This window comes from Scaptodrosophila lebanonensis, unplaced genomic scaffold (genome assembly GCF_003285725.1).
Source record: "Scaptodrosophila lebanonensis strain 11010-0011.00,11010-0021.00 unplaced genomic scaffold, SlebRS2 tig00000001-arrow-pilon, whole genome shotgun sequence".
NCBI lineage: Eukaryota > Metazoa > Arthropoda > Insecta > Diptera > Drosophilidae > Scaptodrosophila > Scaptodrosophila lebanonensis.
Genome location: NW_022060529.1, coordinates 20,721,580 through 20,782,527, shown reverse-complemented (window position 1 = coordinate 20,782,527; position 60,948 = coordinate 20,721,580). Strand labels below are relative to the sequence as shown.

Sequence of the window (60,948 nt, the reverse complement as noted above, 5' to 3'; positions counted from 1 at the left end):
AGTGTAAAACCGTGCGGCTGGAGACGATTTGAAGACCCCCCCAATCTTTATGGCATTTTCCGCCTGTGGGCAACTGCCTATTAAGGGCGCTGCCAAGTAATCGGTGCGCATCCGTCACGAGATTTGCGACTAACCCCTTGTCGCTGCTGTATTGGGTGCAGCCGAATCAAATAACTTCGACATAAGGGTTATTTCCCGGTGGAATTCAAACCGCAGTCGTTGTTTACACTTGGACGAAACATTTGGTTCCAACCGGCAAAGTGAATTGCCGTATGCTACCAGTCCGTCTTCCAAAAAGGAGCTTGCGAACATGCGGGATATATCTTTTTGCTCTGGGTGTCGAAACGTCATTAGCCCAACCTGACCACCGCCGACTTCCCTCTGCCGTAGAAACCATTGCCGCCACCACCACCTCAGCGTTAACTACATAAAATGTGTTACTGCTCACAAAAAGAGCCTATATAGTGTCTAAGTTTGAAAATCACAGTTTCACAATTGAAGAGAGTGTGTGTACAGTGCCTCGAAAGGGAAATGCCTTAAAACCCAATATAGTGCATATACTTATATGTACCAATAGGTACAGTTTTTTTAGCAGACATGTGCATTTAATTTTTTTTGCTATTGTTTTTTTTCGTGCCCAAGATCAGTGCATACAAGCTTAAACCGAAATAAATTCTCGAAAAGGCATGTGTACAAATATATATCATAATAGCAAACGAAAATGAACCCGAAAAAAATATGCCTCGAGATAAATAAGACCAATTTAAATAAGCCCAAAATTAACCCATCCATATAATAACACACCATATAAATATGCATTTGCATATAAATGTATGTGCATTGAATGAATCTGTACATAAAACAACGACTACACCTCGCTGGAGGGCCCTTCATCGCTGGAGTCTGTACGTAAGTCTGTATTTATCATTGCTATTGCTTTTGTCTCTTATCTCGTTTGTAAGCCGAAGTTAAATTGATATAATGTGATACATGCATACATATCAATTTTAGTACAGAGCTTTTGCTCGACAGTTATCGCATGTCAATTTACTTTCGTCTTATACTAACTTTTTCTCTTATACTAATATGCCTTTGAGAGAACATATGACAATAACTTAAAATGCGGAGGTCAATGAACCCGCAAAGAATGCGCTGATCTGCAGCACTGACCTACCTCACTATCACTCATGTGAGCTTTTAGTTTAGTTTTGTTTTTTTTCATTTAATTGCCTTTAAATAAACTGCTGCTGATTCGGGTAGCTAAATTTTGAATCGACGTTACTTTAACACATAAAGAATAACATGAGAATAAATAACATTAAGCGTATATGCACACACACTTTCTGATTTCACAATAAATTTTTCCAATTTTTTTAGACTATAAAATATTCAGCCTATGTTCTTTGAATTATATATATAAATAACTACTTGGCTTAAATTTGTATTTTTTTTTTTACTCATACTAAATAAGTTTCTTCAATGAATTATACCTATTATGTTTGCATTGTCATAAGAATTTATCCTGCTAATAGATTTATAATTTGTTTGCTCGACAATGTATATCTTTATAATTAATCATGCGTATTATTAAATTTTGTTTAAAATGAATTAGTAAAGTTTTATTTTCTGGTGACATGGTGACGTAAAACTAGCTAGAACATTTACTTTAGGGGAACTCCATAAACAATACTCGCATTGGAGCTCCATGGTTGGGTGGGTATAGAACGCGAGCATCGACTTCCATCTCAAGATCTCGCAAAATAGCTAGACATATTTTCTGATGCAAGAAGCTATCACTTGTACCGTCAGTTTCCCTCTCCCATTTAATTGGCCTTTGATTTGTTTTAGTTGTTTTGTTGGAAGTAGGCCTTCCAAAATTTAGTTTCAGCAGGGACTCTATAATAATTTAATTTATGTACTTAGAGTCTTCAGGACACAGCAAACCCACCCCACCCCGAAAGAGCTAGGGTATCAAAGGGTCCCGACCTCCGCTGTGACACCGTCGGCTCACGCTATCTGGTTTTTGTTGTTTTTACATCTAGCCAGGATACTTCAATGAGTAGTTTATTACATAAATTTTTGGCGCCCAACGTGGGGCAAAACTAGATAGCGTTTTACAGCAATGATTAGTTTATTACACTTCTCCGCTTCCTGTGAATATTTGCGTGTTGTTGTAGAAAGCTACGTAAACAATATAAGGCTCGTTCAAAAAAAAAAAAGAAGCAAAACAACACCAAAATAATTGGTTGCCAAGCACTGTTGTATACCCCGTAGAGTGTTCATCATTTCCCTTTGTTCTCACCTAGAATTATGCAACTATATTTTTAAGCAGCCGGATATATTGTGCTTTTTAAGATATTTTCCTACTTGTACATTAATTTTTAATTTCCAGTAATAAGTAGCATCTGTAGAACATTTTTGGACATATTTTGAGAATATTTACCAATGGAAATATGCAATTTGAAATAAATAAACCTTGCTTAGGGGTTAGGGAAAGTTTGGTTATTTTATTTCTTATAATTCCTTTCGTTCATACAGACAGACGGACAAGGCTATATAGACTCGTCTTATCATACCATTACTTCCATTCAAATTGGCCTATCCTGATAAAAACGGTCTTCTAATCACTAACTGAAATGCCAAATTTTATAGAAAAATTTCAGGAATTACGAAAGTTGTGGAAAATCATTAATTTTGGGGTAGAAGGTAAATTCTTATAGAGCATCTTGGACTCAAATTTGGTGTCTCTACTTTTTATAGACTCTGAGTTATATAAACGGCGTTATGTAAAATAGCCTACATAGCATGGGGGAGGACATACGAAGGCACCGGCGTACAAAATTTGGTGCTTCTATCTCTTATAGTCTCCGAGATGCGATGTTCATACGGAGGGATAGACGGACAGACAACTTTGTGGAGTCCGCCCTGCCTCTGCGTGTTAAATTTTTCACTTCTCGCAAACCTAAAATAGTATTGTACCTTTTAGATACAGAGTGTAAAAATTAAATAAACTACATATCAAGTTTGGTCTACGGACAGACGGATATCGGACATTGCTACATACATTGCACAAACCTAGTTTACCCTTTTTACCCTTCAAGTTCAGGGTATAAAAAACCAAATACCTAAACCATTTATAGGAGTTATCCAATTTGGAATGAATTGCTTTAAAATCTATACATAGTTACATTCGTTGGCAGGCATGTGTATGTGTGGGTGTGTGGGTGTGTGTGTGCGCTCTTATATACAAGTATGTGTGTTTTTAAAAGCTTCAACTTTCTACAGTTGCACACACAATTTGCCTGAATTTCATGCTAAAAGCGCGTCGTCTGCGTTTTGACCATTAGTGTCACGTAGCTGTCCCTGTCGCCTCTGCCAAGGAGCATCTAAATTTTTTCCTGGCGCTTATCACTTCCCTGCTCAATTTTCTCCATCAATACATTCAACGCCACGGATCCATTAATTTGCACGACTCTCCTCGCCACTTGGCCTTTAGTTCGCTTTCAGATACGAGCACTGCTGGGTAACTGATGGAGTGACTAGTTCTTCTCTTCATCCATGCCTGACGGTCTGACTGTCTCACCGTCTGACTGTCTGATTGGAGTCTGCATTGCATTGCACTTTAGTGCAATTGGTTGCACTTTAGTTGTGCTAAGTGAATGCGCATCCCCCATCTTTCTTATCGTTCATTTAAAGGCAGCATATTCTTCTGCATGGGTGGGTGGTTTAGGTAGATTTTAATATTTAAGATGAACCCTCTGGCATTTTATTCAAACTTACTGTGCACAAAATACTTGTAGTATATTTCATTTCTTCAAAGGAAATTTAATTGTTATAGGCAGTCCTTGATATTAAGTGGTATTTAGTATCGTTTCAATATTCGAGACGCGTTTCCGTCTCTCACAATCCCCAACTGCTATTCAATTAATATATAAGGTCGTTAGCTTCAGTTGCGTCCAGCACGACTTCCTAACTGCTCTTATTAAATCGGGTATTAGTAAAAGCCAATTTCGGCACACGTACTGATTAGAATTGATATCAACTTGAATAGTTTGACAACTGGCGTTCGTAATGAGTCGGACATTGAGACGGGTGGATGGGCAGGCAGAGGTCAGAGACAACTTCGGGCTTTTGGCCAACATGTGGCAAACTTACATAATAATCTGCGTGCCGAGCAAGCTGCCAGCAATGAGAAAACGCATCACGTTCAGTGAGCGGACATGCATAAGAAGGACAGGGAACAGTTTGGATGAGGACACAGAGACAGACACAGACACAGACACAGCCTTCCATAAACAGTAAACGACGACTAAATAACTGGTGAGGGCTAGTGGTATGGGCTTAGCGGGGGCTTGTGGGGACGGTGACAGTTCGTTGACACTAAATGGCACTTTTGGCGCACAACTGGGCAGGGTCGAGGCAGGTGCACGGGGCGGACAGCTGGACGGACTGATGCCACAGTAAACAGCGGCGTATGCCGTTCGGTTTATTAAAAGGACTCAGGTGAATGGCATGGCGCCATTTTGAGCATAAGGCGCGGCACGACGTCAACCATGTTGTATCAACTGTTTACTTAAGTGGGCGTACTCACACATTCACAATATACACCTTTGTGTCTGTGACTGTGTCTGTGTCTGTGTGCGTGGAGGTGTGCACTTCTGCTTGGATGCGTCGTCAGTGAGATGGCACCTGTTAGTAGACAACACTGTGCTGGTATGTGTCGTGTGTGGGTGTGGGTGTGGGTGTAGTTGTAGGTGTGTGGGTGTAGCTGAGTGTGAGTTGCCTTCATTAAATCTCTGTCTTGTTTGGTCAAAGGCCATTTGCATTTTGCACTCGTCAGCTTCCTTTGACACCGTGCGGAAGGGGCACTGGGAAGGTCAAAAGATTATGCGCCCATCAGCAAGTTATTAGTTACAAGTGTGTGACAATTAACTGCACAGACGAAGTGGGGTATAAGCCTTAAAAGCGAGTGCTTAGCTAACGAATGACAGCTTAGAAGTGTGACACCACTGTAGTGCTGTGCCACCACTGGAGTGATTGCGAGTGATGAGGCACTGTGGAAACGGGATGTGTGGACCTCACAGCGCTTTGAGCAGCTTTTATCATATGTAGATACAAGTAATTTGAGCAATTCCGAAAAGGAGTCTATCAACAATGATAAATCTCATCCATTTCAGAATTTGCAGACAGTCTTTTCTTCGGTTTGTTAATGATTTGGATTTACAAAGTAACTTTGGTCTGCGGATTGAGCCATTTAATTTATTAAGAAGTCAGAAGGCGCACCCAGCTCAATTAGTCAAAAATGTTGGTTGTGGGACAATCTGCGTCTTGTTTTTGTCGATAAGGTCTAGAACAACGAGTGCAGTGGTGCAGTGTTTTTGGAACCAAACTACATAGATTTGACTTTTTCGATGCACGAAAGTGCTTTTAAATTGGTGTTGACTGATACATTCTGTAGAAATAGCTAGCCTCAGCACCAGATAATCGAGGCGCCTCTCTGACTACTCAAACAACCGGACCACAATCTACTTGACAATAATACCTCCAACATAAAATTAAAGAGACTCCACCCATTAGAACTGCCCTTCTAAACAGTCAAATAGTCATCAACCCTTCATATAGTCCACTATTAACCCATCATTACAAAAATTCACTATTACACAAAATTTTCCAAATCAGAAGCACTTAATTGCATTTCAGAAACAAAATATTGAAACTTTCAAGCCGTACCTAAAAAAATGTTGGGTTTTGAGGAGTTTGGTGGAGAGTTTAAGTCGGAAGGGATTACAAGTAGTATGTAGTTAGTTTTTAATGTTGACATTTTATAATATCAGAAGCAAGAACACTGTGTCATGCTATAAATCTGGAGACCGTAGAAGCTCAAATCAACTGCTATGCTAGGGCGGTAGAACGACCAGTTGATGAACCACCGCAACAGGCTGGCCTGGCCCCTACCTCATGAACACCCAATATCACGGCTCGAACGAAGACAGCCAGCTGACTTATTAGGATTAGATTGGCAATTGTTCGCATTAAGTTTTTGTAAACTTTCTTAGTTGCATGTCGATTCACCAAGGGGTGAATAGGTAAAGCGTTCTTTTCGTTCTGATTTTATTGGATATAATGCAGAGTTTACATTCCCATACAAGTTTCTTAGATTATTTGATGAGATCTAGGTTTTAAAATGATTGTCAGTAGTATGATGATAAAAAAAATTGATTACTTTTCCAACGCAAATGTTCCTTATGTGTTGTACTCGTATGTGTATAGTATGTGTATAGTATTTGTAATAATAGTGAATGGGTTGGTAGATAGTGTGCTGAAATGCTTACCTATTTAAAATATTGTTTAGGTATTTGCAGATTCTCAGCGATTTTGCATATCTTTATAAGCGAAGCGTACGATTTGCAAATCGCGGAAACAATTCGACGCACCGTTTGGAAGCTAACGTGTATACGAATACAAACATAACTACATACATTCTTTTGAATACGTTTGCTGAAAAGAATAGAAAAACCCTAATGAAATCACTTTAAGACATGCCAATGTATCGGTGTAGGATTGCTGAAAATTCAGCATAGCACTCCAAATTTTGGGTGTGCCTTTGGGCCGCACGCTTCCTGTCGACATGGCTCGTGTATCTTGTAATTATACAAATTTGAAAATAAGCTTAATTAGCACGCACGACTCTTACAGTTAGTAAACAAATTTCAGGCAGAAAATAATTGTTACTCAGCACCACGTGGCATGAGAAATATGGTACTTGTGCCTCCAGCAATATGCGAGTACACGCACACAAACAAAACTCACAGACACATCCACTCGCATATAGTACTTACAAGCAAGCACTTATTGCGCTGTTGTTGTTGCTGTTGTTGTTGTTTCCGCTGTTGCCGTACTTTCACTTTTCGTTATTGATCATTAATTTCCACGGGACAGAATAGCAGAAGCGACAGAGGCAGCAGCATATACTAGTAAGAGTCTGAGTCAGCTTGTGGACGTTCAAAAATTTCTCAAAGTCGCAATTTGTTGTTGTTGTTGTTGTTGGTGGTGTTGTCTGACAACACTTGAAACTGCACTTGGAACGGTGTTTATCCGCAGCCGCCCCCTCCCTTATTTTTTTATTGGCCCTTAGCCGCGTCGCTAACGCTGGAGCTGGCGAAGAAAAACAACAATCAACACCATTTGCCGTTACAAATTAAGCTTGGAGCAAACAAATCGTGGAAAGTTCCCAAGTCTTTCGTTTTCACTTCTCTGCGTCAAGTGTGCAAGCCCACGGTAGTGTAGATGTGTCGGTGTGTGTGTGGGTGTGTGTGCGTGTGTGGATGTGCATGTGTCTGTGCCTGGTTGTGGCCTTGTTCTGTTCATTTTACGAGTAGTTGGCTGCCGGCTGCAGGCAATAACGTTCGTACTCTCGATGTTTAGACGCATAACAAATATTTTGGCAGTGTTCGATGCGCACTATTTACAGGGAAAAGTGCTTAATCAAGAGGCGGCCAAAAAACACACACATACACACACACACACACACACACAAATGCATACGCACTTCGCACCAGTGCGTATACTTAATTTTGTTATTTGCTTTAGCCTTTGGCTGAGTCAAGTGTGCAAACGTCTGCATGAGAAGGTACATACAAGTATGTATGTTTGTATGTACAAGTATGTCTGTCTTTAGGTTCTGTCTATATGCTTGTCTACCCATCTGTAGGCGTTAGTTCGCTAATGAACCTTCATATTGCTCGCGGCAGGTTCGCACGAGCTGTTTATTCTTATTTAAGTTGTTTGCATTTAATTTCAAAATTTAAAGTTAATTGAGCGCTGCTAAGAACTAATGTGTAATTATAAACAAAATGTCATTCAGTTATTAAATGAGAGTTATAAATACTATATAATATTATACTGAGCTAGACGAAGAGAATGCTTGCAAAACTATTCACCTTTTAAAGTCATTTCGATATCTCGTTGTATCATTTTGAAAAAGAGGTGTGAACTATCATACATTTGAGGCGAGACATTTTAGATACATACATCGAAATTTATTTCGCGTGCAATATGCATAAAAAAAGAAGAGGAAAAAAGTTTTCGCAATAAATCAATTCATTCTTAATCATTTTATTGTCACTTTTCAAATATGTTTACAGCAATTCATTTAACGCTCTCCCCACAGGCGTCGTTTAATATATATTGTATACTCGTATATAGCCGTATATAAACAATCCTTTTCATGAAATGTCCGTAAAATGTTTTAATATTTTGTCTGTTGGCATTTAAGTGCATTTAAGAGGCGCGCTCAGTTAGTATCAGTCAGATTATCAATATTAATTCAATATATGTGATTGGCTTAGGTTTTTTATTATAAACCATAATCTGACAGTAGTCAAGAAAACCTATTTCTATTGAATAAGTGTTGGCTCTGCTCCCATTGATTTAATAGATATTACATAATTCACAGTTTATATCCCTACTAGATACTTATTGAACGGCCCTCGTTTGTACACGTATTTAAACATGCACCCATACATTTATTTCACTGTTAATTTCCAAATTAGAATTTCGGGTTGCTGAGCCAAAAACATAGGTGGATACTTATATGAATTTTATGCAACAGCCCACAATGAAAATATCGTTTATATTATTTCATTTGTGTAATTCTATTTATTGTTCATTTTGTTTACAGTCGTGCTGCACTGTGCTGTGTGGTTTCGGGCCCGAGAACGGCACGTGTTTAATCCTCCTAAGTATGCTGCCGAATTGTGTTGCAAAAATCAGAAAAGGACAGCTCGGTACCAGAAAATAGGGTATGACAGGCAGACCCGAATTTGAAAGCAGGCCTTGGCGCACTGTTGTCATAAAATGTTAAATATAAATTTATGGCTTATAGCGCATTTGTGGCATACTAAGCAACGCATCCCGGTGCCGGCATTTACTATGGCTCCTCAGCAAGGAGGCGTACAAAACGCACACAAGCGGGTTGCTAACACATTAGCAAAATTAAGATACCTATTTTTAGATGAAATAGCAATAGATTAACTCATTTGTTATATTTTGAAATTTAACAATCGCCTGCACCTTTTTAGAAATGTATAAATTCTTTAAACATGTTCTTGCAATGCAATATTTATAACAAATGAATGTATTTAGTCGTTCAATATATTTACGTGACAAACGAGCTCGTAAGTTTTATATTATTTAATTATTTATTAAAACATAACAGTGTAAGAAATCGTAGTTTATAAATATTTATTTTAAATAATCAGCCAAGAGGTCGTTGAAGGGTTTGCTTGGCCGCTGTTTGTACTTAAGTTTAAACCCAAAGATATAAAAAGCTGATGGACGAACTTTGCTTTAGACATTTCGGAATTACTTTAAATAGGTCCTTTGAAAGCTTTATGGTCTTCGCACCGAAAATTCGGTCCTAATCAAGTTGATGAAATTTTTAGCGATATTCAGCGGAAACTTTTTGCAACACACACACACACACACACACATTCGCAAGTATTGGGCCAAAGTAAGAAAAGTAATCAGTTCAAAAAGAGGGGAAAAAATATGAGTATAAAGTGAGCAAATCACTTAATTTGTCTCAAGGGCATGTTTATGTGCCGAAGCACGAGAACGCATCGCCATCACCAATGGCCACCCAAAACACCGATGATGCCCGGCTGTCTGGCTAACTGTGCTTTTTGCTGCTCCTGGCTGTACTTGTATAAACTTTGATGACCCCCACCTGCCAGACGGACAACGGAAGGTGTCAGGTTTGTTTGCGCCCGATGCTCCAAACGCAGCGCACACACAAAAGCGAGTTAAAAACTTTTAAGTGAAAATGGGAATTGAATTTACGGCAGAATTGCATGAACACACGCCCTCGCACACGCACACAGACACATACATACATATGTGTCTGCCCAGAAACATACATAGTACATGTATATATAGTATGTCTTTACATATTCGTACTCAATCGGCAGCAAGTCCCGCACAGGTTGGTAAACTGGTTGAGGGCTTTGCTTTCTTTTTATCGTGACTCCGTCTTGTTTGCGCTGCGAACTTTTCATGTTGGCCTATTTGTTGTGGTTGCCTCAATCAAATGTGTGCCCTGGGATGTGGCTATACAGGTACATACCATATGCATGTGTGTGCTTGTGAGGCAAGAAACTATAGGCTTTACACGAACTTCAATTGGCAGAAGCTGGAAGTACATGTAGCCAAGTTAACTGACTTAACTTGCCCCAAAGCCTCTTGCAGACAAGGAAATAATTTCGTAATTGCATTGAAATGCTTGAATAGGAGAAATAGTATTGATCTGTCTATATTATCTGTATAAGTTCAAAAATTATAATTATAGACATATTCTTAATAGTGATGAAATTAATTTCAAAAAAGAACAAATCAATATAAAAAGATAATTTGAAATAGTAACACCCAAAAATAATTTAAACTTATACAATTAATTTAGTACAATTTAAAATAGATTTAAATACTCGTATCTTCCTATTATATATGTATCTTCTTTATCTTCATTATAAACTAAGTACATACATGGAGTGGAAGCCCCCGCTTTTAATTCCGCTATGGAATCGTTTCCAGGCGAATTCATTATGATGACATGAGTTTAAATGTTAATTCTTATAATCATCCAGTGAAAGTTTAGCTTTTATTCAAAGGCACAGGAAGAACATAGCTTGCAGATAATGTTTTACCGTTTACGTTCAACAAACTACTTGTAGATTCAATTCCATCTCTAATCGACCAATTATTTCTTAAAGTTCGTTAGGCCCGCGCGTATTATCTCATCGGTGAGCAGCAAATTGCACGCAATAATGGAACTGGAGCTAATAATTTGTTTTTTCACGCAATAATTGTCGAATATGTTGCAGTCAGCCGGGATAATGGGTTTCCCAGACACAATATCTAGACCTATTAACTGCTCTTGCTCGCTATTGTATGCTTGATCCGTTATCCGGACAATAGTGTCCTGTACATCGAATCCGCTATTGGTGGTCAGTGCCTTTGGAATGACGAGCAGCGAATCGGCAAACACTTGCACGCCCAACCGGGCCTTGCCCTTGACTAAGTGCTTAAATCGACAGAGTTCGTTGTAAGCTCGCACTTCTATTGCACCTGATCCGGGCACCACGCACTCGTCCTTTATGGAGTTGTGAATGGCATGCAGACCATCGCGAATGGCATCCTTTATGGCGGCGGTCTGGTGTCCACTTTGTCCACGGATGAGTATGGTAACCGATGCGGGATTGCGGCATTTCTCGATAAACGTGTACTTCGTCTCACCCAGCTGTTGTTCGTGAACGAGGCCGGCATATCCTAAATGCTCTGGCTTTAACTCGTCGAGTGAGTTCATGGCTTCGCCACCACAGGCCCGTACCAGCCGCTCCATATTGCGGCGTTTGGCGCGACGCAGTGCCAGGATTCCCTCAGCGGCTAACGACTCAAGCGAGGAAACATCGATGCCTTTCTGGTTTATCACCACGAACCCCATTTCGGTGCCGGCACACAGTCGTCGCTTCAGCTCGATAATTTTCTGCACACGTTGATCTATAAAATCATGCTCGACACTGGCGCAGGCCTCACGCTCCTCCGCCGTCTTGTAGCAGAAGACGGAATCTACGGATGGCTTTTCCAGTTCCAGGGAAACATTGCAGGTTAGGATGTAGGCGTCCTCCAAGCAGGTTGGCATATTAACATGTCGTCCACCGTGGTCCAACACCAGACCATTCACCAGCTGGCTATCCATGTGGGTGTGCTCCTGCATTTCCATCAGCTCGATCATGTTCAGATCGAAGAACTTTTCACCATCGCGACGTATGGCTAGCACTGCATCAACACAGATATCTGTCAGCAAATCGGCGAGCTTGCTGCTCAGTTTAGTTCGCAGACTGGTTTGTGCCACCGCCAGCAACAAACTCCTTTCGACTTGAATGGGAATTTTCATATCGTCCAGCAATGCCAGGGTCTTATCACGTGCTTGCATTATTCCCTCAGTAAGCAGACGTGGATGCAGACCCTCAGCTATGACCAATTCCGCTTGTCTGAGCAGCTCGCCAATCAGCAGCACCGTCGAGGTGGTGCCATCCCCTGTGGAGCCGTCCTGTGCGACACTGGCGCGGGCAATCATTCCCGCTGTCGGATGCTTTATGTACATTTCCTGCAGCAGGACATTGCCGTCTTTCGTGATTTTAATGTCTCCGGCGCTGGAGACAAGCATTTTGGTGGTGCCCTTGGGGCCGAAGTTAGAGCTCAGAAGTTGCTGCAAACCAGTGGCGGCAGTCAAATTTATGGCTAATGCTTGTGCGGCGCGTGCTATTTCAGCTTTTGGATTTATAAGACTAATACTCGCCATGTCTAAGACACTTCAGGAAATTTTAGTTTTTGTTTTACAAAATAGTTTTAAAATTATGGAAGACTACATTCCTAGACAGCAAAGCTAGCTGATTGGTGCGGTTCAAAAACTATTGACAAGGGTTTTGAAGTCATGGTCATAAACTAGATCATTATTTAAATTGAAACAACGTTAGAAGTGCTGAAATTAGAAGATGTCATATACAAATACATACGTAACGTTGTACTTGTACTACTTAAGAGCGAAAAACTAAGAAGCCGGACTCAGTGGCCATTTAAAAAATAACCATGTTGGCTGAGATGGCTGACATAATAAATGTACATACGAGTATATCGAAAGCACAACAAAGCTAATATTATGGTATTTCTGGGCATTTGGAGTGGGCAATGACTAAATGAATAAGGCGGCCTACATGAATATTTTGAAAGAATATTTAGTTCATGGTTCTGAGAAATTGGAATTAAAGGGTCGGAAATGGGTGCTCAACAAGGCTATGGCTCTATACACTCCTCATTACTTATTTATCGCTATAAATAGCTCACAGTCACCAAATCTGAATTCCATTGAGCAAATAAAAAGCCATTATGGGCACTGAGAAAGCCTAATAAAGCTTCAATACTGTCAAGGCCAAGAGAGGGAGCCAACTATAAGGGGGCTTCAATTAGGAAATACAAGGTGTGTTCCAAAGCAAACAGGACTTTTAAAAAAGAAACAGAACAAATGGTTTTTTCGGCAAAGTCAATTTATTTTATTCAAAATAGTCTCCTTCTGCTTCAATACTTTTGGCTTTTTGCACGATCCAAAAGCATGTCGAACGAGTGTTTTAGCTCGTTGGCCGGCATGGCCGCCAGTATGCCGGTGCAAAGCCTTTTGAATGGCCTCTACGTCTGCATAACGCTTTCCTTTCATGGGCAAATGCATTTTTCCGAAAAGGTAGAAGTCGCACGGTGCCATATCAGGTGAATACGGCGAGTGGTTAATGGTTAAAATGTGATTTTTGGTCAAATAATCGGTCCCAAGCGTCGATCGTCTGAGCTATTTTTGGTCGTCAGTCAATTTGTGCGGCACAAACCGTGCACACACCTTTCGTAAGCCCAAATGTTCGGTCAAAATGCGATAAGTCGATGTTTCGGAGATGTTCAATTCCATTTCCATCAATTTCAATGATGATTTCGGCTGATTTTTGATGAATTCACGCACAGTTTCGATGGAATTTTCGGTGATCACGAATTTTGTTGATCGTCATTTATGTCCTCACGACCAGTTTGGAAACGTTGAAACCACTCGTGCACTCTGCTACGGGATAGGCAATCATCGCCATAAACTTGTTCCATCAATTGAAACGTTTCGGTAAAAGTTTTACCAATTTTGAAACATTTTCGCACCGATAACACAAACATGCTGACACTTAAAACGCAATAACTTCACTTCCAATCGATGAAATCGATCAGCATAGCAGATTCTAACGTACCAGTCGACATATAGATAGCGCCACCAGGGGGCGATAGATTCAAAAAGTCCTGTTTACTGTGGAATTGACAAAATTCCATAATCGATTAAAAAATTACATTTTTTTTTTTGCTGTAATATTAAGTAAAATGGTCCATAAACAAAATTCAACAATTTGTTTCTCGATTATTTAATTTGATGAAAAGTTATGCTCAAGTAAATTTTAAAAATAGAGATGTGTCAATATTTGTTTGCCTAAATGTGGTTTGATCTAATTTTTGAAAAGTTGTCCATAAGGAATGTGATAAGTAATAATAAAAATATAGTTTTATCTAGGGATAGGTGCGTAAAATTAATAAAATTACAAATGAAATAGATTTACATTTCATTACAAAAATATAAAAACATTTCAAATAAGTATAAACAAAACAAAAGAACTACAGCCCACAACTAAAATAACGTCACTGTTGGTACAAAAATTACGTCAGTTGGATGACCATAAGCTGAAGATTAAATTTGTTCCTGCTAAAGAAATAGTAAGTAGGCAGAGATCCTGTAATGTTCAATGCTCAACCAATGGTGTAGCAGTTATGCACATTTTGCAATAATCCACTTATTTTTGTTAAGCTCAATTAGAAACGAGAAAGCAAGACGTCTAGGTGGGCCTTGTGTCAAATCAGTTTCATTCCTTCTACAGACTTGTTGCTTCCTTGTAGAAATGTAGACGCAAATGCTTATGTAACGGCAGCTGGGTACACGGTCCGCAATCAAAATCCACTTGCTTAGCGCACAACCGGCTAAGCCGATAATGGGAATTACGTTCATTAATGCCAGCAACCAATAAGTCATGCCTTTATTATTTACTCTTGCGTGTCTGCTTTCCTCGGTTCGCGCCACTTACTCACATTGTGGCCAAACATTCTGTCGTTGGGGGGGAGGGGAAGGCGCAGGAATTGCGCAATTTACTTGCGCCTTGGCACTTGCCGGCAAGTGAGAACTCTAGAGCCTCTGCGAATGGCGATGCCATTGCCATGCGGCTCCGCAGTGCTGCCGACTTTTCACACCTAATTTCATTAAGTAATATTTCATATTGCAACTTTTATTGAGTTTTGAGCGTGCACGAGTATTTGTGAGGAGGAGCGCAAGACACAGGCAGGAAAAATTAACTCAAAGTGCGGAGGAAGCCAGAGAGAAGAGCGTACCGTTAAACAATATGCCCCAGCCTTTTATGAAGGTTTAAGTCTCAAGTATCTGGCAAGTGCTGCACTGTCGGATATATTAAGTATACGCAATGTGTTTCCGTGAAATTTGCCATTGTATGTCGCTGAGTTCTTCGGCCCCTTTTGTTCCACTGCAATTCTGTTATACATTCGCCCATTTTGTGCTTTTGTTTGGCCCCACTTGTTGCGTCGACTTTATCCTTCGTTTTGTCTGGTATTGTGCGCTTTTGCCGTTCGTCTTTATTATTACCGTTCAGGCGGTCTGTCTTTTGTTTGACTTGCTTTATTTATTTTGTATGGCATTCAAAAAGTAAAACAATTTGTGTTTTTCAATTTGTACTGCACTTTGTTTTGTACGTATACGTGCATTTGTGCTAGCTTTTCTTATACTATAATTGTTGACGAAAGCCATAAAATAAATTAAAAACTCTATTCTTTGGTTAGCCACATTTAATGTCATTGTTGTTATGATGTGCATTCATTCCTATTGCCCTGGTCCCAAACAACGCGGGTAATGTGGCTTAACGGCAATGTTAAAAACTATTCATTTAAAAAAGGTCGCAGCCAATAAAATCGCGGTCAAATGTCGAGCATTAATTGTTTGGCTTTCCAGTTTGCACAATTTAATTTTAAACCACTCTGGGGCTCAAATGACGCGTGGCCTGCTCAATTCAGTTTCTGCCGACTGCAAATGAATTACTAAAAAATAATTTACAAAAATTCAAGTTCTACCTGCCGTAAATTCTACTGCACAAAAATAACACAAAATAACAAAAAACGGCTTAACCCATTGTAGATCTAACTGAAAAAACATCAACAAAACGTAATAAAGCTCATGCACAGGAATTGGATTGTCCAGTGATGTCCATTTTGTTTACTCTCTCTCCACAATGTGTATTTTCAAGCAACGGCATATAAAATCCTTGTCCTGTTGGGACTGTTACGTCATTGTTTTGAAGGGCAAATGGAGTGCAATGAAATATTCTGATATTTACCAAAAATTCCGTGCTGAATGACACTTCAGTGCGGCTGCAATGCAAAAAATATTAGCAGCTAACACACACACACACACAGGTTTTGTGTGCACTCCGTAATGGAATAATACGTAGAAATACGATTTCGTTTTGTGATTGACAAGGTTTTTATTATTTAAAGAGAAACCATTTTAAAATTTGGAAATATTTTAGTACAATTTACAATTTTTCAGTTCCGCAAATAATTTGTCTTGCTTTGAGTCGAGGCTTTAAATGATGATTTTTTAACTTTTTAAAGCTTCGTCTACGGTATTGACGAAATTGCAAAGAGTAAAAAGGGGAGTAACAGTTGCAAAAAATTAAATAAATATTATTCCGAAGTTTCACTCTTCAATATCTTGGTGGCTATTAAAAACAATGATTATAATCTAATTGTTGACCATTAGTCTGAATAAATGAACAAATTATAAACAATGACAGATTTATAGAATGGCTGGCAGCTTATAGAAGCTCGTTTGATTTAAGTGCTCTACTCTACATTTAATGTCGTGGATCTATGTATGTATGTATGTATGTGCTACATTTCTATACTCAATTTGTTAACTTTTGCAAATTAAAACTTTTGATAACTCGAGAAAAGTAAGTTGCTGCCGTTAATTGAAGCTGTGCGCTTGACTAAGTATATAATAAGAGCATCAAGGTCTAACGGCGGCTGATTAACCCGTCGGGAGCCGCAAGTAGAGCGGCTTAGCGGGCCCACCGCATCGTAATTATCTTGATGAGGTCCACCGCGACAGGCCATTCGGCCCAGTGGACAAGCAGCTAAGCAGAATCTCGATGGCGCCGTCTGTTTGGAGGGTTAATGGGTTGTTGGCCGGTTCGGTTTTTGGCGTGGTGGCTTTTGTGGCCGGCCTGCTTCGGGGTCGGTGGGTGCGTGGGTTGGTCCATTGGGCTCATCAGCCCGAAGAGCAGAAATTAAGTTATGGACGGCGGTGCAGAATGCTTGACATGTCCTAAACTAAATGAAAACAAAAATGAACGCGCGTCAGTCGCAAATTGATGAAGGAGTAACATAATAACTTTGTCAACGCACAAATTGGAATTTATGGGCTCTTTGCTCTTTGTGCTCGCCCACGTCCACTTCAGGCGTAAGGATGCCACTTGGTGTCGCCATTGCCAGCGCTGATGCCGAGCGGGGCCAATGGCCGTGGTGGTCTAGACTTGTGCTAAACAAAGCGCATAATACGTGCCAAGTGCCAGTTCAAGGGTTATGGAACACGCCCACCTCTCAGGCGGTCCAACGGTCGAAGGACGAAAAGGAAGTGGAAAAAACTTTGCGGTCAGTTTAAGTGCTTTTAAAAGACCATTAACGTCATTTCCCGCAACTGTCAGCCTGCATGCCGACGCTAGCCGTCATTCTGCCTTTAAAAACGCACTCGGTATGGAGTAGATGCATCATGGTACATACAAGTATTTATATAATAAGCGTATTTAACAAAAATTTGATCAGAACAGCGAGTATAGGTGAATGGTAGTTGGTTGTCCGTTCAATCTTGGGACTACTTCGTTTTCATTTCTGAACAAGGGCCCATAGGCGGCTCATTCTCCACGCAAACATATTTGGAGCACTCGAAGGAGTCGGTGCTCTCGATAACGGGCATGCCGGTCTGCCGCATGCACGCGATTGGGATCTCCACTTTGCATACACCGGGCTTGACGCGTTCCTCTGCCGCCATTTTGGTGATCCTCATGCAGTTGCGTAAGATATCGTTGCGGTCGGCCTCCTGCTCCTTTCGACACTTGTCGCGACGCTCGTACTCCTTCCACTTGCGCTCTGCCTGGGCATAGTAGCCGGGCCAGCAGAAATCACGCAGCTGGCTGCGCTGAATACGAGTACGTGGCGGCTCCAGGGAGATGTTATTATCGCGCTTGTACTTCTCAACAGCCCTGGCTATGGGATGCAGCGGTCGACCCACCTCTTTCGATTGCTTCATCATATCTGCCGCCTGTTGGAAGAAATATTTGTCGTTGGCCAGATGTGGGTCCACTTCGCAGGAACTGATGCGCATTAATTCATCTCGTTTGCGCTCTAAGAACTCTGCACGTTGTCCGTAGAGTACTTTCCTCAGGTCAGCCATCTCTTTATTTCGCTTGCGCCGCGTCGATGCCTCAAACAGTTTGTTCGCCTCAGCGTTCTTCAGACGCTGCGCCATCTCGAAACGTCGCAACTCCATCTCGCGCTCGCGTTTCTTCTCGGCCCGCTCCTGCTCCTCCTTCTGGTAAGCCCTGCGCTGCTTGGCCAGCTCCTCCAGCTGGCACTGACGTCGCTCATCGTCAATGTGCACCTCTGCCTCGTGACGTTCCAGTAACTGTGCCTCCAGCTCCTCAGCCTTCCGCTTACCCTCTTGTTGCATCTCATGAACTCGCATGGCACGTGCCTCCCGCTCATTGAAATTAGTATATCGTATATGGCGGACATGCTTGTTATACCGGGAATCGAGATTACGATGCGCCACTTGGACGACACAGTTCCGGCGATCGTCGATGGCGTCGCACACACGGTCACCTGTGGCAGATAAATAATGTCTGTAATTAGCGTATTTTACAAATATGCTATATTATCATAAGAATCGAAAAAACATGGATAAAAAGCTGAAGCGGAAGCTGAACAGCTGCGAAATTTAGGAATATGCTAATGCTTAACTCGGACAGATAGGCATATACAAATATTCTGATCGTATTATATAGTACATCCGATTACATTAAATGAATATTAAATAAATCAAATATTAAATAAAAAATTCTTTAAAAATGTCGCTAATCCTAAAATGGGAATGGGCCCCAAAGTTAAACGAGATTTGTTTCTAACTCTAGATTTTCCAATGTCTGTAAAACTACTTAAGGGCTTTTCAGATTTAGTCCACCCAAGCAGCATCTTTATCTACACAACAATTTGGTAGTATTGCGAATACTTACGTTCGGCTAGTGCGGCCTTCTCCTTGAGCGAATCGTGGTAGGCACGACGGCACTGCTCCCGCTTGCGTTCCTTAAGCTTTCGTGCGGCGAGTTCCTCTTCTTCGAGGCGGCACTTGCACTGCTCCCGCTCCACGATGCCCTCAAAGAGTTCCTTATCCTTCTGCTCGAGCAGAAGCTGTCGCTTTGTCTCAACATCCTGCAGTATGGCGTCGCGCAGGGCCAGGGCCTTTTCTTTCTCTTTGGCCTTCAGCTCCTCTTCGGTCATACTCGTGAATGGTATGAGCGTCTCTGGACACTGTTCCATCTCCAGGCGCTGCTGGCGATCGGCTGCCTGAGCAAACTCCCGATTGAGCTGTTCGTTATATTTGCGTTGATGCAACATCTCGCTCTCAAGCAGGGCCCGATGGAGGGCAAGCGGTCCCTGCTTCATATTTTCAAGAATTTCAGTGGCGCGCTTGATACGCTCCTTGCGCATTCGATCATTAATGCGCCTGGTCTCTAGATCTACTTCTATTTCCTTCAATTCATCGTTCTCCTTCTTATGAAGCAGCTCCTTTTCGTCTTGCTTGGCATTGAGAACGCCAGTGAAGAGCTTCACCAGCGCTGCATTTCCATCCTTGAGGTACTGCTGGTATCTTTTCTCCTCTTCCGCAGCCTCCTGCATGGCCAGCTTTTCAGACTGATTGGCACGCGATAGCATGCCATCGTAGCGCTGGGCAGAAACTATAACAGGATATTGTGATTTGCTTTTTTTGTGAATTTGAAAGGACGTGAGTACAGGCTTTGCCTTGCAACTCAGCATTTTTATTGCAAAATATGATTTGTGATTTTAACAAATGGAGTTTAACTTATGTGCGTATTTTGGTGTGTAACTATTCGATTGATGAAATGACGACGCTGCCTACTGAGCTCCAAAAGACTTACATAAGTCAAAACGAATTGTCTTTTTGAAAGAAAAATCTGTATTGCGAATTACTTGTATAATAAGTAGTAAGGCCACTTAATAAAATCCTCAAGCTAAAGTGAAGACAGCTATGGGAATGACAAGGAAACAGCTCTACTCGAAGTGCATCTTCTCTCTCTCAAACCACAATTGGTGGTCAACTAGGCTAGCTTAAACTTTTCCATTTAATAAAAGTTGAGCACAAATATCAGAGCACTTACATGAATTAAGCTTCCATAAGCCTTTACCAAAAACACATTGACATGCATGCACAATAATAAATAAATGATATCTGTAACATTAGCTTTCATCTGCGCATATTTATGAATGTTTCTGGATGTCCTTTGTGGTTAGCTTGGTCTGTATTTAAACAAAACCCAAGCCATTACGCCGAGTGAATAAATTTAAACGCCAGCTGACCCATGTCCTACCCAATTAGGTGATTATCCAAAAGAGAAAAAAAAAGGAGAACGAGGAAGAAGTATGGCTGCTCCAAAGGCACAAAGGTCAAATTCATGAGAGTTTGAAACTTTTTTATGTTTGGATTTCGTTGACTTTTTCCACTTGAACGTGATGCTCTGCTCACTGCCCGCAATTAGATAAACTTCAATTAGTGTTCTTTGGTTCTGGGCTACTTAATCAAATTAGAGAAAACACAGGGGCTCCGATAAGGCCAAACGCTGCCACGCCACACGCAATTCTCGGCAAGCGTCAAATTGAACAAAAAGTCAAATGGCACACGAATGTGAATCCGAAATGGGCGAAGACGAAGGAAACGCGTCACGCAGTGGAGTTGATTTTCATTGGAAATTGCTGGGCGTGAATTTGCTCGCGTAAAATATGACTCTGGTCATGTCGTTTGGGCGTTTGGGCGTTTAGGCGTTTAGGCGCCCAGGCGTTTGGGAGCGAGGTTTGGTCGGCTGCGAGGGGCAAAACACCGGCGATTATTGTAACAAAATGCAGCAGGGCATGTAATTTCGCTTGGAATACGCAGCGGGATTCTCGAATGGAAATTCAAACTTGAATCCCAAATTCAGATTGAGATTCAAATTGCCCAAAGAAGCTGCCAACACGGCGCATGCAAAAACTTTTCCTCCTCCCCCTCTGGTTCGCATGCTCTGATTTCTGTGGGGTCTGTGGCATCATTGTCTGTTGGCTGCTGAAAATTGTTTTGTGAAAATTAGTTTTTAAACTTTTCGCTCTTCTTTTTTCTGTATTTTTTTTTTTTTTTTTTTTTTTGTCTGTATGCGAAGTAAAAGCTAAACGCAGTATGCGAAATTAATTTGCATTTTTGGCCGGTTCGCATTGTTAGAGTGTTCCTTTTTTGGGCTAATAAAAATCAAATTTGAAAAATTTTTAATTTATTTAGGTTTTCCTTTCCTTCTTCTTCTTTTTGCTGTTGATATTTCGATTACAAGTTTTTGTATGCATGTATAGATCGTTCGTGTTTTCGGTGTAATTGAGATTTTTTGGGTCAGCATTTTGTAACTTTTTAAATTATTTTGATGTAATTGCTTTTGAATTGCCGCCTTAACAGTGACAGAGAAAAGTTCATCTGTGAACGATGCTTTTGGGCATTTCGTGATTGACTTTAAATTATGAATAAAGGAAAGACTTCAGTTGCTCATTATTTCAAAATATGTATTTAAAATGAAAGTCTCATTGGATAGTTGGGTTGTTGTTTTCAAATGTGTTTATTTGATTTTATTTCATATGTCATATTAGTAGACTATGTATATCTGATATATTTGTAATATTGCGTTATATACATATCAATATTTTATATTCTACGCTAAATTATAGTTATATTCAATTCTTTTTCTTTAGCTACCGTCATTTATCTACAAATTAAAAGTCCTTTAATATACTCGTATGTTTTAGGTATGAATAGTCAGCTCGATTTTTATATCTACGCTATGAACTGTTCATTGAATTATATAATTAAGTTAGGTTTTGGAAACTAGAAACAAATTATGTAATTTTTATTATCTAAATTGAGCAATAGAATCCTCTCATGGAATTTGGTATCTTTATGAGCCGGACTGACATCTGATAACAAATCCTTGAAATAACTTAGATTTAAATGTTTGCCACATTTAATGCTTGGACAGTTTTACGCAGCTCAGCTAACTAAATTGTAAAAATATGTCAAAGTCTCAGCATATTATTTCACAATTACAATTTTACAGATATACAATATATATGTATGTAAGTTGCTTGGATATTTATATAGTAAGTATATACAGACACAAACACTTCACAAACACACAACATTCAGTAGCTTATTTATTTTTGCTGTTCGCTTTTCAAAAAAGAGTATCACAAACATACAGAACACTTATGAAGGGTAACATTTATGGCTTATGTAAATATTAATGATTCATTCCTAGTGTCCCTTGTGGGATCAGAAATGTTTGCTACCTATACTAGAAACCAAAAAAGAAATCACCTTTTAATATCTTCCAGAAGTGATAAATTATTAAGCTGTTAAGATTTGCAACATGTTGTTAACCTCTGAAAGAAATTGGTTCCTGGATTCAGTTGACAAAATCATTGGCTCAAAAGTGCTTTAAAATGTATTCTTACGGGTAACACCTATCTATAGTAGACATTTCCTTCCAATATTCTTTACACATATTCTATGGTGTCATTCTCCAGGCTTCGAGCAACTCCTGGATATTTTCTAGAAGACTAGTTGAAATTGTTTCCAATTTATTTTAAGCAGCGTCCTAAACCTTAGTGAATACTTGTTATTTTTTTTACACGATATACATACAAGTACATATACGATGCGACCAAAAAGTGTTAGCTATGCTGTGACATACAGACAGATGGACACACACACAAACAAAATATATTAGTTACTCAGTTAATCCTATTGCATTTACAAAATATGCAAACCAATCTCCATGTTTACTTCCGATACTCGGCCAAGGGCAGGTCTGTTGCAACTGTTGTCTGCTCACCACCACCTTTTCCGAAACCACCGCCTCCGAGCAGCGATGGCGGCGGACTGTGGCAAGCGACGCGCACGCGACTCAGACGCAAACCGCTGGTGTGTTGTGGTTGGCTGAGGGGCAAGGTGAGGGGCTTTGTGTGCGCCTGGTGGTGCAACGGATGGTGGGCGCATTTGGAGCGCGCTATCTGGCTGTTGGCGAGTATTACGTCTTCTGCGTACTAAATGTCCGGAATGCTCCGCCCAGCTGCAAGCTTGGCGGCTGTGGTTGAGTCTCCAGTGAGGCCGCTGTTGGCCTTACTCTTCGCGCAGTGGGCATCATGGAAGAGATGCTCGCACAGCTTGGGCTCCGAGTTAGAGAATTTGCTGAGCTCGGCGGCAGTGGCTTCTTGCGTGGATATGTGTAGATTAAGATCGCTGTGCTTGCTGAATGACGTCGTCATAGTGTTGGTTGCGCCGGAGCCCGATACGGCGGCTACCTGGTGCTGCTGTGGTTGGTGGTGCGTGTGATGTCCGGCATGGTGGTGGTAAGGCATATGTGGGATGCTCTTCTGCATGGCATTCAGGTTGCCTGAGCTGACAGTGCGTTCGAGTATCTCGCCCCAATACTTTTCCGACAGTCCCTCGATATCGGGTCGCACAGTTGCGTAACCACCGCGCTGGTGGCTATGACTGTGGTGAGCACCACCACCCAGTGTACCTCTGATGTACTGTGATGCGCTGCGACTGAGGCTATTGGCACGAGAACGTGCACAAATCCCTAGTACTGAGCCACCAATGGTGCTACCAATCCCTCCACCGCCACCACCTGCCCCTGCACCGTTGCCACTACCGCCAGTATTGGATGTGGGTGGTCGCGAGGAGGGCGGCTCGGGTGGCATCGGAAGTGTTGTGATTTCAAAATCGTTTGCATTGATGTGACAACAAGCTGATTTGTGCTCGGGCGTATCCTCATTGGGGAAGCACTGAAAAATGAACAAAGAAACAAGAGAAAGGGGGAGTGAGGGCAGAAACTCAGGTCGTCAATGAGAGCATAAATCAGGCATCGATTTCGCTTTTGATTTCAGTAACACTCGTTGTTTTAGCCGGAAACATCAACCAAATTAATAAGCATTTTGAACTCCCCTTTGTCCGTCAGTACACCCCTGGGAATCCCATAAATTTGAACAAATGTCCCCCTTCGAGTTCTGCTGTTCGGAAGTCAATCATGCAACATGACTGCGTTTCTAAAATTGAATTTGCTGAATTTTGTATGAGCTTTAGTGCTCTGTTCTGACATAAAATAGGGCGGGCTTGGCGCCAGTAGACACCGTCTATCATGTAAATGCCGCATTGTGTTCTCTGATTCATAATTCAAAATCCATTCTCACAATTGTTGTTGGCGCGCCGAAGCACGTCTCCTTTGCCTTGCACCTATTATATTGGATTCATGTCCAGTGGTCTGTCAATGTGTGTTCTATCTGGCTCTACGTTTGTACTCCTTTTAAAATTAGCTTGTACTTGTATGATTCACGAAATAGAAACTACAAGTATATTGTGATTTTTACTGTAGCAGCAAGTGCTGGGAATGATTTCTTTTTAAAGATATTCTTGAAATACCTATTGGAGAAATAGTATGCCTGCCAAAAGTTATGTGATGTTTTTCCTTGTTTCGAATGTGGGAAATATTTGAAATTGGTTTGCAAACAACAAATCAATTTGCAGATTTTTCAATACGTGGACTGTATGCTTTTTTTTTTAGCAAATATAAATGAATCTACACTCACTTTGTTTGGCATCAACTGACGGCTCAGACGCCGGAAATCGGAATTCAACAGCCAATACATGAAGGGATTCCACAAGCTGTTGCTTAAAGCTGTCCAAGTGACCACAAAATCCAGGAACGGAGGCAGCTGTTAAATTTGAAACACACGAACAAACAATCGACCAAATCCAGCAGAGGAGAAAAAGTTGAATGGCATGGCATGTGGAAAGCAAAATGAAAGAACACGTCAAAGTTTAGTGGTTTGATTACGTATGCGTATCGGTGTAGCATGTATAAACATATATGTATATGAATTTATATCGATGTGTGTGTTGCCGCTTGCCTTGGATCCCGTGCACGCAGTGACAATCTCCTGAATGGTCCAGGGTGTGACCATAACAATGAAACCCAATGAGATGGCCGCCATAGAACGTGACGTGGAACCAGCCGAGTTCTTCTCCTGTATGGGCACAATCTGCAAAAAACGTCGACCGTTTAACAATATAATTAGGAATGTCGTATGCAATTTGCAACAAAAACTAATTGGGTCACCTTTTTGGTAATCTTATTTGTCATACTCGGCATGCCAGCCAGGCCCATGCTCATGGCCATGCTCAGATTCATGACTGGCGTGGTGGTTGGTCCCAACCCGTGGTGGTGGTGATGAGAGTGGTGCGAGTGTCCATGTCCGTGGCTGAACGGATGATGTGACTGGTGCTGCTGATGATGCTGTTGTGACTGCTGAGGCGGATGGTGTGGATGCGGATGATGTACCGCTGCGGTCAGCGGCATTGTCGGATCGTTCAGCCGAAAACGGCTCATGTGGAAGCTGGAGCCATAGCAGTACATGAGGACCATGGTCGTGGGAAAATAGAGCGCACATGTGGCTAAAATGCGGTACGATGGCTTGCTATAAAACGGCTCGCAGGCCATTAGGCCCGTGTTGTTGAAGTAATAGCCTTTGAAAATACAATGAAATATAAGTATAACTGTGCACCTCACAAATACATATATATACACACATACTATACTATGTAGTATACTATGTAGTATGTGTGTGTATTTGTGGGTCATTAGATGAAATACTGGCGACTCACCTTTGGGCAGCACGAGGAAGCCAAACACTGTCAGGCTGATTATCCAAGTTAAGCTAAGTATAGCAACACAACCCTGCAAGAATTGAACACCAAAATGTTTCGATTATTTTCAGACACACCACACAAACAGTTTATGCATGTATAGAATGCATAACTATCTACTTGTAGTTCGGCTTATTGTGGTCTGCCAGTTGCTGTCAAAGTGTCCCCATTTCGACTGCCCATTAGCTAGCTTTAGGCTCCCGATTGGCGCCATTTGGTCATGTGATTTATGACTCCCGCTCATGTAGAGCTTTTGTGACTCTACACGCCCATTGTTGTGGAGCTCAAGTGAATTTGATGCATCCCAGTTGTTTGTATTGCACTGGACTCTGCTACTACCTTCTACTCTCGGATCAGTCCCCTGGAATCGTCTTTCAAACGCCGGTAGCTTTTGTGTACTCCAGTTCGTACTTACTATGGAAAATTGTGATTGCGTGCTTGGCATTGACATCGCCTGCCCTGCCCATCAGCATGTATTGATTGTTTTAGGCTTAATTTTGTAAAACTGGCCATTTTAAAAACCATAATAGTAAAAACCAAATAAAGCTCATGCTGTTAAGAAATGTTCTCAATTAAATCCTAATCAATTAAATTTAAAATTTTTAAATAATTTTAAGGAAGAAAAGTACAATCAAGTGATTAGCTTCGATTGAAAAATTGCAAAATGAAAAAGAAGAAAGCAAATATAAATTAAAAGAACAATTGAAAAATTATTAAAATTGTTCATGGAACGCATTGTTGCCTGAACGAATAAAACAAATGAATAAACAAATTTGAATTGTTCATGAATAACAAAAATATTAAAAAATTGAATCATTAATGAATGCGCATCAAATGGCGAACAAAGTTCACAAATCAGAAAAAACAAAGAAAATTTGTCTCGAATTGAACCAAGCTCTCTACCAAACTTTTCAATTGTATGAAAATGTTACAAACATCATCATATTTTTTTTGAAACTTCTCTAACTATTTCAATGAAAAATTTTAAATTGGAAATACAAAACTGACTTGGTTCAGAAGTCAGAGAAAATAATTGGGATTATTTACTAATTGAGACGAAAACGATGAAGCAAACATTTTAATTGTTTGCCAATTGCTCCTTGAAAGGATACAAAAAATAAAAATCAATATTAAAGAATATAAAAATAAGATCCGTAAAAAAGGTACAGATTCTTAATGGAAACAAAGGAACCTTTCTAACAGCGTTGTTCGTCGCTAATCAAAAATCAAAACCGAGATGTATGCATTTCTTTGAACAAATAAAAATTGTTGCATGTTTCTATTCCCATGAAATTGTAGTTAAGCAAACGCTATAGCATAGGGGGAAAAAAGCAACGGCCACATGCAGGAACTCCAGCGGATTTATTTATTTTTTTACGAGATGCAGATGGATTCTGAAACGTGGACTGACACGTGCGCAAATAATCGCTTTAGGTTCTATGCATAGCTAGATAAAAAGCACGGGAGGGGGTTAGGGGGTTGTATTTGAAATGAAGTTTTCCTCCGGCGAGTTGGTGGCCACAGTCGAATACTGCCGACATCTGTGGCTTCCGCTTTTCATACTCAGCTACATTAAATATTTATCCTTATTTTTGTATTCCCGCTATATTGTCTTCCACCACTACGTTCATATTTTGCATTATATTCAGAAATTATTTGGATGTGGCTGGAAAAAGTTTATCATAAAATGGCGTAAATTAAATAAATAAAATATGCCAGCACGCTGTAAAATGTCTAAAGTTTTGTGGCTATTTACGTAGCTCTACGCTATTTTCTATTGTCTCAGTGCATGAGAATTGTTCTCATTTTCCACTCACACTGTCAAGTCAACAGTGAGTCCGCTGGCAAGTTAGGAGTTGATGCAGCTTTTCAAAAATGTTTTGCTTTGAGTATTTGTTTTTCATTTTTGTGGTCTGCGGCAAGTTGTTTTTTCAATTTAATTCAATGCATTTAAGCGCCTAAGATGATAGTTGTGTTTCAATGTTGCTTCAATTAAATAAAGTTTCACTTATTTTACAAGCCCCTGAGGAGTTTATTAGCTACGCAAAACTGTGTAAATAACTAATGCAGAACCTTTTGCTTAGACAATGAAATGGCAAACTTCGTCTTTAGTATGATTTTATTGTAATCGATCTAACTTGAAAAGTACAATTTGCAAATTGAAAATGCATTCTGACATACCATGACACTCAACTGTTTGTAAAATCAATAAAAGAATTATAGCTATTTTTTGAAGTTTTGCTTTGCATCTTGTGTAACTGTAAATAAATACTGAAACAACTTTAAATGAATTAAAAAAGATTATGGTTCGTTGATAATGGCATGCCTTGCACTTGCAACTTTAAATGGATTTAAAAAAAATAATAGTTTGCTGAATGTGGCATGCCTTGTTGTAACTTTTATTACCACAAATTAAACAACATAAATTACAATTTTTGTTGAACAAATGAGTTGCAATTTATGGCAGTTGGCAAAGAAACAACCCTTCAAAATCGCAGCCGCCCATCTTGCCTTCCCTAGAAAAAATAAACGAAAACTTCGTAAGTGCTTGCCGCCAGCTCTCAATTCGTTGCCATTATGAGGAAATTTTGTGCGCCAAGAAAATGCGTAGCTTAAAAGTCGGCAGAACCAGATGGAGAGTTAGAGTCAGCATCCATTTATTAATTTTCGACAGCACACACTTTATTACAAAAGGGGCGCGGCAGCTTTCCAATTTCTCCGCCTTTTTATATCGTACATTCTGCCCAGCCCAGACCAACTGCATGGCAGCCCCTATAGATTCGTTGGCCAAAATATTTGCATACGTTCGAGGCGAACTGAGCCACGCAATTTTATGCAAATATTTTCAACTAATACTTTTCCTTTGTTCTTTCTTTTTTTGCGTTTTTTTTCTCTGCGTATCGCTTGGTCATATATTTCCCCATTTTAAGCCGCCAAGTATTGAGTACTAATAATATTTGCAATACGTATTTCTATTGGTTTTTATGCATGCTTTAATGGGAGCACTGAACTTTAATAAGTGCCCGCAAATTTTGCAAATTTATCTACACGTCGTTATTAAACCAAATTGGCCAACTTGCGCAAGTGCATTTGAATTTTAGCATTAAAGTGTTATTTGGGTTATTTTAAATCGGGATGTCATCTCACATCCCCTTAGAATTTAGCCCACTATAAATTCACACTTATGACCAAAGGTAGCGAATTAAAAGCTTAAATCAAAAATTATATTGCATTTTATCTTTACTGACAATCACATTTTAATAAAACCTGGTCGTAGACCCAGTAATTTTCAATAGATGAAGTTTGCCCTACAAAATAATACTTGGGGTCTGGCATAGCCCAACGAGCTAATGAAAATTAAATAATGTGTGTTTCTTCCTGAGTATGATTCGGTTCGAATCACGGCGCTATTATCATCGCATAAAGCCCTATTTTAAAAATTACTTACACAATTCTGTAAGAGTGGTCTCATATTTAAAAATGTCAAACTGTCGTGTTATGGGCAACTCTGCTGGCCGATTTTTAACATAATAATAAAAAATATATATATCTGCAAGAACTAACTGGCCTGCGCGTCAAACTTAGAAAGTTGCGCCATAAAAACTGCCAACTCTTTGTAAGAGCATTATTATATTCATTATTTATATTTACGTTGTGCTGTCGAATTATCAAGAAAAACAAAAAAATTTTACCATCTACTTAAAAGCGCGTTTTAATGCTTATTATCATACTGAAGGAAGCACGCAAGAAAAAAGGGAAAAAATTCAGTACAAATTTCGCGTCGACGTGGTTGTATAAGTACGACTATATAGCATGACATACGATGGCGGGCTGTCCGACCTCAAAATTATTTCCCTCTGCTTCCGTACACTTTTGCTAGCCCATTTTTCGGCGCTGCTGTTTGTTGGCCCATAAATTATGATGTGAGTGTCTATGTGCGCATATGGGGTGTGTGGGTGAGTTGTATGCCAGAGAGCTGGACAGTTGGACAGCTGGACGCGGACTGTACGGTTAGGCGGCCATGGCCATGTCGCTCGCCTCGTTTGCTGCCCATGCTCTTTGCCTCATGCGGTTTTGTGGACAACGGCACTGCTTCATTTGCCTGACTGGCTGACCCTCTCCCCCCTCCCCCTCCGCCTTCTGTGGCCAGCATGCTCTGTTTCCTCGTCGTCGTGTCGCATTTAGTTAAAGTCATTGCGCGCAAAAAAAAACCAGAAACCGACAGCTTTTTATCTCTATTTTATACACAACTTTTTGACTACTTATGCCATTTCACTTGTTTTGCTTGCCTTGCTCTTTCATTCTTCATTTGGTTGTTGCTGTTTTGGCACCGTTTTGGTTTCTCCGCTTTTGTTTGTATTTGCTTAGTTTCGTGTACGCTTTACTTTTACTTTACTTTTTTAATGACTGCCAAAGCTTACTACAGCCCATTATCCTTATTTATCTGCGTAATTGGCTCGTTCTGTAGCTCTGTAGGTTATTTTGCTGTTCGTGCTGCGCTTCCCTCATGCTGTATTGTTGTCGTTGTTGTTTACGCTGCTTATTCGATTTTATTGGCGCGTGATTTCTTGTAATTTCCCTTACGCTTTGTTTATTGCCATTGTCCTTTGACAAGCGTTGCGATAAATCGCTATCTTAAGCTGTCGCACAGATGCTTTAAAGATGCTCGATAGATATTTATATTGTATGCCATAACGTGCCTTATCTATAGCTACACGGATTTCCTCTCTCTTCAAGCAGCGAGCAGCAAGCATCAAGCCCCAAACACCTACGCATGCCCCTTGGCTTATGCAACACTTTCGTTGCTGGCCCACTTACCTTTTTACTTGAGTGCTGGTAATATCGGCGCGGATGCAGCGCACACATATATCTGTCCACGGCCATGCAAACGAGTATAACGGCACTCTGCTGCGAGAGTGCGCCACGCAGGAGGGCCTGCAATAAAAACGAGATATATAGAGATAGTTAGTCTTTAAATAAAATTCCGCATGGCGGCGAATAAAAGCGAATAATTTAATATTTTTGGCATGCATAGAATTTCAGCGCGACTCGTTCTCCTTTTGCCGCTGACTTTGCGGCCGTTTTGACCGCACAGCGAAAACCCTTTGGCTTGAAAATCTAATCAAAATGGGCTTAATAAAAATTGCGTTCTCCGCGCTTTGCATACAACAATTTCTACTGAGCGCCGCGTTTATTTTAAAACCAGTATGAAATATTTTTCCTTTTTAATAAGAACATGTTTGCTGAAGTGGCCAAGGAAACGAAAAGTGCTTCACTTTAAAAACACAGAACAATTTAGTTTTGAAATGAGTCGCCTTGCTACGTCATGAACTTAAGTACACTATGCTTTAGATTCGAATGGATGTATAGCCTTCATTATTTGTAAATCATTTAAATTGCAAGCTTTCCATTTGATGCGGAACAAGGGATGAATCAAAATTCAGCTGTCTTTTTTTCTTGAATTATTATTATTTACTTTGTCCTTTATTTTAAATTAAAACTCGTCGTATTACTTTAAATTGATCTTGTTCTTTTTCTTATTCAAAAAGATGCTGTTTATGGCAGAAAAACGCCTTTTCTGACCCGATTTTGTTTTAAAAAAAATGTGTACCGGTTTTTTGGAAGAAAACACATATGTTTTTGTAAAGTTTAAAAACGCATGTAAGGTAGAGGTATTATAAATTCGGGGCGGTATTGAAAAACTCTTACAATTTACTTTTGGGGATCACAATGTAAATTGCAACATTAATTTTATGCCCTTCAATTCGACTCATCGATTTAATATTTTCATTTGAATTAATTTAGTAAATGTCGTATGCAGAGGGGTCTTAAGTGCATGCAGCTTGGCTGATTGGATAAACATTTGCTCTTTAACTATCGGGCTTGTTTCAAATTATTCGATTGACAAAACCCAAACTGAACTACAATCTGTACATCTGCATTATTATAGCCTGTACCCAAAGGGTGAAAGGCTATACTAGTTTTGTGCGCATGTATGTAACACACAGAAGGAGGCGTGGCAGACCCCACAAAGTATATATATTCTTGATCAGGATGAGAAGCCGAGTCGATATAGCCTTGTCCGTCCGTCCGTCTGTCCGTCTGTCTGTCCGTATGAACGCAAGGATCTCAGAAAGTATAAGAGCTAGAATAACCAAACTTGGTTTCCATATTCTCCTAAGACCGAGAAAGTACGAGTTTGAGTTTTTTTTCGATGCACCCCCCCCACTCCCCCGCAATTCGTGTTTTTTCTTATAACTTCCGTAATTCTCGGAATTTTGAAATCAATTTTGGTAGGTACATCCAGTTAGTAATAATGTGTCCGTACTCCAAATTTCATCATGATAGGTCAATTCTGAAGAAAGTTATAGCCATAAGTAAAATCGCTGCTCATGCGCTGCCTGCAGCTCTGTCGGCAGCGCTGCCCGCAGCTGTTGTTGTTGTTGCTGCTTTGGTTCAACTTTGTGCTGCATACATACACGCATGTAAACACGCATAGGTACGTGATGTAAATGTATGCTGTTAAAACTGAACATAAACATGTATTCTAATTTAATTTAATTAATTAATTCATTCATTCATTTTTTTTAATAATTTAATTTTTTTTTAATTTTTTTTTTTTTTAATTTTTTTTTTTTGTGGAGAGTACAGGCTATTTTACTGTCGGGCTTGCTCGACTGTAGCGTTCTATCTTGTTTTAAACAATGTTAAGATGGTCCAAAAAATTTAATGATCATTATACCAGTGAGCTAGAGTTCTTTTATAAGGCCTCGGCTTGAGTACTGCTGATGCCATTGGTGTTCCCAGATTGAAAGCATCACGATTGTACGATCGGTTCAGAACAAATTCAATTCGCTCAACCTACTTAAGCAGACTTCTTATTAATATTCCGTTAAATTTTATAAATGGTTCCTTTACAAAGCAATTATTCCTTCTTATTCCTTCTCTTAGCTAAATTGTATTTCTAAATTTTAAGGTAAGTCTACAAACGTCAGATCGTCAGATGCACTTGGCTGTAAATCGGGGTATAGCTGTTAAAGTTAACATTTTTCATAAGAAATTAATATATTTTCATTAGACTTGTTCTATTAGGGATATAAGACTTATACAACTTTTTTATCAATGTTGTCAAAGTAAACCAATTAAAACAATTTTGTGTAACCTCTGCGAAATGTAATTGAAAGAATTTATTTCAACATATTACAAAAAATACGTTAAATATAAATTATGTAATTATAAACTTTATTACTTTAGAACAACCTTTAGTCTGATTGATTATAATGCGCTATTATCTTTTAATCCAGTCAGCCATTTCACACACCACATATGATAATCAAGTTATCGAATACCATGCTCGTCAACGTACCACAGAGTAAAATATTGACGTTCATTGTGGATGTTGATGTGATCAAACAGGATATGCCCATTCCCTTCCTTACAGCCATTAGTTGTCGTGCGTCGTGATAACTTAATTGCGAACAACAAACTGGCGTATTATGCAACAAATTAACACATTCGCCGGCCATTGTGTGCGCGGTACTCCCCCTTGTTGTGATTCACTCACCTGTATCTGACAGAATATCTCGCCGTATGGCCAACAATGAAACAATGCTGGCATTAGGCCGAACGGCGTAATTAGCAGACCGATTGTCAGGTCATTTAATGCCAACGAGGTGAGTAGATATCGCGGCTGAAATGAAATAAAACGGATATTAGGGTGTGGGGAGCTCACCCCGCATTCTTTTCAATTTACCTGTTGGTGTATATAGGCGGAGTAGCGTCGATTGTTGATGACAAAGATGACCAGGCAGTTGGCACCAATTACGCCTAGCGTAAGCACCAGAATGAGCACCGCCTCGATGGTCTCGGCAATGCCAATGTGCACAATAAAGTTGTGGCCCGAGTAGCGCGGGTGGGAGCAACTGGAGTTCTTAACCGCGGGCGCCACAAGCAATGTGCCAGTCTTTAAGTCCATTGCAGTGCTATATGCAGGAGAAATAGCGAAAAAGAGGAGAGTTAATTTTGATTTGGCGTATCGTTCGTTGGCTTGAAGGATTGAAGCTTCTCCTACCCTGAAAATTTTCTGCTCTAGCGAATCGCATTTGAGATTTGCTTTTGCATGTGCAAATATTCAAAATGGTGGCAATTTGTTTCGCCATAATCAAGTCAAAACATGCGCCAGCATCGTTGCAGCGTTGACAATTTATCTGCTGTGGTTAAGAGAACGTTGACGACCACAAACACGACTACGATGACACCAAGGCAAGCCGCAGCAACACACACACACACACATCCAAACATCCACATACATATGTATATGTGCACGCACACGCATTCTGTTTCTCTGTCACTGTCATTGAAAGCCACACGCAGTCTAGGACTCTGCGACTGGCGCCAAAAACGGGCAACCATTCGCAATATGGCGACGCTTTAAAACCGCGCCCATTGTCCAGTGACATAATGAAACTTTACAGGATAATTGGATGATTTCGTTTCTTTGACTTTTTTGTTGGCATTCAGTTTTGGCTGGCACGATAAATCAAAAATGTTTCGGACGCGCTCTACACTCGCAGTGGCGACGAGCCTGGGCAGACTGATGAGGAAAACTGCTTGCTGACTGACGTTGATGTCTCTGTTATTTTAGCTTTGTCTTCTTCTCTTGTCTGCCCAAAAGCGACATTGAGAAATGTTACATCCCCAAGAGGCAGAATGCACAGCGACTTGTTGTGAGCCTGAGACGAGTGCACAGCAGCTTACTTTAAAGAGTTGCTCTTGTCTACGCATAGAAAAAGTCGTGAAAATTCAAAGTAGTCTATCATTTGTTTAAGTTTGTTTTTCGGTTTCCTTTTCCGTCTCGTATTTGTTTATTAGGTTTGCTACGCAAACGAAAAAAATATATACAAGTATGTATATCTGAGGGTTGTGCTCTAGCTGTTGGGTGATTTATTGTTCTACGATGGCGGACACAGAGGCCACGGAGGCCACAGTTTTGTGTGTTTACGTCAAGTACACAAATCACTGCATGAAATATAAATGAACGGATAGCATTAGGTCCACTAGCCCAGGCAGGATTTAGAGCGGCAATGTCGCCAAAAGTGATTTCGAATTGCATCATGAGGATCAGATGCTTATCTAAATAATCCATTTGTTTTGGCAAAACAGTCTTGAGAATGTTTAATTGCCGGCTAGTCTGGACAAATGGAAATTCGAAAACGTAGGTGATATCTGCGTTATCAATTTTAGTAACAATAAAGCAATAACACAAGAATTTGTCTTGTTAAATTGAAGTAAGTCGATATTATGTAATTGGAATTACTTTGGACGAATTTGATTAAACTTTGTAGACATTTTTATCTCTTATACTTGTATATTTGTATATATGTGAAGTCTGGCGTTATCGAAGTGCCAACTGCGTTAAAATAATCGAACCCGAAACAGAATCAAAGAAGCAGAAGGAGGAGCAGAGGCAGAGGCAGCAGCAGTGGCAGCAGGGTCAGGAGCAGATGATAAAAGTATACCCGACCCGTTCTGGTGTCAAATGCGAAACCGCGTAATTGTTTTAAAATGCACAACGAAAAAGGCAATAAAAGTGAGCAAAGGAAGTAGTGAAGTACGAAAGGGTGGTGCACGGAAATGCACGCCATTTAAATAAACGAAATTTTCATTCGCATTGCAAACCAGTTTTTTGTATTTGTTTTTATTATGTTGTTGCTATTTTTGTTACTCTTGCATTACATTTTGTTCGCTGAACCAGCACAGAGCGGTAATCATCAAGGTTGCTGGCTGTGTCAACACCCATCACACAACAATTACAACAACAGCACCAACAGCACGAACAGCAACCACAAAAACTACAAGAGCCGACAACCAGCGTCAGCTGAACCGGAGCATCGCCAAAGACAAATGCAGAATAAATAATTTAGTTGTAGGATTAGAGCCACAATCCGCTTTTGAATTTACACTCAAGTTACTTCCATTAGTGGCATTTTGGTCGCTGCAATGCAAGCGAAACTATTGCATATCATTAGGAATTTGGCGAGTGCCGCCATTCAACACTCCTCAACAAAACTAAAAGCTATTTGGAAAATCCTTAAAAACAGACTTAATGGTGATTAATTCAATATTTAAAAAAATATATTTAAATATGTACATTTTTTTCGTGATTTATAATTCGAAATAATTTTAGAAAATGCTAACATAATAGCAGCTTACCACTGCAGCTTTTATAAAAAGTACAAATTTTTATTTAATTTCAGGCTGTTGTAAGATGGCATAAAATCGAAATAGTACTTATCATATGATAAAATATCACTACGTATTTAACACATGAGCATAAAAAATACATTTCTTCGTACGTAGGTTTTTAAATTTAGTAAAAAACCAAAAAATTTATGATATTGTATTGTTAATTTCTAATATGTCAACGTAAATTTTAATCGACGTTAAAACTTTTACATTCTCTGCTAGATTTCTCATCCAACAAAATATTTAAATCAGACTATTAATCGGCTAAAAGACATAAACATAATAAGGATGTTGGATTTACAAGTAAGACTTTATGCATCGGCAGAATCGATTTGTGGCCCCACACAGCCAATGTAAGCACAAGATGCGTCCAAAAGTTAACTTTTGGAGTATTAAATATTTTCTAAATGACGACAAACATGTTGGCCTAAATGGCTAAAAATGTTTGATTGCAGAGTGGGTGAATGCATCAAATATTGAAATTAATAAAAATTAAACATCTGCAAAACATAAAATCCGTTTTACTCCTATTTTCAATTTATTTTAAAAATTGTTTGGAAAACATATGCCACAACTTGACATTACACTTTGTATGTCGGTGCAGGTGTTATGGTTCTGTTTTAGTTACCATAGCCGTTGCACGTCGGTTTTACTGGCATAATCCTATGGCAAAGTTATAACGTTGCCTTGCCTAGGCGCAGCCATGTCTGTCTGTAATTGCCGCGCCAAATGCAAAAGAAAATAAAAACTCAAGCCATGCAGCCACATAGGGCCAGCTAATACCCATCCACCATTACAGACAGACACATCCACAAATACATGACCGTGTGGGTGACTGAAAGGGGACGCCAATTTTATATTCACAGGACGTTTTGTCTACGCAACGGATCTGCACGTGTGCATCTGTGTCTGTGTATGTGCGTGTGAGTGTGTGTGTGTGTGTGTGTGGACGTGATCTCCGTGCGTGCGTGTTAATGTACGAAACTTTGTCGACCGCCCATCATTTCCATTTCCTCTCCCACCTCCATGCATTTTCATGCACATTTACTTCCATTCATTCATCACATGAAAAGTTTGAAGCGGTTACCAGCGATGTACTGTGGCTTTGTTCTTAAGCCAGTACTGAGTGTGTGTGCAATGCAAATGCAAATGTTCAGCGCTTTTTGGCAGCAGGTTTTTTATTTGTTTTGAATCCCATTTGACAGCACATCCTGGATTATTGATAAGATTTACTTCGAAGTGCCACTTTTCGCACATGGACCAGAATTGATTGCACATTTGTTGCAGCAGGCAGTAATAAGTAGCAAGTCATTTAAATAAAATGGTTGTTGGTCTGCGGTAGCTGTGGCTATATTTCATTCTGACTAGCTTAGCATTTACTTCATAATTTTGGCGCATAGAATCAATCAGAACCATACGGTTCAGAACTTGAGGTTAAACGTAATTTAGATTAAATGTTAAATGCTCTTGATTGATTTTAATTGAATTAAATTTCAATCAAGCTATACTGAAATACTAATTGAGACTCAACTCCAAGAACTGTAACGTTATTTATAGTTGCACGCAATGAACGACTAAAATTCATTTTATTAATGGAGCCTAAGAATCAAGAAGCAAAAAATAAACTTTTCAAATTTTAATAACTATTAAGAGATGCACTCGTAAGAGTTTCCCCAAACTTGCGAAAAGTCATAACGTAAGTTCAATTCCATTAACGGGATGCAATGTGCTTGAAAATTAAATATTATTCTCGAGCAAATACGAAACGACGCGTCGTTAGGGAAGCGTCGACAACAACACTCACATGCTATAAAAGTATATACAAGTACTGTCGCTCCCACACTGCATGCTTAAAATAATATTAAATAATAAGCAAGTGTAGACGCATGAAAGACAACCGACAATGAGTATGTGTGTGTGTGTGTGTGTGTACGAGTGTGTGCTCAGCAAATTTGTTTTCATAATTCATTTGCTCTGCGTTACTCTGTTGATTTCAATTAGACGGGCAACAAATCAACACGTATACGTCATGTTGTGCTAAATGAGTTAAAACTTGTCAGCAACGACATTAACGGGAACATCAATTAAACATCATCTGCAACTGACGTTTGAAAGTCCTTGGCACACAATTCGACTGAGAAGGAATCTTATTTGGCTTGTTTTAAATTGCAGACAGACCCCATAAAGTATATATGTACGTGAGGGTTTTGTTATAGATTAAGTTTAAAGTTATGAAATAATATAATTAAGTAGGTTTACAAAGTAATAAACATCGTTAAGCATTGTTAAACATTGTTAAATATTGGCTTGTTGATGGACCGTGTGTCCTTTGGGGCGATTTGAATAGAACTTGTGTAAACGTCCTTGAATTGTCTAATCGAATGACCCACACGCTGCCCGTCGTAGCTTTGTGTGAATACTCTTTGCTCCTTTTGCTGTCACCTCTTACTTATTTGCAGAACTCAATGCGAGCGCTGTCTATCAACTTATTTTCGCTTTCATCGATTTTTTTTGGCTCCGTTATATTTCATTTTTTTCTAGGGCTAGTTACAAGTTTGGTTATTCTATACTTTCTGAGATCCTAGGGTCCATTCAGACAGATAGACAGACAGCCAGACGTGCCTATATCGACTCGTCTTGTTATACTGATCAAGAATATATACACACTCCTCTGTGTGTTACATACTTTCTTACTGCTTAGTAAGGTTTAGTGTAATCATTTGGGTACAGGATACAACTTTCATTTTATGAATTAAGTAAATGTCCTCGTATGCTTTTTAAATGGAGCCTTTAAGAAGTAGAAATATGTTTCAATTTAAAAGAAATATAATTATTAATCAAAAACCTAAGAATTATTTGAGTAAGCCGCAAATATGCCAAGCCAACAATTAAAATTTAAAAGCTAAATCAGAAATTGCATTTCATGATTATTCAACATCACAGAAAGTTCGCTATGTAACCATTGATTAAATATTTGACTTCAAAGCTTAGATTAAATATAATTATTTAAATAAGTAAATGGAAGCCAAGAATAGAAATTAAGATGATGAAAAAAAATTCGTGCTTAAAATCTAAATTTAATGTTTTTCCTCTGAGTTATTATTCCGCAAAACTTTATTGACTATTTATTAATGATTAAATGGGTGTTAGTAATCGACCGCGTGAATATTGCTGAGCAAACTCTAACTGCAGAACTAATTATTATTATTATGCAAACTTCTGTTCGACAAACTCCTCTCGACTGATTAAAGTTGGAGCATATGGCTAAATAAAACGTATGCGCTAAATTTGAATTAACATGAAGCGTATGCAGTTGCAAAATATTTTGATAGCACTCGTATGTATGTATACAAATTTCAATTAGACCATTAGGAAAGGCCTGTCGAAACATATTTGGTAACTTTTAATTTCGTTTTTGTGCACATTTCGGCACCTGGCCGTGCGGATGACAGATTGACTGACGTGGAAACGGGGGCGAGACTATGTATCGGGTGTTTAAATATCATTAAATTGCCATTAAAGCTAAACAATATACGCATTTAGGAGTCAGAGAGCAAGACCTGGGCCTTATATATTAAATCCGCAATAACATGAATTATTGATTCAATAATGTAAATAAAACGCATTAAAATATTTCGCAGACGCTTCGGCTGCCGAACTAATGGCTTTGACGACTCTGGCATAAAATTGCTGCCATTTGATTATTATGCAAAAGTGATTTCACAAACAGGCAACCCGACAGACAGACAAACAGACAGCTGTCGCGTACAGACGATTTCTCACGAATAAAATCATACACACATAAGGCTCTTTGGCTCTTACTTTGCCAGCGAACTTCAAGCCGAACAATCATAAAAATGGCAACGAGCTTCTCCGCGAATAAGGGAATTCAATAAATACGTGTACTGCATTGAAAATTTCCTTTATTTGCTTTCAACGCTTTTAATTCCTCATAAAAAATAAACATGACCGCAAAAAGGCAAATGATAAAACTTTTAAAAAATAATCACTTGTTTGGCTGCAATTAACGAATTGGCTTCAAATGTGCCTTTTTGTCTGAGTGTGTACGTGTGTGTGGTTGCGTGTGTGTGGTTGCGTGTGTGTGGTTGCGTGTGTGTGGTTGCGTGTGTGTGTGTGTGTGTGTAGTAAAAAAACTTTTCCGTTTGGCATTCGTTGTCACGTGCACCTAAAACTGGCGTAAATGTTTGAAAAGTTGCATAAAAGTTGTTATAAAGTATTTGCGAACAAAAAACAAGTAATGCATACAAAGGCAGACAATCGTCCACGCACGCACACACAAGGCATTGAGGGTTAAAGGCACAAAAAAGGAGTTCCAGCGCACTCGTAGAAACTCTGAAGAAATTAGCAGCTATATTTTGGGCCTGAGTTGGTGTGAGTTCCAAGCAAATATGAATATGAGTGGAATTGTGTGGATGTTAAGCGATCCCGTTGTCGCACAATCGAAAATTACAGGGTGCGCCAACTTTTATGTCGCTATGTAAATATTGAATAACTTTGTCATTAGTGAACCGATTGACTTGAGTAGACCAGTGTTGAAAAATTAGTCTGAAGAAATTGTACAGAACCAAATTAAAATAAAATATCTCATAATTGAAAATAGGTTGTTTATTTTCAAAGATGTTTACATACCGACATAAAAGATGGCGCCCCTGTATATACCCTCTGAGAAATGTATGATGTTTTTTTTTGATAGTGAAAAATCAAAAGATAAAAATTACCCTCGTATTTTGTTCAAAATAAAAAGTGAATTTTGAATTTTCGCACGCTGTGTACATTCGACTATCGATATTTTTTTTTTGTTATGTTGGTACTCATATATTTATCACTAATATCAGCCAACTTGAATTAGTAATTTGTGGTTGACAACTGAAAAGGTTAGTCAAGTTTTTGTGTGTTCTTCAATGGTTCAGTTTTAATTTTTACGTTAATTTTTTACGTTACGTTCGACGAGTCCACTTTGTCTCACAGCAGTGTTCACAGAAGGCCGAAAAGATGTTGACGGTGAGCGTCCTGGAGTTGCAACCACGTCATCAAGCGAAGAAAACATCGAAACAGTGAAAAAAGTTGTTTTGAAAAATTGTCGAATCGCTATTAGGGAAGTTGCAGAGGATGTTGGCATATCAATCGACTCATGCCATGCAATTTTCTCGCATGTTTTGGGCATGAAACGTGCGGCAGCGAAGTTTGTTCCGAAATTGCTAAGTTTTGAGCAAAAGCAACGTCGTTGTTCATGATTTTTTGGTCAAAAAGCCGCAATCACCGTGTTCACCAGAATTAGCTCTCTGTGACTTTTTCCCATTTCCAAAACGGTAGAGACCAAAGAATGGAAAGTGTTTTGCCACAATTGATGAGACAATGCCAAAATCAAAGAACGATCTATGGGGGATTACTTTGAAGGGGCAAAATGGATATTGATTAATAAATAAGTACTTTTCAAAAAAAAAATTCAAAATGCAACTTTTCTTTTGAACAGATAACGTAGATATTTGGAACTTGCATTTAAATATACGATTTCCTTCAAATATTTTAATGAAATACGACAACTAGTGAAAATTTTACAACTGAAATCCAAGTTGAACTTAATCCTTTTTCAATTCGTTCCCACGCATTTACATTTCTCTCAGATTACATTCCTTTTAAAAATTGCCAGAAATATGAGGAGCAACTGCAGAAACGATAAACTGATAAGTGTCTTAAAATTTGCACTTGAAGCATTTTTTGAAGGACGCTAAGATTCTACACATAATTACTTTTCTGATCACAAGAAAACATTTTCTGGCTCTTGCCTTAAACTGAGCCCATTGTGCGTAGGGGCAAGATGAAAGGCGGGACAATCGTAGAGAATTGTAAGAACTTGTTTGGCATTTGGCTTCGGGCGAACGGGGACAAGTTTTGTTAGTTTTTGTAAACGATGTAAGAAGGAATTGGTCCCATGTGCTACTCTACCTTGCGCCTGCCTTCCTGACTGGCAGGTACGGAAAAGTTGCGGTTGCGGGTGTCTAGAAGAGCAGTTCATTTGGGGTCGTCCTCTTCCGTTTGCTGTTTTCCTTTTGACAATGTTTGTAATTATAGCAGGCCCGGCAGCATTTTGGCTTCATAAGGAAATGTTTACTTTGGTCTTTTGAGTTTACCGCGACTTTGTATCGTCACAAGAAATTCAATTCGTTAAAAAATATATATACTAGTAATATACATGGGCATACAAGTAAGCTCATATTTAACACATATTTAACAAACCAACTGCTATGGTAATTCATTTGAACGTTTCAGTACAATAGCCATAAATCAGAGGTACACGCTGGCTGGACTCATTGATAAATACAAAGGTCAGTGATGAATTATGGTCATTTAAAATTTGTTTCACTTTATAAATACTATATGCATATAAAGCAGCTTTATATAACTGTTTGTATATAATGCGTGCATAAAGTATGATCTCATTAATAATGGAACATATGGCGTGCTTGAAAGCGTTCACGGCATTTAAGCCGTGGCCCAATTATTTCATAAATGCAATTAAAATCAATGCAGAAATCGTAAATAAAAATTCCATTCGAATTAAAGCATTGATGCCATGCATGTAAATATGCACCCGCTAACGCTAACACTCACACTCACATACACACACACACACACACACACTCACATACACACACACACATACAGACGTACGCACATTGAGGCGTTACATGACTTAATGATGTCTGCATCAAGTTTGCAGCTCGTGCACATTGCAGTCATTTATTAAATAATAATTGCGGGCAACATGCTTGAAGTGGAGGGGGTTTGTACTTCAACCTAAAGCTTGTGACTGCCTGTTTGTTCAAGGACCAATTTTAATTGATTTTTAATTGATAAGTAATTAAAATTAATCATATCCATATTTGTGAAAACGGAGCATATAACGTGGAAGCATTTACCAATCAGAAGAATGTTGTCAAGGAAAACATTTCAATGCCCTTTGAGGGTTTCACACATGCTCTCAAGATGCAGGCATTGGGGATAATTAAATTTTAATTAATTTTAAATCACAATCTTCTGTGCATGTCGTACGCATGACAACTTATTTAGCGTCGCAAATACTTAAGTGCTTCTTCCACTTGCATTTTTTGCATTCCATGAAAGCAAAGGTTTTTTAAATGAAGATTTAAACACATTTGTTTTCAAAACCCCAAAAAAATAGTTTGGCACGGGTATCGGTGGTCTTTAATAATACCTTTAAGTAGATGTCTTCTATAACTTCTACTTTTCTAAGCCCTTTGAAAATGTTTGGACCGTTAATGTGGGTTGAGCAGTTTCGTTCACATTCATTTGAAAAATAATAATAATGGGTTGTAAATAAATCTGCGGATATAATATAAAGCAGATAAGATTGATTGTTTTTCCCCTTCATTCATTATGCCGATGGAAATTGCTTTACATTAATATGACAGTTATTCCGCTTCCCAAAATGGCTGATAATTTACAGCCAAACTCGTGCAGAGCAGCAATCAATGTCATATTTCCGCTATTAATATGTATATCATCCTGAAATGGCAAATAAACAAGTTTGTAGGAGCAGCCATATGCGTGACGACGCTTCCATAAATGTGTTGTCATTTATAACTGTTGCCAACATTTTAATCTCACACACAAGCCAACAGAAATACACCACTGGACGACCAGTAAGACTAATTACGACAACACATGTTACGTGAATCAGTTGATGAATACTTCACAAATGTGGATCAGCAGAATCATTACTTATATAAAGTGTAAATGAGACGAAATAATCGTTGACAGCGGTAAAGTAGAAAAAATCCTTCAATATAGCTTAACATTTCAGCACTTTACAAAAATAATTCAATGTCTTTCACAATTCATGTTGAATTTTCTCCATTCGATTGGAGAAAAACAAAAAACAAATGTATCCGTTTATATAGATTTTCAAATTAAATAAAACACCAAAGCGATTTTAATTGGAATTTGCAACAGTTTTCTAAAGTTTTAAATGCTTTTTTAATAACAGTACACACATCTCATTAATACGAATCAGATTATTCAGTGGAGAGAGTCGTTATCCTGCACTTTTAACGACCTGCCTGGGCGCTCAACTATTGCCTCCCATAAATAACTGTACATGGATATCAAACTCTTCCTTTCGGTTCGTATTTAATAACTTTAATCAAAATACATAACATTATTTAATTATTGCAACCACATAATGTCATTAACAATACGATAAACATTTCATGAAATTAACTTATTTGTTTTTTTAATTCGTTGTAATAGTAAATGGTTACATACAATTTACATTTGTGGTTTAAACGGGCGGTTATTTTTTTGTACAAGTATTCATGGACGTAGCCAGGTTCTCATTTAGGAGGAGGCAAGAGATCTTTGGTACCGCTTGATAATAAATACGTCTCCAAAAAAAAAATACGACAAAATAAGAGCTGCAAAATAATTGATAACTATCGTCTAACAATTTTAGATATAAACAAGTTTTGGGAGAAACAGATTTGGCGAGAACAAAAAATAATACGTAATAAACCATAACTTTCAGTCAAAATTATTGAACCGGAGCTCCAACATGAGCTTTTGGTGTTTATTAATAAAGTAAAAATCTTTACCAAAAACGCATTTCAACCAAAGACAGAAAGAATGAAGATTTGGCTTTAAAAATTATAAAATAAAATAAAAATTATTTTCCTCGAAATTTTTCATCATAAAAAAGAGGTATTACTACAAGTATTTCACCGACAGGACTTTTTTTTAATATCAACGATCTCAGTTCTGGTATAATTCAGAAAAGACGTGCAAACATTTATTAAGTAGTAAAGACAACCCAACAAAAGATGTTAATATATTATTTTAATGGGCACAATATTGTTTTTTTGTTCCCGCCATCTTGCTTACCCTCCCTTGGTACACCCATGCAGGCATTTCAAATAAAAAAATATAGGTGGGGAGTCAACAGTAATCAATTACTCATTTCATCAAAAGTTAAAAAAACATTTCAATCCAAATTATGTAATTATTTGATATAAATAAAATATGCAAATATTCATCGTCTGTAAAGGTTTTTTTTAATAATTGCTGCTTATCTCAGTAGCGAATATTTTAAAAATTGTGTGGAGTTTCTTTTTAATTAATTGAATGGTTTTACCTATTTGTTTGAGCTTAGGAAATGGGTAAACAAACACAAACTTCCTGTTATTAATTACTTCGACCTCAATAAAAAAGTGCTTTATATAAGTGCTCTTATATATGACCACAAATATTTATCAATGCATCAACCAAAATTCCAGCATTACATTTAATTGAATGTTAGTACGCTAAAGATTTTGCGGTCACAATAAAATGATTAATGGAATTGTGTGCTGTGGGAAACGATTTACATATACATGTGGGACTGCCCTGACACAAAAATAAATACAGCAATAAATATTTATATGCTATAGTATATGGGTGCAGGATTCAAATACTATATATATATTATTTTATCTGTGATCAGATCTATGACCTATTTAATGATTTGAAGATGACGTCAAGCAGCAACTCCATAAATAGGCAGCTTTTAAGGTACTCGTGTATAAGAAGGTCCTCGAACGAGGTGGTAGGATGTTATATCCTGCGACGAATAACAAAGTTGACGACGCCGTCGAACATGTGCTTTTAAGAATCCTGTATACTGCAATGTATCCTGACAACCAAACTGCTTCAGATGTCAAGTCCTGAGTACCATCATGCTTACGCATCAACACCTTTGTTATATTCTTATTTTCCTATATAAGTATGTACGAGACACACAACTGTCTGTATTCCGACTCTTATAAATATGTCAACATCTGCTTACGTTTTCGTCATTCTTTTTATAGTACATACACATACTTGCTTCTACTAGTATGTTTAAAATAAGAAGTCATGGAGTTGTGACTACGCTTCACATGCTCATGTCTGAACATATTTAAATTTGATATTCATATGGTATCGGCATTCTTAAAAATATATGAGTGTGTATGTGTGTGTGTGTGTGTCAACAATAAAAGTGCAGTCACACTCTTGTGCACCCAAACAAGTTCAGCTCGACAAAAAGAAGTGCGGCTGTCAGTACACTTGTACGTGTACTTTATTTATTTATTTATTTAAATGTGCTTAAAGAATCGACGTTAAGTGCAGCCGATGAAAATAAATTATTAATTATTTCTCTGAATGAATTTTTCCTTTTTACGAATTATGAGTGGTGGCCAACATTTCCATGATATAAAAATCCAGTCAGCATTCCTGCATCTTAACCAATAATTGCCGCTGTGGTTAATAAATAGGCTGCTTCATTCAACTTATTTGTATTCAACGTCGAAAACTCGTCACAAAAAAATGCAGCACAAAAATAATTTTCAATTATAGGCTGTCAAATTTATTAAAAAGAATACTTCATCATTACTATTGCTTCATTTTTTGCGTTAAGTTCTTAAATCGCACTGCCATAAATTTCATCCACTTGATCACGTTATTGTTACATGAGGCTATTTTTTATGTATTTCGAAGTATTGCATGTACATATATAGTATATTGATGAACTCCTTGTTCGGTCACTGATTTCTCAAATATTTTTTTTAAAGGCGCATATTAATTAATTAATTGACAGTGGTGGGAGTCCCACACTAGAACTCTTAGTTTTTATTGCACGTATAGAGGCGGGCAAAGTGTCAATTAAATAGTTAATTGCATTTTAAGAAGACGGATTTGCATTATTCATTGTATTATAAATAAGTTTTTTAAAACGGCCGGAAAGGCCATGCTGAAAATCTTATGCAACAACATTGACGGTTGAAATATATAAGTATTGTTTTTTCAGACATCAAATATGAAAATTATTTCTACTACTGAGGTTTTTCTTATACGGATTATACATATGCTTCTTGTTTCTACAATAAACTTTTTGCAAGACAAGGGGCTATTTCTGAAACTATGTGAGTTGGATGAATTTTTTTGCTTTTCAAATTTAGCATTGAAACGAATTTCAGTATCATATATTCTATGTATTGAGATAGTTGCAAAAGAGTATAGTAAATAGCCAAGTGAGAAACGCGAGAGCTGATGGAGCAGAAGTCTTTAAGAGAGAACAATAATGTAAATGTAAATTATACAATGTAAATTGATTTAAATTACTCATTAAAATAATATTAATTATTACATGCAAACAGACAAAATGAATATTTAACATTTTTAACTACATCTACATTATAAATTAGACTATTGAAAGTAATAATGGTACGTGGTCTCTGGGTCATTTCAATTTCTACGAGAAACTGAAGATCACATATATTTATCTAGAAATGTCTACATCGTACATGTCAAAAAACTCAATATATTTATAATTAAATTTCAAAAATCGACATTTTACTCTCAACCCGAATCAATTTGTTCTCCTCCTCCAGACTTACTGTTTCGTACCCAAAAATTATAAATATTGTATTTAATAAAATATTTTCAGATTAAGGGGACTATAAAAGTTGGGCGTAATCGAATTTAGCAATTTATTCATGTTTCTAATTGGCTGCGTACATTTAAGCAATTATTTATATTGGCACAATAGCTTAAATGGTTTTAGGGGAAATGTGTTTGGAAATCCTCAATAAATGCCTTATTTAATGCGAGTTTTTATTTAAGTCATTAGACAGTTTACCATCAGCCTGTTTTGAACGAATACTTGAAACATAAATACATAAATACACACAAACAGTGGGGGAAACCATATGCCCGCAAAATATGTTGTTGCAAAATATAATTTCGAAACCACTAGACAGAATGAGAATAAAACGACAAAAAGAAATAAAAGGCACACGCTAAACAAGCGTTAAATAAATACGCGTAAATGAATTCAAAACAAAAGCCAAAAGTGGCGAATTGTAAACAAGGATACAGGGAGCCCATTCCCAGTAATAACGGCAGACAAACGGCATGCCATTTAATTTTATAGTTGTCGGGCTGTATGTGTGCGGGTATGCTAGTATTGGTGCTAACGAAAGTGTGTGTGAGTGTGCATGTATATTAGCCATTTAATCGCTAGCACGCGTTAGTTTATGGTTGGGTTTTTCATCAGGCATTTCCTGTTGCGCAAAACAATACAAATTCACACATATACAGTACATACATACATAAAATACGTGCGATGATGAATGAAAAGTAAAACAAGAATAGACGGTGAAGGATAAAGTGTGCCTGTGTGAAATGAGGGACACGTACGGAATTAATTGCCCTATGTACCATTAACATTCAATTTCTATCGCTTGATCGCATTGGGAATGCGGACATGACACGCTTAGAATTTCAACTTGTAAATAAATACAAATCCATTGATCTACAAGTATGTATTTACGAGTATGCTCGTCTGTCTTTGTCATTCTGACGTGTTTTCATTTTGAAATGGCCAGTCGATAGCACAAAAACTCATTTTAATGAAGTTTAGTTTCGCTTCCAGCCATTCAAAAGCCAAACGCCAAAAGCAACGATTGATGAATGCGGCGAACCTAATTGAGTTTTTCCATCCAGAACATCCCCACACTACTACTAGCTACTACTACTACTTTACGTACATACATAGTTATTTCAACTACATTTACAATTGCATTACTGCCACATTACGTATACGACTAAACTGAAACTGAAATGAAGCGGATAATGCGCTTTACAGGGCATTTGAACCATGTGATATTCAGGCTCGGGCTCAGTCTGTCAATTCATGTGACTAATTGAAGCTTTACATTACTCATTTAATACGTATGCCACACATTTGGAAATGTTTCAGTCAATGCGTACATCACTTGACTATGATTTGGAAATAATATTTTGGCCGTACCACCGATGCGACCAATACTATTACGAAAATATAATTATTCGCACAACTCCATTTTCAATTGCTTCTTCCAAAAATTAGCTCGTGTTTTTGTGAAATCAATCAAATAATGTAAGCACGTGTCCATAATCCCTACTAAGAGTCTACTTACCAAGTCTGGTATGAATTCCGGCGTTAATTCAAGCGCACGGGCAGACTGTTATGTTTTAATCGATTTGGCATAGTCGCGCCAGTCTACTTACAATAAATGCAAAAAAATTACAAAAGTGAGCAGAGGATGAAGTTTAAAAATGTATTATAATAACATAATAAGCCGGCTACCCACCCCAAGGACAACTTTTTGGTAAACTTTGCATTCAGGCGCAAAATAAATTCAAAATTGCATCCTCTTTTGATGCTCTAAAGTACAAATCAAAATAAAATTAAACTGCGTCCCTGTCTATTTTCCATTTTAACGATTAATTTTGTTTAATTTTTAACGTACCGTCGCAAGAAATAAATACTTGAGTAATACAAACTTTTAATGCTTAAAGGATTTATGTGCGATCATGCCTCTTGTGCCTGAGGTTTTGTATGACAATTAAAATAAAATCTGATCCCAGAGTGATGAGCACTTCACGTGATTCGGAACGCATGCGCAAAAATGTGACGTCATCGGAGGGATCCAGATCGCGCACCACGTTGCGAGCCATTGTTACCAGGGGCTTCAGCATCGAAACATAAAGATTACAGCGCTTTGTGGGAACCGTCCATCGAAGTGGCTTGCCATGGGAGTCTGTTACGATAATTTCGCGAGCGCCTCGTGAAGAAAAGTGCTTAATAAATGTATCCCCATCGTAGGATTTTTCCCGTCTTTGTGAATAGAATTTTAATCACTAGATAATTCATAATTCTGATGCTTTTACTTACGGTACTTCCTTTTGCGAATGACCATGGGATTTTCGGGGTGTCGGCGTTAACTGATGCGCCGAAGAAGCTGATGCCGTTGAATGTAACCTTGAATCACCCATTTCTATTAAATTTGCACTTTCTAGTTCTGTATGAAAATGGGATATCTCTGAATTTCTCAGTGATTGTTTCGAGCTGAGCTGTTGAAAGCAACTGAATTTTAACTTGACTGCTTTTCACACACATACCTTGTTTGCTTCTAATCATAAAAAAAATTGCTCATTTATTATAAGTGTCACCAAAAATAATTTCTATAGCTATTTTTCTGCAATAAAAATGTTACTTGCGCTTCGAAACAATGCTTGTTTTCTCAGTTGAAAATATCTAATAGAAACAAAAGATAGAATGTTTAGAATAATTGTACTATGAGTAGCACTAAAAGACACATATGAAATTGGTTATGAAAGAAAAACAGTTGGTGGGTTATCCAACATTTGGCTTTTACTGAAAAATGAGCGATTTTAAAATTGGAATTTTTTGGATTTTAAGGACAAAGAAAAAACAAGAAAGGAATGCTAAAGTCGAGCAGGCTCAACTCTTAAATACCCTGTACCACCCCACAAAAAAGTATTTAAATTAATTAATTAATTTAATTTAATTAAATTAATTAACTAAATTAATTAAATTAATTAACTAAATTAATTTAATTAATTAACTAAATATTAACTAATTAAATATAAAATATTCCATGCATGCATACATACATTTACATTTACATCAGAATCGTGCCTTATGCGTGTTTGTGTACTTGTACATATGTATATATGTGTGCATTGGGCCTGGTTATATGGCTATAACTTTCTTTCCGATCATTATATCATAATGATCATATCACTTGGTATACGGATATATAATTACTAACCTAATGTGACTACCAAATTTTAGTTCAAAATTCCAAGAATTACGGGAGTTATAGAAAATCGTTAATAGAGGGGGAGTGGGGGGGGGTGGGTCAGAAAAAATGAACAAACTCGTCCTTTCTCGGTCTCAGGAGAATCTGTATACCAAGTTTGGTTATTCTAGCTCTTATACTTTCGGAGATCCTTGCGTTCATACAGACAGACAGACGGACAGACAGACGGACAGACGGACAGACGGACATGGCTATATCGACTCGGCTTGTCATGCTGATCAAGAATATATATACTTTGTGGGGTCTACCAAGCCTCCTTCTGTGTGTTCCATGTGCACTCGCACAAAACTAATATACCCTTGTACCCTTTGGGTACAGGGTATAACAAAACTAATATACCCTTGTACCCTTTGGGTACAGGGTATAAAAAGAAATTTACAGCTCTGGTATTTAGTACAAAGGCTGCATGCGTATATGTATCCAAGAACTACGTAGTTTTAGTGCCTGTGTTGTACCGGCTTTACAACCAGTTATGATTGTCGATTTAATTGGTATTAGATTCTTCTGTAAGCTCCGTTAAATATCATCACAGGATTGGCGTTTTTTCACAACAAATCTCTTGAAATCTTTTGAGAAGTGGGCGTGACAAAAAATTTACATGATTTTAGTATTTTTGAACTTGAGGTAGATAATACCTTTAGGCATTCTTTCGAACTTAAAACATTTTTTTAGCACTGAAATTTTGGGTTTTCCATTACTCGACATTTTTGTGAACACAAATAAAGAGTTCACACAAACTTTTTGTAGTTGTTTGTGCAAAACATTAATCCAGGAAGGCTCAAATATAGTATTTCTATAATTATACATTTTTTTAAATGGCCAATGATTTGATCCGACTGAATAATTAACATTCGAACTGTTTTCAGCTTCGTTGGCACTTCATTTTGCCAACATCAACATTTAACTGTTGAATTCTCGAATATGTTTTCCATTCTTGAGGTGTACTTGGATTGGAGCTCCCATTTATTTGAATGCTTTTGGCGGAGAAAGGCGTTTTCAAACAGTTATTGGTTTACAATTGTATTTTATTTGGCAATCGAGTACAAAGAAAAAGCGAAGCTTGTATATTGGTAGACCAGCACAAATTTAATAACTCTTGTTTGTATTTTCAATAGAGCACGCTTTGAACATTGTACGAGTTGTTCGCAGAGATGATACGATTTTAAAATTAGCAAAGTACCACTCCTTACATAGTACTAGCAGATGCGGGTATACGGCCGCGGAGGTACTCCATAATTGCGGCGGTACCTTGGGACAAGATCTGGTGGCGAGGCTGTCGAAATGGATTGCCAGTTAGTTTCAGACGTTTAATGTTCGTCAAGTTGCCCAGAACGGGTGGCACAGTATCAATATCATTATTGCGCAGATCTAGCGTTATGAGACGCTTTAGGCCGCCTAAGCCCGATTCGCTAGCATTTAGCTCCCTTATATGATTATCGTTGGCCAACAGCACTTCCAAATTCTGCAGCTCTCCTATGCAAAGAGGCAGCTTGTCGAGGCGATTATGCGAAATGTCCAACTCACACAGCATTTGCAATGCCCCAAATTCGTTGGGCAAGTTTCGCAGCAAATTGCAAGAAAAGTTGGCAACCGAGAGGCGTGAGAACTGCGAAATACATGCTGGTATGAAGGCAATCTGATTCTTGGCTAGCACAAGCTCGGACAACTGGTCGGAAAGGTGCTGGAGTCCACGCGGCATGTGATGCAGCAGATTTCCCTCAAAGTTGACGACAGTGACGTGTTCGGCACGAGCTGTTTCTAGCAAATCATCCGGCACCTCCTCCAGCTGCGCCTTCATGACGGACAGGACACGTGTGTTGCGCATCGTATATTTGTCTGGTATGCATATGGAATTATCTTCGAGAGCATCCTTTCCACCCTGCACACGAGGACTGTTCAGGCCGTCGCCCACCATTCCTTCCATTAATTTTGAATCGAATGAAATGTCTTAAAAACTAAGACAAATTTAATAGTATATGTTGAACAACAAAAATAACTGCTATGTATATGTGTAGACACGACGAGGTGATGAATGGAACTGAGTAATAGGTTTTTCTTTGTAGGTGTTTGTGTGACTGCATTTTCAAGGAATGCTTCTTTATGGTCAAATAAATATGATTTACAAGTATATTGAGGATTGTTTAATTTACAGCCGTCTTTATTAACTTATTCTTTAATTGAGAATTAATTGTGTGTTTGTCCGTCTGTCTGTCTGTCTGTATGAACGCAAGGATCTCAGAAAGTATAAGAGCTAGAATAACCAAACTTGGTATACAGATTCTCCTGAGCCCGAGAAAGGACGAGTTTGTTCATTTTTTCTGATCCACCCCCCCCCCCCCCCACTCCCCCCTATTCGTTATTCTCTATAACTCCCGTACTTTTTGAAATTTTAAATTTGGTAGACACATCCACTTAGTGATTATATATCCGTATACCAAGTTTCATTATGATAGGTTGATCGGAAAGAAAGTTATAGCCATATAAGCAGGCCCAATGCACACATACATACATATGTACAAGTACACAAACACGCATAGACACGATTCTGATGTAAATGTAAATGTATGTATGCATGTATGGAATATTTTATATTTAAGTTAGTTAATTCATTTAGTTAATTAATTTAATTATATTAATTAATTAATTTAATTTCTTTTTTGTGGGGTGGTACAGGGTATTTAGGAGTTGAGCCGACTTTAGCATTCCCTTTTAGTATATATTTTAGTTTTAGTTTGTATTATAAAAGGGAAATGGTGTGCTATTGCACAATGTTTTCAAGCCAAGCGCACACCAGAAATTTTCTCTCATGACACATTAAAGATTTGGATGTGATCTGAGCAGCATCCGGAAAGTTCTACAGTACACCGCAGCCTTTCATAACAACTAGGTCGTGCGGCTTAGCCAAATGCGATGTGGCGTCCTGGATGCGCTCCAGCAGCTGCAGTCCCTTGCGTATCTTGCCAAACGCGATGCGCTTACCATTCAGAATGGAAAGTGGCTTAAAGCTAATGGTAAAGTTGAGGGCGGTCCGGGAGCTGCCTCGCACATAGCGACTGGGAAAGGACAATATTCCCGCGTCGACGCCGTGGTTCAGCACCTCGAAGTCATGCTCGATATGAGACATGTCGAGGGTGCGATCCGAGTCGAGCGCAACCTTCCCCTCCAGCCAGATGGGCGCAAATGTGCGCGTGAAACAGATGCGTCGGCTCTCACGCAGGGTGCAGAGACGCATGAACTGTAGCACCACCTCGGGACAGGCCTCCGTGAAGAGCTGTATGGCCAATCGTCCATGGACTCGAGTGCCACGAACCTCCACATCAAAGTAGACCTGCGGACGGAGAAGTTTGCAGAGCATTCCCACGTCACACTTGGGCATCAGTTTCTCGTAGCGATGCAGTACGTGCATGGGTATCTCGTAGGTGAAGGGCTTGGTAGCGCCTTTTCGGGATCGCGACTTGCCGACGTTTGGATCGAAGAGGCCGCCGCCTTGGTACAGTTTCTTGTTCTGCTCCTGCTGCTTGCGTTCCTTCTCGCGTGCCACGTTGGTGTTGCGCCAACGGCCAGCGGCCAGGCGCTCCGGGGACTTGGTGAAGGTGCGCAGTGTATTGTTACTCTTCCGATAGAGAGCCGTCAGCATTTCCATGTAGGACAGCTCCATGTGGTTGCCCTCGATCTTGAAAGTGGGAGCTGGCAGGTTTGTGTTCACCTTGCCCTTTATATTGGCCATGCGCTTGCGATGCTGGCGATAAAGCTCCCGCTGCTCGTTCATGACCACGTGGGACTTGGCCTTGGGCAGCTGCTGTTCGGGAGTCATCACTAGGTGTTGGTAATACTTATGGTTGTTTTTGAAGGCCTTCCGGTCAATGTTTATGACATGCTGCTGCTGCATCGGATTGCCCTCAGCCGGATTGTTACGTTGGTCGAAGGCGCTAGGTACTGGATTGCTGCCATAGACCGGATTTGTCAGTGTGTAGAGTCCCCGCTTTACGGCGGCCAGATAGGGCAGTGCATTCTTGTGGACGAGCATGTTTCTTTCCCGTCCAGTGTTGCGCGAATCTTCTCTAATAAACATTCTTCTGGAGTTTACTAAATTATCGAAAATTAAAACTTGAATTTTTCCGGTAGTTCAGTTTCGAACTGGCAACTAATCGAGAAAACAACTGAATTATGGGTATGACAATAGAAACTGACTTTGTTGGCCCCGACTACCCGGTCAATTTCAATTTTGCTGCTCATAATTCGATAATTAACCAACCAATGGCTCTTCTTTAGATACTGCAGACTGGCAGCCAAACGGAAAATAGAAAGCAATCATGCGGCAAAACTTCTACGTCAAATGAAAAACAAAAGCTACTGACAACATTGCAGCGAGCATGATTGCGCTGAGTTTCAAATAAAACGATAGAAATAGCAGACCGCAGGAGCGTCGATGCGTATACACAACCTGAGGACAAATGCAGTGTATTACATGGAACATAGAGATAAACGATATTCCAAACAAAAAATATACCAGTCAACCCAAACTGGCAGACAACCGCAACAATAAAAATAACAACTGCGTGTGTTGATATCCTTCAAGTTGAAAAGAAATCAGCCAGCAGGCAAAATCAAAATAATAAACCCGGCGAGCTTGCCGCTTGGCATATTTGATTGCCAAATGTTCAATCAATTGATTGCGAAATTCCATCGCAGGTCCAATTGGCCAGCAAAAATATTTCAGTTTTCATTTGAGCAGCACAATCTAAAGCTTCAAGAACTTGTATTTTAATAGCACGCACTTATTTGGGTTGTGTTCATACTAATCAGTTGGAAAAAATATTTTCCTGACTTAATAAAATACATGAGTGAACAAAGTGACGAAGGTCTATAGTATGTCTCCTCTCAGATTTCATATTTTTTATATACTTTTCTACTCATACAATATAAGCTAACAAACGCTTGAAATGCGAACTTTACACAAATGTTTATTTAGTTACATGTGTGGTAAATTAATTAAATGCATCAATGTTTTTAAAATTACTATTTGTGGTAAGTCTAATAATGTAAACGTGTACCCGCATAATTACTTATTCATTTAACATTTTAAATTCATTTAAACAGGTTTTGAAATTCCACAAATGTTCGTTATGTGACTTTTTAATGTTTCCGAAGTGGGCGCAATGCCTTTATCTACACACTATGCATTACCATTCCTGGCTTTAAATTTAATTAATGAACAAATGATGGCTATTGTTAGGTGAACCTCCCCTAATTAACTAAAAAAGCTGTGCAATGGTAACTTAAAGCCGAACTTACTTGAATTATGTGCAAATGTTTGACGTCCCGCCAGTAAATAAATTCTCTTTTAAATACAGGATGCCTTAAAAACTACGAAAACGGCATTCAAAATATATATATATGTATATATATAAATATAGAAAATATTTTTCTTCGCTTAGGCTTAGCTTAGACCGCATGTAATTCGTAGCAATATGCAATTTATAATTATAAGTAATTATTGATGTGGAGATTATTTTCTTAAAATATTTTCTCACGACACGAACGGGTATTTAGCAATGAATTAAGTAGTACTTGTATATTATATTATATGCGTGTATATTAAATTCGAACTTATTGTACACCTCAATTAAATCGGTTGTGTAATAAATTGAAAACCGCTTTGCGTGTGGATTCATACAAACTTTAAAATAATTTAACGTTATTAAATGGATATCTGCGATTGAAAGATTTGCATTAGCGCTGCATGCATGCGTTAAATAGTATGAATGGAAGAGATTCAATGGAAAATAAGCTTTGTAAGAACATAATTTTAAAAAACTTCAAATACAAAAATACATATGTATAGTATTTGTGTATATTTGTGCATGTGTAAGTCTTTGTTTTTAAATATATTTAATAGTCCGTCATATACATACATATATTGGTATTCTGGAAACCAAAATACAAAACGATTTTTATTGTCGAGTACGTCACAAACACACAATCTCTTACATACTCGTATATAGTATATTTGTGTTCACATATTTGGTGCAAAGTGGAGTTACAGGTATTTCTATATAAAAAGTATATATATAGTATTGGTATATACTTAGTACAGGCATAGTATGGATGATGAATATAATGAATAGTTATTACCTGTGCTAATTTGCTATTTAAGTCTAAAAAGTAGATAGATGCTGATTAAAAATGTCAAGTCCAGCATTACGGACGCAATCATGGCTACTAAAATACATAGCTCTCAAGATTATAAGTTTCTAAGTTCATAATTTTAAATTCACCTTGGCCGCCATTGCACTTATTTGAACAATCTTATTTATGTAGGGTTGGCAGCTCTTGAACCAGCAGATAATCATCGGACTATCGGAGTGGTCAGTCCAGGGTAGTCTAAGAAAGTATATCGTTTTAGCAGTACGAGTTTGGCTTCGGAAGCGAGGAGACGTTGTGAACAAGTTATGAATAAACTTTAATTTAATTTGATTTAATTTGCACATTAATAAATATTGTACTCCATTAATTAAAACGCCGACGTGTGGTGTACTTATTATTAACGGAGTTTCTGGAGCAGATTTTTACTCACTCGTAGGGAACTCACTAAAGATTCTCTACATTTATGTAAATAAGACAATTTTCTTTTATTTTTCCCACCTTTTAGCATGTTGTTTCATTTTGTATTGCTTTATAAGCCATTTTAATAGTGGCATCAGTGGATTCGGCGGCTAATAATGATTTGATTTTACATCAGGAATAATTCTTACATTTGCTTAAAGAATAAGACGAAGCGAGGTGTGTGGGGGTTGTTTGAATTTTTAAAATTTGTGCTCCCATTTCGCCATTTCATAAACACGTTATATGCGTTCACAATTGTGGCATTTGTTGCGGACATTACAATCCAGTTGGTCATATTTACCAAACAATATTTATATAATTTCAATGTCCTTTGAAAATGTTATTAATATTTCATATATAAAATTATATCAATGTTAAGTTTCTAGTTGAATGTAACATGTGTTATGTTTATTACTATTAACGACGAAAGCGACCTGATGTGATTGCAGCCTTAGGCTGCGAGCTCTGTGAAATAATGAGAGATGTGAAATACACAGCTATAATGGGCGGTATCAGTCAATGGCCCGCCAACGACGATTTTCAATAGCTTTTGTTCTTCCAAAACTCCAAGTATTTACATTGCATTGCATAAATATTAATATTAAAAAAAAAAACGTGTGACTTAGATGTACATATAGCCCTGCTATTCATAAATAGATTACCAATAGTCCTTTCCTTTATCCTTTATTTATTTTAAATAATTCAATTAACAAAAATATGTAGGCTTAACAAATTTAGAAAAGTAGTAACTCTAGGCTTAGTTGGCATTACATGTGTACTCAATCCTTGAGTATTTCAGTTTAAATGAAAGTTCAAATGAAACTCACGAATTGGCTTCATATCAATGGGTTACGCTTTTTCTTTCTTCTTTATTTATTCTTAAAATAGTTAAACTGTGCTCTTCATACGAAAAATAAAATCAAAAACCAAATTTGTAAAAAATATGTGACACTTCATTACATAAAAATAAGGAAGTGGCTTTTCTTGTTAACAGCTTAATGTTGAAATGAAATGGCAATTTGCTGAATACTTGTATATGATTCGTCAGATTACTAACCACATACGTGTGAATGCATTAAGTCTTAAAGCATAAAAAAGTTTATCCCCAAAAAAATATTAGTCGAGAACCCAACGCTAATTTTTCATTTTATTTTTAATGTTTCATATTTACTTTATTTCGTATGTTTTATGCCTCATATAAAAAATTTGGACCCTCGCGAGTGTTTGCCTTTGCAGCAGGCCATACATATAAAAAACGCGTTAGCGTTTGACATTCATTTTCTTTAATTTTTATGGTCGCCAAGATGGAGGGCAACCACAGTTGCCAAAAGTTAAAAGCATAATGGAACATAAAAGCTTTTTTGTTAAGTGGAAATTCACTTTGTCTTCATTTTAGCGTGCGGCAATTGTTAGTCAGGTTAATTTTTTACCTAGATTTTCCAGGATATGTGTAAAATGTATAATTTTAATAACATTTTCCCCATGGAAACGCAATGAATTTTAATAAATAAATGAATAACCGTTTTCTAAATGACAAGGCGAAAATTGATGACAACATTTTATATTTACAATTTGTAATGGTCTTTTTTTTACACAAACTTACCCTCCGGCGCATTCGTTTTCTGCTTTCAAAACTAATTAACGCCCTGTGAGAGCCATAAATATGCTTCACGACATGTTCCCACCCATAAATGCTATACATCGGTTAATTAATTCCATTTAAGTTTGACAGTAGCGGGTAGCTGTTAATTAAGTTAATTGACAAATCAAGCCCCCACATACGTATAAGTACATGCGACACTAAATCAGTTAACAACTTAATTAATAAAACGATGAGATTTTAATGGCCCATTGCCAGCTTTAGAGTGAAAAATCTGAGCTCAAATGGTTTTTAATCTAATTTTAGGGAATTGTGAGAAAGACAAACAACGTTCTAAGCAAACACGGTAATGAGAAACATACAACATACGCATTAACAAACCATTTCAAGGTTTAACACTCGACCTTTCAGTAAACCAGCTTTAGTCACGTGTGTTTGGGTCGAAAGTTAGTTGAACTCACCTTTGTATGGAGGCACTGAAACGAAAGCAAGAGAAAACCAAAGGTAAGATGTTGCCGTGAAAATAAGATTAAGATGGGATAAAATTTTAAGTATGCAGGTAATCCTTAAACAATTTTATTAGAGACCAAGTGCTTTGTATCTGGCTGTAGGGAGCGGAGCACGGCTGAAGGAGCACAGAGGTGCTGTCTTAGGAGCCAATTAGGTTAATGGCCTCGAAGGTAGCTAAGTATGTAGCTTATTTAGCTCTGCCCAAGCTGAAATCTCTTTATACATTTTCAAGGCGATGTTTGGTTTTTTACACGAGACTAACTTGTGAAGCTTTAAAGCAGATTACATTTTAAGAGCGGCATATTTAAGCAATAAGAAGTCGCGTTCAGAGAAAAATAATAATAATAATAATGTCTTATTCATGCTCGAAACAAAAGCAGTATGCGAACATTTTCTTTTTCAGTTTTTCTTATACTAACGATAAATTTGAAAGGAGCGCAAAAAATGTCAATTTGATTTCATAAACTTTGTCGCAATTTAAATCAAAATCAAACGTTGGCCACTTGCCTTCACTGCATGCATCTCATTATTAATGATTTTGTTGTGCGCTGAGGGTCGTGCCTCAGGCCCTCAGGCCCTCAGACCCTCAGATCCCATGCCCATTGCCATACGAGCATTTAATGCGAGAAGTGACCGTATGGCCCATATTGCTAATAAAAGTTGATTTAGCACTCATTTCAAGTGGAATTACATAAAAAATCAATGGCGTTGGGCAATGAGACGCGTCAAAGCTGAAAAGCGAATTATTTCGCATCAGTAAACATCAACGTATTTAAATTTGTTTGTACATATTTAAAAAATGTATGTACTTATATACTTTTTTAGATTCTAAGCATCCAATAACTATAAAGTTTCTAAAACCTTAGCAAAGAAATTGTAATAGAGGAATTTATAGAAATGTGAATATACTTTTTCTGAAGCAGCTTTTATTTGATGCTATTAAAGAAAATTACAACAAAAAAATGTTTAAAACAAATAGCTCACTTGAATCACAATAAGTTTCTTAGTAGTTTTCAGCATATTTTAAAGTTAATTTTTCAGGCAAATATGCGCTAATAGTAAGAAATATATACTTCATAAATAATCTTTAAGCTAGATTCGTTGAATTTTGTTGTTATAAATGTAATAATCAACGCAAAATCATTCAAAAAAAATAAATTTATATTATTGTTAATTTCCTTTCAGCCTATTGAGTTTTAATAAGTTTGATACGACATACTATGTGTAAGTTTTTAGTTGAACACAAATCGCTGAAATTTGAATCAGAAACAAATGTCTCGCTGTAGATGATTTAATTAAAACCTCACATTCGGTGCATGTGTGTCATCCATTGCAGTCAATGCAGTGCTTTATGTAAATGCTCGTGCGAACCATCCAAGGTGCCTTTAAGGAACACACAAAGCCACAAATAGCACATGCAAGGCACAAACATATGCATATATGTATGCATGTGTGTATATCCGTATACATATCTACCTATGGACTATTCTCACAAAGTTGCGCAC

At 38.2% G+C, this 60,948-nt stretch overlaps 5 protein-coding genes and 1 pseudogene across 5 annotated transcripts; all 6 read right to left on the bottom strand.

The window, feature by feature from the left end:
- Positions 1 to 10,635: 10,635 nt before the first annotated feature.
- On the bottom strand, positions 10,636 to 12,397 carry LOC115633786 (annotated as a pseudogene).
- A 5,044-nt stretch (positions 12,398 to 17,441) lies between these two features.
- Positions 17,442 to 19,838, bottom strand: LOC115633937 (trichohyalin). Its single transcript, XM_030531455.1, has 2 exons — positions 18,978 to 19,838; positions 17,442 to 18,567 (listed from the first exon to the last, which is right to left on the bottom strand). Exons 1-2 carry the CDS (start codon positions 19,777 to 19,779, stop codon positions 17,561 to 17,563), a joined length of 1,809 nt encoding a protein of 602 aa, XP_030387315.1. The 5' UTR covers positions 19,780 to 19,838; the 3' UTR covers positions 17,442 to 17,560.
- Positions 19,839 to 22,975: 3,137 nt separating this feature from the next.
- Positions 22,976 to 33,734, bottom strand: LOC115627615 (beta-3 adrenergic receptor). The gene is made up of 8 exons (XM_030523350.1): positions 33,513 to 33,734; positions 33,324 to 33,449; positions 30,578 to 30,694; positions 25,718 to 25,790; positions 25,173 to 25,579; positions 24,964 to 25,095; positions 24,643 to 24,768; positions 22,976 to 23,841 (listed from the first exon to the last, which is right to left on the bottom strand). Exons 1-8 carry the CDS (start codon positions 33,732 to 33,734, stop codon positions 23,098 to 23,100), a joined length of 1,947 nt encoding a protein of 648 aa, XP_030379210.1. The 3' UTR covers positions 22,976 to 23,097.
- Positions 33,735 to 49,304: 15,570 nt separating this feature from the next.
- LOC115627644 (dynein light chain roadblock-type 1) lies at positions 49,305 to 49,912 on the bottom strand. The gene is made up of 2 exons (XM_030523381.1): positions 49,776 to 49,912; positions 49,305 to 49,718 (listed from the first exon to the last, which is right to left on the bottom strand). Exons 1-2 carry the CDS (start codon positions 49,874 to 49,876, stop codon positions 49,403 to 49,405), a joined length of 417 nt encoding a protein of 138 aa, XP_030379241.1. The 5' UTR covers positions 49,877 to 49,912; the 3' UTR covers positions 49,305 to 49,402.
- A 1,822-nt stretch (positions 49,913 to 51,734) lies between these two features.
- LOC115627634 (leucine-rich repeat-containing protein 40) lies at positions 51,735 to 52,750 on the bottom strand. The gene has a single exon (XM_030523373.1). It carries the CDS (start codon positions 52,649 to 52,651, stop codon positions 51,914 to 51,916), a length of 738 nt encoding a protein of 245 aa, XP_030379233.1. The 5' UTR covers positions 52,652 to 52,750; the 3' UTR covers positions 51,735 to 51,913.
- A 599-nt stretch (positions 52,751 to 53,349) lies between these two features.
- LOC115627624 lies at positions 53,350 to 54,876 on the bottom strand. The gene has a single exon (XM_030523363.1). It carries the CDS (start codon positions 54,797 to 54,799, stop codon positions 53,582 to 53,584), a length of 1,218 nt encoding a protein of 405 aa, XP_030379223.1. The 5' UTR covers positions 54,800 to 54,876; the 3' UTR covers positions 53,350 to 53,581.
- Between the last annotated feature and the right edge of the window lie 6,072 nt (positions 54,877 to 60,948).

Bases quoted from the DNA above. Each gene is read 5' to 3' on its own strand.
- LOC115633937 (XM_030531455.1), bottom strand. From the start codon at position 19,779: ATGCTGAGTTGCAAGGCAAAGCCTGTACTCACGTCCTTTCAAATTCAC. The intron at 18,568-18,977 runs GTAAGTATTCGC...TATCTGCCACAG, and splicing joins GAAGGCCGCACTAGCCGAAC to GTGACCGTGTGTGCGACGCC.
- LOC115627615 (XM_030523350.1), bottom strand. From the start codon at position 33,734: ATGGACTTAAAGACTGGCACATTGCTTGTGGCGCCCGCGGTTAAGAAC. The intron at 25,096-25,172 runs GTGACCCAATTA...CGTTTTTTGCAG, and splicing joins CAAATAAGATTACCAAAAAG to ATTGTGCCCATACAGGAGAA. The intron at 24,769-24,963 runs GCAAGCGGCAAC...CAAATTTAACAG, and splicing joins CTGCGTGCACGGGATCCAAG to CTGCCTCCGTTCCTGGATTT.
- LOC115627644 (XM_030523381.1), bottom strand. From the start codon at position 49,876: ATGGGTGATTCAAGGTTACATTCAACGGCATCAGCTTCTTCGGCGCAT. The intron at 49,719-49,775 runs GTAAGTAAAAGC...CTATTCACAAAG, and splicing joins CATTCGCAAAAGGAAGTACC to ACGGGAAAAATCCTACGATG.
- LOC115627634 (XM_030523373.1), bottom strand. From the start codon at position 52,651: ATGGAAGGAATGGTGGGCGACGGCCTGAACAGTCCTCGTGTGCAGGGT.
- LOC115627624 (XM_030523363.1), bottom strand. From the start codon at position 54,799: ATGTTTATTAGAGAAGATTCGCGCAACACTGGACGGGAAAGAAACATG.